The sequence below is a fragment of the Pogona vitticeps genome, chromosome 1 (genome assembly GCF_051106095.1).
Source record: "Pogona vitticeps strain Pit_001003342236 chromosome 1, PviZW2.1, whole genome shotgun sequence".
Taxonomy (NCBI): Eukaryota; Metazoa; Chordata; class Lepidosauria; order Squamata; family Agamidae; genus Pogona; species Pogona vitticeps.
The window spans coordinates 15,372,170-15,444,258 of NC_135783.1; the positions used below are offsets into that span (position 1 = coordinate 15,372,170).

The 72,089-nt window shown below is 42.7% G+C and overlaps 1 long non-coding RNA gene across 1 annotated transcript; it reads right to left on the reverse strand.

Moving 5' to 3' along the window:
• Positions 1 to 8,708: 8,708 nt before the first annotated feature.
• Positions 8,709 to 50,349, reverse strand: LOC140706789 (uncharacterized). Its single transcript, XR_012086655.2, has 2 exons — positions 48,925 to 50,349; positions 8,709 to 8,850 (listed from the first exon to the last, which is right to left on the reverse strand). It is a non-coding gene; the product is annotated as an uncharacterized LOC140706789 (long non-coding RNA).
• Positions 50,350 to 72,089: the final 21,740 nt, after the last annotated feature.

Consider the following 72,089-nt stretch of genomic DNA (forward strand, 5'->3'; position numbering starts at 1 on the left):
TTCAAAATATTCCATCTAAATAGCCCACTGAGATGATAAGTAGAGATGGGAATATTTGTATTCGGAAATGAATATGAACATCCCTGTCCCGGTTGGACCTAATGAGGGTCCTGCCCCCAGGACTGGCACATACACTCACACGTCCTGGTGCTGTGAAGGTCCTGCTCTTCCCACCAATGGTGCCAGGAGCCATCTTCCTGCTCTAGGCATGGGGTGGAAGGAAGGAAGGAAGGAAGGAAGGAAGGAAGGAAGGAAGGAAGGAAGGAAGGAAGGAAGGAAGGAAGGAAGGAAGGAAGGAAGGAAGGAAGGAAGGAAGGAAGGAAGGAAGGAAGGAGTTCTGACTAGAGGAGAGAGCCAGAGAAAGAATCCAGTCTTAACTAAAGGATGTAATGTGGAGGAAAGAGATGCCTCACTGAGGTGGAGCTGCTTTTGACGTTGAGGGATATCACTGGCTCAACAGGCAGAGTAGAGAGGTGTGTGACAAGAGGGCCTTGACAGTCTTCCTGGATATTCCAGCCTCCTGTGACAGCTTTCAGCTTTATAGAAGGGACTTACAAGAACTGTCCTTGTTATTTTACATGCTGTGTATCTTAGGAAGACAGTCACCTATAAGTGCACTGTGATGGGCAGGACCTAGTGTGTTACACAGAACACCAATCCTGAATTCTAACTGATGTCATTGAGCAGAGGCAACCAGGAGGCCATCTACAGTCTGAAGGCAAAACAAGAGCCAACCTCTGTACAACTTTCAGAAATGGGTTAAGCCCCTAACTTTGATTAGGAAATTAGGAATTGAGAACTATAAGGAGCTAGGCGCCTTGATTGTGACTCTAATGGCCCATCTGATTTATTGTCTGTAGGGATAGAAATATCATTGGGTTCAAATAAATGTTTAAAAATCCCTGGGAGCGGAGAAAAGGTCTGTGTTTGCGGACCTGGCACCCTAGCACCTAGAGGACCACAACTGATATCCTTCAGAAAATGCCATCTCTGTTCTACAGCTGCAATCTTGCAAACAGCACACTTTTATTCAAAGCGGCTGGAAAAGGTGGAACCTGAAGTAACTTGGAACAATATTTCAAAACCTCTATTAAAATTATTTTAACTGTATCCTTGTAGAATTATGCAATCATGGAATAATTGAATTGGAAGGGGCCTCTAAGGCCATTGGATCCAATCCCTTGCTCAGTGCAGGAATCCAGATCAAAGCAGACCGGATGGATGGTAGTCCAAAATTCTCTTGAATGCCACCAGTGTTGGAGCGCTCACCACCTCAAAAGGTAAATGGTTTCACTATCGTAGTGGTCTAATTCAGAAGATACTGGTGTGAAGTGCAGTTTAAAATCATTTCTGTATTCACCACACACACACACACACAGAGAGAGAGAGAGAGAGAGAGAGAGAGAGAGAGAGAGTTAGAAGTGAGAATTCCTAGAGGGCTGGAAAATGTTTAAGTATTCGAGCATTGGATTTGTGTTTTTGTTTTGTTTTGTTTTTGTCTTTGATTGGTCACTGGAAGACAAACATGGCCTTCATTTGCAAGTCTGATTGCTAAATCACAAAAACTCACCAGAAATTGCAACACTATTGCCCTTTCATCTGGAATGAAATGCCATCTGTATTGTATCGTTCGTTCGTTTAGTCGTTTAGTCATGCCCGACCTTTTGTGACCCCATGGACCAGAGCACGCCAGGCCCTCCTATCTTCCACCACCTCCCGGAGTTGTGTCAAATTCATGTAGGTTGCTTCGATGACACTGTCCAACCATCTCATCCTCGGTCGTCCCTTCTCCTCTTGCCTTCACACTTTCCCAACATCAGGGTCTTTTCCAAGGAGTCTTCTCTTCTCATGAGATGGCCAAATACTGGAGCCTCAGCTTCAGGATCTGTCCTTCCATTGAGCACTCAGGGTTGATTTCCTTTAGAATGGATAGGTTTGATCTCCTTGCAGTCCAGGGGACTCTCAAGAGCCTCCTCCAGCACCACAATTCAAAAGCATCAATTCTTCGGCGGTCAGCTTTCTTTATGGTCCAGCTCTCACTTCTATACATCATGACAGGAAAAACCATAGCTTTGACTCTGTGGACTTTTGTTGGCAAGATGATGTCTCTGCTTTTTAAGATGCTGTCAAGGTTTATCATTGCTTTCCTCCCAAGAAGCAGGCGTCTTTTAATTTCGGGGCTCCTGTCTCCATCTGCAGTGATCATGGAGCCCAAGAAAGTAAAATCTGTCACTGCCTCCATATCTTCTCCTTCTATTTCCCAGGAGGTGATGGGACCAGTGGCCATGATCTTAGTTTTTTTGATGTTGAGCTTCAGACCGTTTTTTGCACTCTCCTCTTTCACCATCATTACAAGGTTCTTTAATTCCTCCTTCCTTTCTGCCATCAGAGTGGTATCATCTGCATATCGGAGTTTGTTGATATTTCTTCTGGCAATCTTGATTCCGGCATCTGTATTGTATAGTTTCATCCAAAAGAAAGGTGAGAGAAATAAAAGTGGTTCAGCGTGCAGTGTGTGAGTATATGTCCCCAAAATGACTGTATGTGTATGCACACACACACACACACACAAATCAGAGTGCAACTCCTTCCTTCCTATAATCACTGCACACTGCACTGAATGTCCAGAAGAAAAAAGCTTTCAGCAATGTATGACGATAATTGGTTAATTAACACACAACACCCTCAACATCCACAGTATTTTACATCTGACTTTATGACCTGGAGCAGTTATTTCCAAGGTTTTGTCTCGGTCGAGGACATCACTTTTAAAAAGACAGAGCAAGTGTCACTAATAACTCATAAAGTTGTTACTGCGAGGACACATGTGCATTGCACGGCTGTAGAGCAATCTTTCCCCATGCTGGTTAGCTTGATCATAAAGCAAAGCTTTTAAAGAGAGTTAACTCTGAACAAGTCTATCAGCATCATGTTCTTCGCAATATACATTTATTTTTAATGCATGATTGCAGACATTACTCTTTGCACACCAAAATATATCCAAGAGGCCTCATTTGGATGTGCATGATGAATGGAATGCCAGAATACTCCAGTTCCCCCCACCCTGAATCCTAAGCCTTGATCTTAATTAACTCCTCTGTGTCTGTTTCCATAGAAACCAGCAATACAATCAATACAGAAATGCACTGAAGTTGTTTATGCCTGTCCCCTGGTTGTCTGTGTCATGAAAACGATAAGTATCCATAACCTACAGCCCTAAAGGCTGCTGACATGGCTGTGGGCTTCCCTCTTGGTTGGAAGAACAAGCGCAGGCAGATATAAAATGCTGGGCAGGAGCTTCAGATCTAAGGAAAGGTTGAGTGAGTAGGCTCATCATGGAGAAGAAAGATGGGGTGCATTTCATACAATCAAAGGATTTTAGAGTTGAAAGGGGTTACAAAGATCATATCATCCAGGCCACGGTCAAAGAAGGAAATTTACTGATGAAGGATGTCTGACAGAACAGCATATAGTATATCCTCAAAACCTTCCAGTGAAGAAGAGCTTGCTGTCTTATCTTGGAGTTGACTCATGGCAACTGGACCTATTTCTGATTAGGTTGAAAAAAGTTGCTATAACCTCACCTGGATGACTGAGAACCTTCACAGATATATAGCTCACTACAATGTGAAGAAGTTCATTCCACTATGAAGAGCTGGTACTATCAAGAAGTTCTTCCTCATGTTAAGTCACAAACTCATTTCTTGTAACTTGCATGTACTGGTCTTCTTCTCTGCAACAAAAGAAGAAAAGGTTGTTCCACCTTCCACTTGAAAACCTTTAAGAGAGAGAGAGAGAGAGAGAGAGTTTTATAGCTGCTTATATAATTCTACTAGATTAAAAAAAGAACAAAAAAGAACAATTTAAGAGGTTTTACCAAAATTCTTCATTCCCTGGTTGGATCTTCACATTCTTCTTTTATCTATGCCTACCAGTCCATATTTCAAGAACAACTCTAAAATCATTCCAAATGTTTGTGTCCTTTTTAAGATAACTGTGTTTCTGTTTTCTTCCAATGTTTCCCATATTATAACTACAGTATGTATGTATGTATGTATGTATGTATGTATGTATGTATGTATGTATGTATGTATGTATGTATGTATGTATGTATGTATGTATGTATGTATGTATGTATGTATCCATCCATCCATCCATCCATCCATCCATCCATCCATCCATCCATCCATCCATCCATCCATCTATCTATCTATCTATCTATCTATCTATCTATCTATCTATCTATCTATCTATCTATCTATCTATCTATCTATCTATCTATCTATCTATCTATCTATCTATCTATCTATCTATCTATCTATTTATTTATTTATTTAATATCGCTTAACAACGCTCTAAATAATAAAAAAATAAAATTAAACAACAACATTAATACAATTCAAGATGGCAACATAAGTTAGGTATTGACAGGAGGGAAGGCCTGCCTAAAGAGCCAGGTCTTGAGTTTGCTCTTAAAAACACACAGCGAGGGAGCCAGAAACATTTTTTTTTGGGGGGGGGGGAGATTGTTCAAGAGGCATGGGGCCACTTCCGAGAAGGCCCGCTTTCTTGTTCTTTCTCCTCGGCGTTAGGCCTCTCAGCTGCCCATCTTGACTAAAGTGAGTGATTTGGGTAGGTCTAGGTGGGAGGAGGCGTTCTGCTAGATATTGAGGTCCTAAACTATTTAGGGCTTTATATGTCATCAGTAGTACTTTGAAATCAATGTGGAACTGAATGGGCTGTCAATGCAAGACAGCCAGGGTAGGGGAGATATGTCGATGCCGCTGTGTTTTGCACCATTTGAGGATTCCGTATCAATCTCAAAGGTAGCCCCACATAGAGCACATTATAGTAGTCTAATCTTGAGACTACAAGCGCATGGACCATAGTCATAGGAACGCAGCTGGGCAATCTGCTGAAGACGAAAGTAGGTGGTACGGACCACTGACACCACCTCGGTTTCCATGGTAAGCACTGGATCCAGGTGGACCCCACGTTGCGAACCTCATTTTTCATGGTTAGCATCACCCCCCAAAAAAGAGAGGGAATTTCCTAAATCACCAATCTCGGGGCCACCAACCCTCAGGACGTCTCTCTTGTCCAGGTTCAGCCTCAGACCATTCACCTGCATCCATTTCAATACAACCTCCAGACATAGATGAAGGGACAAAACGGCATCCACTATTGTTGGAGAAAAAGAGATGTAGAGCTGGGTGTCATCAGTGTACTGATGACACGAAACCCCACACCCCCTGATGACCTGTCCCAGTGGCCTCATGTAGATATTAAACAGCACTGGGGAGATATTTGAGCCCTGCGGAACACCACAATTAAGATTCCACAGAGCCAATACACTCTCCCCAAGCTGTACTCTCTGGGGATAGTCCTCCAAGAAGGATTGGAGCCAGTCTAGTGCCAGGCCACCGATTCCCAGCTCGGAAAGCCTCCCCAGGAGGATACTGTAGTCAATGGTATCAAAGGTGGCTGAGATATCAAGAAGGACTAACAGAGACATTTTGCCCTATTGACCTCCTTCAGCAGGTCATCCAACAGGGCTGTTTCCATACCATGGCACAGCCTGAAGCCCAACTGGAATGGATCCAGGGCATTGGTTTCATTCAAAAGGGCCTGGAGCTGGTCAGCCACCACCTTCTCCCACTTTGCTGAGGAAAGACATTGGCGACGGGCCTATAATTGCCAATGTCGTCCACCACCAAACTTGGTTTCTTCCTAATGGGCCTAATGAGTGTCTCCTTGAGGGCAAGGGAACCTTGTCCTCCTGGAGAGACCCATTAATTACTGCAGTGGTCCATTTGGTTGTTCTAGGCATGGCTGCTTTGATTAGCGAGGCTGGGCAAGGGTCAAGGGAGGAGGTGGCTGCATGACAGCGGTCAAGCGCTTTGTCTACCATATCTGGCATCACAGGCTGAAAGAGATCGAGTCTCATTGGGCAAGCCGGAGTGCTGGACGTCTCTGCTCAATCTATTGTGTTCAAAAAAGGAGAGAGCTCCTGGCACATGGCCTCCAATTTAGATTTTAAAAATGCGGCAAATTGGTCAGGTGAAATACTAGTAGGAGGCCTATCAGACCAATTCTGGATAGATCGCAGACTATAAGAAAAAGCCCAGCCTACTGATTTGGAGCAGCAAACTAAGCTCAACTGGCAGCCCTCGCTCTGGTAAGGTAAAGCTTAGTTGCGATCCTGACAGATTTTTGATTATAATCCGTCAGGTTTCATCTCCACTTGCACTCTAGTCTTCTCCTATTTTGCTTCATAGCTTGGAGCTGCTGGTTAAACCAGGGTGCTGAATGAGCTCTGCAATGGAGAGAGCGATTAGGAGCAATCGTGTCAACAATCCTAGTAGCAGCAGCAGCAAGCCAGCCATCAACCAGAATATCGACAGGGGCGCCAGTCAGATCAGCTGGAATTTCTCTCATGGAGTCCTGGAATCCTATAGGATTCGGTAACCTTTGAGGGCAGACCATTAAAATAGGTCCTTGCTCCCTGCGGAGAGGGAGAGCCACTGAGAGGTTGCATTTCATTAGGCGATGATCCGATCATGACAAGGGGACCGACACATGGTCAGTCACCATCAGACCACACTCACTTTGCTCTAGGAAAAACACCAGGTCTAACATATGACCGCCCATGTGGGTGGGGCCGTTGACATGTTGGGACATGTTCAAGGAAGCCATGGTTTCCAAGAACTCAAGAGCCAGAGAGGAAATCTCTGCCTCTGCATGGATGTTGAATCACCAAAGACCAAACGCCTCAGAGATTCCAACAGTGCCATGGAGATGAAGTCCGCCAGCTCCAGTAAGGAAATGGCTGGGTTGTGGGGAGCGCGGTAACCCAGCAAGATCTCAATATCATCCCTGGCCCCAATGACACATCTAGGGCCTCAAGACCCGATGTGATCACTGCGGAGTGCCTAAGATCTTGAATAATCTGTGATTTATTGGATACAAACCTGGCATTCAACAGCACCAGATTTAGAGTGGAGGGACGGCTGGTCTGAATACCTCATGTCTGACAGTTGGTCACAATGCCAGAACAGTGAACAGCCTTCAAACATCTGTTCATTGTTCTTCTGCAATGAGTAGGAACTGTACCATCACCATATCTCCCTCTATTTGTAATCACTCTGATGTTCAATGGACCCTTGCTGGGGGGGGGGCAGGCCCTCCACTCCATGTCAAACAAAAAAGGTGGGGGAAGGAAAAGGCCAGAAAGATTATAAATTAATAAAACAAAAATACAATAATAATAAAATTAACAAAACCAAGCCTTATGAAGAAAGACTGAAAAAAAACTGGGCACTTTTAGCCTCGAGAAAAGAAGACTGAGGGGAGATAGGAGTGGAAGCATTGAAGGTGTGATCCTGTTGTCCCCTCAATTTTAGCCTTCCAGTGGACAAGCTAAATCCCTAGATAACGCTACTCTTTGTGACTCTTAGTAGATCATGAGTAAGTTTGGAAAGTATGGAAAAACTGCCAATTATTCATAAGAGTCTGGACAGTAAATTAATACAACCAGTGGCTGTGCTTTGCATGCCTGTATTTTCATTACAGCTGATGTTGCAGGCAGGTGGCCCAACTGTCTTGTTCCTGGGACCCTATATTTTAGGAAAATTCACATTAACCCATATGAACAACTTAAGGGCTAAACAACAAGAAGCAGGCACTGGACTGCCTCCCCCCCCCGCCACCGCCACCCCCAGAGTGTGCTTCTGGATCAGGCCTTTACTACCACTGCAAACATCAGTCATGGAAAGATGTATTCTCAGTATAAAAGTTATGAATGGTACACTAGAAAGAGGTCTTGCGAATGATAACACCAATGCAAATCTGAGCACAGGACAGGCTTTTGCCCTTCAAATCAAGAATCCAGGAAGCTTCTCTGTGTGTCTAGCTAGCTGGCAGCAAATTCACAGCCTTAGGCCCCAATGAAAACGAAAGAACACAACTGTGGCTCTCTCTAAAACCGAAAAAATTAAATGTTTGCATTCATAGACACCTGAAACCACTAGGCGCTTAGAGGCAGCCACTGCCCTCAAGCAGCAGATTTTGCAGTACCAGTGTACAGTATTTTTTCCAGCTATCCATGGCATGAAATCACATGAATTATAATGTACGCTCATCTCCAAATCATTCCCCGTCTTCATTTCCTCGGTTGTGGCACTGGCGTGAGGTTGGACTGTAATCTTCTTTGAAGTGGCATATTTTCTCTCTACTTGTACTCCGCAAGGAACTGTCCATGGAGTGCTCAAGGTGTTGATGATAAAGATGAGGCTTGCCAGGTCTCAGAGAATGAGCTGCTGTGCCAGGAAATGGCTGGGCTCCCCTGCATCTCCAGGCCAGGGAGACAAATGTCAGGAGCAGTGGCGGAACGGAAGGAACCAGTCTTGTTTGTTGTTACGGGGTGGCCATAGTGTTTGGGTACCCAACTCCAACACTCTCCGAATGGCACCAGGGCTGACTGGGTTCCTGGGTCTGTCCAGCACGACACATAATATTCTTGCTTAGGAGCTCAGGCAGGGAACCCACCATGAATGGCGAAATATGTTCCCAATTCCTGTGAAAGCACAAGGCCACACAAGAGGACTTTAACAAGACCCACCACAGGGATTGGGCCCCAGATATAATTAGGGGATGGGGAAGAGAATCCCGTGACAGCCCCTGACAAACAAGACAACACTTCAAAACCATTCCGGAAAAATACTTTTATTGGTTTTGGAAAAGAGGCTAAACTGGTATATCCTCAGCAGAGACAACAGCCTGGTTCAGCTCCAGCAGGACGCCTGCCTTCTGGTCCCTCGCATCCCCCTGGGGAAGAGGAAGCCTCGGGCTCTGCAAGAGAAAGAGGGAAAAAAACAGTTAAGTGGGGAGCTCCTCCACGGCCGTCAACCAGCTTCAATCCAGACATATCCACCCACCAGTGTTCTGGCAACTTCATCCCAAAGTTCCACCTGCCAGCCAATTCACACACACACACAACAGACACCCTCCGACACACACACACACACACACCTTCACTCCACCAGCCATTCACACCCACGCCCGGGCTTCCATCCACTGATACCACACAGCTTCTGTCAGCTGGTTTCTGGAAGCTAATGTCCACCGGCTTCATCCAGCAACCTCTGCTGGCCTCCGCCTGGTGGCCTCAGCCAGTTTCCGCAGGCAGATCCCACCAGCTTCTGTCTGCCGACGTCCACCGACTTCTCCCCGGCCTATCATGGATATCAGCCAGCTTCAAGCCACGGATCTCCAGCTGTTATCTCGCAAGCCCTCTTAGCAAGTTCAGAAGTGGCCTTGGGCAGAAGGGCTGGGTCCCTGCAGCCGCTGCTGCTCTCTCTGCCCGACTGCCCTCTGGCCACTGCCTCCTGCCCTGCCCAGCAAGCCCCTTTTATATGCCAGCAGAGAGGTGGGGCTCTGTGAGGTGACAAAGCCCCAGGAGACTGGGGTTGGTTGGCAGCAGCAGCACCCTTGGGATTGGCTGAGTCCTGAAGATGATGTCAACAATCCCTCTGATCATGTGATTCACCCACAAAAGCTTTCATATTGCTTGATGCTGTATATATTTTTAATTTATTAATGGACCAGTGACCAATTCCTCTGATTGTTAAATCTCCCCATGTTTGCCTCTGCCAGGATTCTAGGCTGGTCCTCCAAAACTTTTTCTCCCATCGTTTGCACCATAAGGAACTTTCCTAAGCTCTGAGCTAGGAAAAAAACACAAAATAATAAATGAATAAGGATGGGCAGTCACACAATGCAGCCTTCGACCTTTTTTTATTGTTGTTGCCTCTTTTTGGACATTTTTTTCTTGCCCTTGCCATGAAAAAGTTATTATAAGGAGACCGTTAGGAAAAAACCTAAGTGTTTGAAGCACATACCTGTATTTTAACACCATGCTTGCACTATCAAAGATGCAACTGTGTTTCAAAGATGCTCCCAGTCTTTGGAACTCCCTTCCTTTGAACGCATTTTTAGTGTTGCTTTTGTTTACTGTTTTTAGTAGGGTTATTTGTTCCTGTAAAGTCCTTTTTCCAGCACCTTTTGAAGCGTGGCTGTCAGGGACTGAACCTGCAACGTCCCCCATGCCAGACGTGCTGCTGGCCTCTGAACTAAGTTGCTCCCATTGCTGGTGCTTCCACTCCCAGTGAAAGGTAGTCATACAGAGGAGGGGCAGGATATGTAATAATGGGTTCAAGCTATAGGAAGCCAGATTTAGGTTGAATACAAGGAAAAACTTCCTATCTGTTGGAGCAGTATGACAATAGAGCCAATGACCTTGGGAAATGGTGAGCACTCAAACGGTGTAGACATTCAAGAAAAATTGGACAACCATCTGTCAGATCTGCTTTGACTTGAATTCCTGCATTGAGCAGGGAGTTGGACTTGATGGCTTTATGGGTACCTTCCAACGCCATTATTCTATCATTCTACTTAAAAGCAGCAGCCATTATACCAATATTGGGTATACCATTTAATTAATGCTCCATTGGCTTTGTTTTATCATGGGGCAAAAAGTCACACACAGAATTGCTCAATTTTATGTTGCACACACTGAACGGGAGTTTCCTACGAGCACCTACTATATTTTCAAGGAATATTCCAGATCTCAAGTCTTCTTCCATCCCATTGCTATCCCTCCCAACCAGCTCCATCTCTATTCAGATTTCTTTAGTCAGCTTTTAAACACACTTTCAATCGACCCAGAGGCAGAGAACAAAAGGAAACTGCAAATAGTCAGCACAAAGGCTTCGCCCCACACCTTTACAAATTGTGGTATGTTTATAAATAACAAACCCTGAGCAAAACAACATGGCTTCCCCTCTCCTTCTCTCTCACCCCTCTAGGCATCAGTTCAATTTAACATTCTGGTCCTGCTTGTGCCAACCTTCCCCCCCTCCCCCATGTTTGTTAAATCACTGCACAGAATATGTACCTAGCACTCTAATTAAAGCCCACAGCCATTTATCTCTCTAATTGCAACAATGCCCTCCAGGATCATTTCCTCCCCAATGAACCATACTTCTTTTCGCCTGAGTAAGTGACTTTAAAACCACTTGGAGCCGCGCCAAGCCCTGAAGTGACAAATTTACTGACGGTGAGATCACACCAGAAACAATGCCGCAGAATGAAAAATTGGTGAGGTCAGAAAGAATGAGATTTTCTTTTCTATCAGAATCTGGACAGGATTGGTTCTATTGCTCTAGCATTAACTGCAGCCTTATCTCATTTTCCCTACAAATTAGTGGGTGTCACCTTAATAAGTAAAATGGCTCTCCCTTCCCCCCCCCCATGCTCACTAACCTTTCTAGCTTGACAGGGGAGGAGAAGCAATGGTTTCACTGGGGCACAGCAGGAGGATCCAGAAGCAGTGAGAATTACTCTAGCAAACCCTTCTCTCAAAACAGTACCAAGGGCAGCCAAGCCCTAAAGCAAGCAGGACATTTGTTCTGGATAGCTGCACTCTCAGTGTTGCCCCCAATTGCTGGGGAGATCTTACCATCAGCCCCAGGTAATGTCATTGGGAGACACTGGAGGCCTCCAGGCTATCTGGATCAAACATGCCCAGTCTTGTCCCTCTTCTCTGTCCATGTCAGTATTTCTGTTTTTGAATTTCCATGAAAAGCCCCTTTCCTGTCAGTGGGGATCTGGGTCTTACACAGTATTCGACTGCTTCTGTAACCCCTATGAAATATTGGTTTAGCCCAAAGGGAAGGGATTTTTTAAAAAAAAAAATGGGGTTGTGACTAAGAGATTTGGATCAGAAAGAGCCAGAGAACTGAAGAAACCAGAGCTGCTGTAGCCACTTTTAACTCCAAAGGCCCCTGTCAACTTGGTCTAAGGTTTTGAATATTCCATACGAGGAGTCAATTCTTCTATGTATTGGACACCCAATGCAGTTAGGGACGTGGTGGTGCTGTGGGCTAAACTGCAGAAGCCTGTGCTGCAGGGTCAGAAAACCAAGCAATCGTAAGATCGAATCCACGCGACGGAGTGAGCACCCGTCGCTTGTCCCAGCTCCCGCCAGCCTAGCGGTTTGAAAGCATGCAAATGCAAATAGATCAATAGGGACGACCTTGGTGGGAAGGTAACGGCGTTCCGTGTCTAAGTCGCACTGGCCATGTGACCACGGAAGACTGTCTTTGGACAAAACGCTGGCTCTATGGCTTGGAAACGGGGATGAGCACCGCCCCCTAGAGTCGAACACGACTGGACAAAAATTGTCAAGGGGAACCTTTACCTTTTACCTAATGCAGTTGAGGAAGATTTCTTGGATTTTTCTCTGAATTTGAATTCAAAGGGACACTTGGACTTTGCAATGCTGCAAGCAACGTCTGTATTGGTACTGTTGCCTAGGTCTTTTTGTTTGTTTGTTTGTTTGTTATTGTTATAATTGCTCATGTTGTCTTTTACATAACTGTGAATAAGAAAAGACTCATTTTGTGAAATTAACTCTGCAAGGCTTCTCAATAGATATCTAAGTAAGCAACTAGCCCCATAGAGCTTAAGAGTGTTGCACACTTACACTCAGTTGTTTTTTCTAAACTAAAACTTCAGTATTCAGGTTTAATTGCAGTGTTGGCACTTTGAAAGAAATAAGTTGGTTTTGTGTTGCAGTTTGGCACTCGGGCTCACAAAAGTTCACCATCACTGGTATAGGGGGAGACTATCTAGAACTGCCCTTCCCATGGAACACTGGGGCAAATCCTACGAAGTGATGGGACTGAGGGAGCATTTCTTTCTTCCCACCCAAAATATGACGAGTGAGGCAAAAAATGAGTTATTAATAAACCTTTTTTCCCCCTTTGTTTTACTTTTCTCCCAGAATTCTTCCTGGGGGCTTCTGGGTGAATTATGGGAGTGGAAGTCCTAGAAATAAAAATGTCCTATCCCCAGGAACATCATTTCACTATCAAGCAATGAGACAACAATAGCTGGGTACAGAGAGAGATTCTAACATCCTAAGGTTCTGACCTAAATACAAGAATGTAGTCCTTCATGTACACACACACACACACACACACACACACAGAGAGAGAGAGAGAGAGAGAGAGAGAGAGGTTGTCCTAGTACAGTGGTGCCTCGCTTAACGATAATCCGTTCCAGGAAAATCACTGTTAAGCGAAAACATCGTAAAGCGAAATAAAAAAACCGCATTGAAATGCATTGAAACCCATTCAATGCATTCCAATGGGGTAAAAACTCACCGTCCAGTGAAAATCCTCCATATGGCGGCCATTTTCGCTGCCTGTATAGTGAGGAATCCATCCTTAAACACAGCGGGGAGCCATTTTAATTACCCGGCGGCCATTTTGAAACCGCCAATCAGCTGTTAGAAAAACATCGTTTTGTGAAGAATCGGTTCCCGAAGTAGGGAACCGATCATTGCAAAGCAAAATTCCCCCATTTAGACCATCATTTTGCAATCACAATTGCGATCGCAAAAAGATTGTCGTAAAGCGGATTCGTCGTAATGCAGGGCAATCGTAAAGCGAGGCACCACTGTAGTTTAATGAAGTTGTACAAAGGAGAGGAAGCTAAATCCAGACAATATACTCCACTGACAGACATATCTCACTTTTGCCCTGCAGCTTTAAAAATAACTGTGGAGCACACCAGCTATCAGCTACAGCCTGAAGACTTCACTTGGAGATCATCCTCAGCCATAGGACCCTGCAAGGGAAATCTCAGGCCTTAATAGACAGGGCTTCCAGTCTTCTCCTCAATATTTCAACACCTTCTTTGTAACAGATTGATACTTTCCGTTTCTTGCCTCTCACTTTTAATTGCATCACATCTTTTTTCTTCTTCTTCATTGTAAACTCAGAATGCTGGATTGAACAGGAGGGGTCAGTGTAGGATGCTGCTGAGGTGGTGGTGGTGATGTGTGCCATCACGTCACCCCCTGACTTACAGTGACCTCATGAATGAGCACTCTCCAGAATGTTTTGTCCTCAACCGCCCTGCTCAGGTCTTGCAAACCCAAGTCTGTGGCTACTTTTAGAGAGTCAAGCCATCACACACATTTGGTTCTTCCTCTTTTCTTGCTGCTTTCCACCTTTCCCAGAATCATTGTCTTTTCCAGAGAATCCTGCTTTCTCCTGATGTACCCAAAGTAGGACAGAATCATTTTCAGCATTGTTGCTTCCAGGGACAGCTAAGGCTTGATTTGCTATAGGACCCACTTGTCTGTCTTTCTGACAGTCCAGGGTATCTGCAAAGCTCTCCTCCAGCACCACATTTCAAACGAATCAATTTTTTCCCATCAGCTTTCTTAACTGTCCAGCTTTCACACCCCTACATGGTGACTGGAAATAGACCACACAAATATCGCTGATCCAATCCACATTTAAACATTCACCTCTACCCAGTGCATATCCCTAGCAAGTCTGCCAGCATCTTCAGCTGCCACCCTTCCTCACCCTTCTCTTACCTTATTGAAGAGGTAAGAATGCAAATCCTCAGTTGTCTCATTCCCGTGCATGAGAATGAAAAACCACATTGTTTTTCCTTTCCACCTGCAAGACAGGTGAGATATTTTCTGCACTATCTATGAGCATTGATTGCACTTGCAGGGGTGGGGGAAGGACTATTTTAACCCTGAAATGCAAGCAACACTGTCTTCCACCCACCTGCTCTAAAGATTATGGGCATGAGTCTGCCCCCTAGGAAAAGGGAAGTGAATGTAGTGGCCCTCGTTTTTTTTTTTTTTAAATGAATGGATCCAGGAGGTGTTGCCATTCATTTTCCTCTAGATTTCAACACCTTCTCAACTGGGCACCTTAGGGCAAAGACCCACGTGCCCTGTCTTAATTTTGATCCTGGGCAGGGCACTGTAGCTTCCTAACAGAATACAGATTTTCCTTGCAGGAGGTCCCAGATTCAAATGCCGGGAGTTCTTGCAAGCAGGATTTCTAGACCTCATGCCCTCCAGAGGCACTGCAGTACCATTTCCCTACTATTCCCGATGAACAGGGACCTGGCCGCAGTGGTGGTAAGGCTGAGAGTCACAGCCCAAGACAGCTGGAGGGGGTCAGAAAGGGGAAGGCTGCTATAAACAATCAAAAGACTGAGTACAGAGCAGCTTCCTAGAGTAATACAGCCCCGGCACTGTTCTACAGCCTCAGTAAGAACTATGCCAATGCAAAAGATTTGTGTAGCGAATAACTGCCCTTTTAATGAGAAGAGAGCCTTCCCCATCTAGTCTTGGAAATTACATCTTCCTTCTGCTGTGGTATCAAGATGGCTCCAGAGGCTCTCCGGATTCTAACTTGTTAGCCATCAGCAGCTGTTGCTGCTGATAGAGCAAGAGATTTATACCGCCGATGCTGGTATCACTATCTGTCTTTCCTTCAGGTGAGGACATTAAGGGCATGGCTTTTACGAGCTTCGGAGTCCTCCATTTCTTGCTGCCTCATTATGTGCAGGGAGACCCTACAAGGTGCATCTCTTTTCCCAGTCTCGGGAAATGCCTTTATTGTGGCTTTAAAAGTAAGCACTTTGCTCTTTTGTCAGTTAATGAACAAATACAGAAACTGGGGTGTGCAAAATACACTAGTACGAAATACATCCTACCTCAGCCCTGGAGGGTTTTCTGAACTGAAGCTCATCTCAGGGTCAAACTAGATGTTATGCTGAGCAAAGAATGAATATTGGTGCTCCACAATGTGCACCAACAATTGGATTTCCTCACAGCAATCAACCTTGCAATTTGAGCCTATTCTTGCCTTCTGATAACCAACAACAAAACAAATCACAGTGGAATGCGAGATACAAAGGTGAAGGAAAGCACATGTTAGGATAAACAGACTGAAGGGATGAGAGGCTGAAAATACACTTTGCACAAATTTCACAAAGCAAAAAAAAAAAAGGGGGGGGAGCTCTCATTCTCTTTACTGGAGGTGAAATTTCTCAAAGGGACTGCCCCACCATTTTGAGACAGCTCATCTCGGCCATAACCAAGATATTTAGTGAAATATGTTCAGACCTCTATCTCAAAACCCAGGCAAATCCATGTGGGAGCACTTGTCCTTTAATGATCAGGCTCTGAAGAACAATGACATCTCACAAAACATGTTAGGGGGAAAAACACCAGCGACAATGATTTTCTCACATGTGTTCTAAACTGCATAAAACAAAGAAGAGAATATGTTAATTAATGATGAAAAATTTAGATTTGAAATCTGTCTTCAGTGGTTCTTTTGCTTGCCTTTTAACTGCTAGGAAATAACTTTTTCCGCCCCTGGAAATAGAACACAGTATCCATGGTAATGCATATAGTTCAAATTAGAAAGAAACTCTTTTCTGCCTTTTTAAAAAAAGCCATGTTTATTTATTCATTGGCTGACTTTAAACACACCGGCAGTTATTAAAGGCCCTTGCAGGGTAAGATATTGGAGAGGGGTGTGTGTGTGTTTGTGTGTGAGTGTGTGTGTAAAACCTGTGTCAGAAGCTCAGTTTCGCCCATCTAAGGAGAGTAATTGTTTAATTACCATTTTTCTAGCCCTACAGTGGCTGAATCAGTACTCTAAATCATCTTCGAACATAGTTAGGCCATTCAAAGATGTTCCACTTCTTTTTGGTTCAGGGTAAACATTCATTTCCAAAACATTCATTTTGGAAATGAACGCAGTCCCATGATGCACTGGGAAAGTAACAAAGTATGTGGCCATTTCCCCCCTCACACCGTGCCCCCTAGTCCTTTCTGTCTTTAGAACACCTTGTCATGCTGGCTGAAGATAAACCATTTCATTTGTCTGGGGCACAGTGATAAAATGGTTTATCCCTGGAAAAGACCCTGATGTTGGGAAAGTATGAAGGCAAGAGGAGAAGGGGACGACAGAGGACGAGATGGCTGGACAGTGTCATCAAAGCTACCAACATGAATCTGACCAAACTCTGGGAGGCAATGGAAGACAGGAGTTGGGTCAAATTCATGTTGGTAGCTTCAGTGACATTGTCCATCCATCTCATCCTCTTGCCCTCACTCTTTCCCAAAATCAGGGTCTTTTCCAAGGAGTCTTCTCTTCTCATCAGATGGCCAAAGTACTGGAGCCTCAGCTTCAGGATCTGTCCTTCCAGTGAGCACTCAGGGTTGATTTCCTTCAGAATGGATAGGTTTGTTCTCCTTGCAATCCAGGGGACTCTCAAGTGTCTCTTCCAGGACCACAATTCAAAAGCATCAATTCTTCTGTGGTCAGCCTTCTTTATCGTCCTTTCCCCTTTATTTGACCTTCCCCCTCCCGAACTGGGTGTCCACTTACCACTTCCTGTGTTGTTTTTATGGCCAGCATAATCAAAAGCATGTCCATCATGGTAGTAGCCTGTCTGGTGCTGCCCTGCCTCCCTGGCAGCCACTTAGCAGCTGAGCAAGGGGGCTTGTCATCCTGCTCCCTTGCCAGAGTGGCCAACCAAGCAGGGAGGTGGGGCAGTGCCATCTGGGCTACAGCTGAGATGGACAAACTTTAGGCAATGCCAGCTTTGTGGGCCACATGATGAGTGGTAAGTGGACACCCGGTTCAGGGAGGAGGGTTCAATGGAGCTGGCCACCTGTGCCAGGGGGCTTTGTATTCCTCTTCCCCAGGAGACGAATGCGAAGCTCCCATCCCTACATCCAACCTCTGGCTACTCAGTCAGATACCCAAACCACTGAGCTATCCAGCCCTCATCTGGAGGAATAGTTTACTATAACTAATTCTCTGATAGCATCCCACATTGCAGATCCCCACCGTGCTTGGTACCTTTTCAGCAGCCTTATGACAGTCTCCTGTGTCATAGTCCAGCAACCATCTAGCCCAATTGTTTTGAAGCCCACATAAGTGCATTGTCCTTTTCTATAGCATCCTCTCCCCCCCCAAAAAAAAACCCTCAAGGTGATTTCAGTGCATGCTGTTTTCAAAAGGCTATTCAAAAGTATTGCATGACTATCTTTTGTTATATATTCCACATAAAATGGGATTGGAGCACACACCGTACTGGAACTGTGAGCAACAATGAAACGGAAACATCAGGATAAATGGGAAATGGAAATTCCTAGCACTCGGCATTGCTTGAGTGATCTCTCGGTATGTGTTCAGCTGAAGAGGATGTTGCTTTGCCCACTGTGAACATGACAGAACCTTGAGGAGCAATTAAAACATGGGTAACCACACAAATAGTCTATTTTTGTGGTGGTGGTGCCAGACAAGAATATGCTGGTGCTTTCCTGGTAATCTCGACAGTCTCTCAAGCTTTTCAGGTTTCTACTGCTGCAAAAAAAAGTTGAACTTGCCCACAGCTACAAGGTGGTCTACTAGAATGGGCTTAGGAAGAAACTGTTTTATGAATTATTTTTAATTTTTCTGTAGAAGACATCTAGTATCTTAGGTACTGGAGGATGGCAAAAATAGTTATTGTTTCGACTATGCTCTTTCTCCAGAGTCAGAAATGACAGGTGCAGAATAATACAGCTAGCGATATTTTTAGAGGTAGGGTCATAGCAGCAAGCGCTTCCACAGACACCCTAGAGAAATCTGATCTGAGTGTCTTCCACTCAAAACCAGGGGGAAAAATTCTTCCACGATACACAGAACTTCACAGGTACTGAGTAGATGAATGATAATTGTTCACTGCTTGGACCTCCACATTTTCTTGTGAATGGATATTTTGCAGAGACTGGAAAAGTGACTGAAAAATGTTGATAAGATAAAACAATCTGATTGAATGACATTTATGTCGGGAAAAGGGTGTTTAAATTGGCATTTTTAAATATTTACATTACAATTCTCAATGCCTTAACCAGAATGAAGGGGGGAAATGTCATCCATGGTTTTGTTCCTCCTCTCCCTGTGGCCCCTGTTTTGAGCTCTGGGGAAAAAAATAATTGCAATAATATTTGAAAATTCAATTTCTTACCCAAACATACAATCCCCCCAACCCTTTCTCTTTTTCCCTCCCTTACAATCTTGCCTCCTTCCTCTTACCCCTTTTTAAAAGCTGACTTTCAGATTCTTGATGACACTGTGCATGGAATTTTATGTATCAAGACAAATCTAACATTCTCATGGTGCAGATGAGTTTATTTCATTTATATATTTAAAATATTTCCCTTCCGCTTTTCTCCCCAGAAGGACTCAATTGGGGAGTTCCATTGGTGAGAAGGGAGTGGATGTTCTTGTCAGTTTTCAGGCCAGTTTACTGGCCCTTTATCGTTCGTTCATTTTAGTCGTTTAGTCGTGTCCGACTCTTTGTGACCCCATGGACCAGAGCATGCCAGGCCCTCCTATCTTCCACTGCCTCTCGGAGTTGTGTCAAATTCATGTTGGTTGCTTCGCAGACACTGTCCAGCCATCTCATCCTCGGTCGTCCCCTTTTCCTCTTGCCGTCGCACTTTCCTAACATCAAGGTTTTTTACAAGGAGTCTTCTCTTCTCATGAGATGGCCAAAGTACTGGAGCCTCAGCTTCAGGATCTGTCCTTCCAGTGAGCACTCAGGGTTGATTTCCTTTAGAACTGATAGGTTTGTTCTCCTTGCAGTCCAGGGGATTCTCAAGAGCCTCCTCCAGCACCACAATTCAAAGGCATCAATTCTTCGGCGGTCTGCTTTCTTTATGGTCCAGTTCTCACTTCCATACATCACGACAGGAAAAACCATAGCTTTGACTATTTGGACTTTTGTTGGCAAGGTGATATCTCTGCTTTTTAAGATGCTGTCAAGGTTTGTCATCGCTTTCCTTCCAAGAAGCAGGCGTCTTTTAATTTCATGGCTGCTGTCTCCATCTGCAGTGATCATGGAGCCCAAGAAGGTAAAATTTGTCACTGCCTCCATATCTTCCCTTTCTGTTTCCCAGGAGGTGATGGGACCAGTGGCCATGATCTTAGTTTTTTTGATGTTGAGTTTCAGACTGTTTTTTGCACTCTCCTCTTTCACCCTCATTACAAGGTTCTTTAATTCCTCCTCACTTTCTGCCATCAGAGTGGTATCATCTGCATAGTGCTCCATTTAATGGCCACTGGTTGACCAACACTATTCTCCATATCAAAAGCCCCTTGCTAGACTCTAAAGGGAAGAAAGAAACAACAAAATTGCTTGTAAGATTGCCAGCACATTATGCACAGCCATTCTAATGGGCTTTGGGTTGCTGCTTTTGCTGTGGTAAGCAGAACTTAAGAGTCCTCTGCTGATGTTTTCTCTTACTTTCTCAGGATATTCAGAAAGGATTTGCTGCAAATGATTATTCACAGGAAGCGGCATCAATCCAATTCAACATATTTTCTATTTCAACCAGTGTTATCCTGACAGGCATCTCCTGTCCAAAGACTTGGACAGTGAAAGCTCTTTGCCATAACTTAGAATCATAGAATCATAAAATAATTGAGTTGGAAGGGGCCACAGAGTCCAGCCCCCTGCTCAATGCAGGAATCCAAATCAAACTAAAATCTGACAGATGGTTGTCCAATTTTATCTTGAATGTCTCCGTTGTTGGAGTGATCACCATCTCCCGAGGTCATTGGCTCCATTGTCATACTGCTCCAATAGTTAGAAGGCGCCTCAGTTCTTCTGGTGTATTAAAAAGTTTAAAAAGACATACAGTATGTGAGATGCTCCTTCATAGCGAAGAGAGCCATGGACCAAATCTGTTCATCATTCCAGCTTTAAAATGGCACCTTCTTTCATGGGATGCTTTAAACACTCTTCCTGGTTTCCTGTTTAAGAAGCTCCATTTGGTTCTAATATGAGCAAGAGATTGGCAAAGGTCTTTCATTTTCTCTTATAGGACAGCAAATGGTAAACAGCCCCCCCCCCCCATAAGCTGTAATTTAACTTTCTGGTGTTGTGAAGCATTATGACACTTGCAAGAAAAAAGTCTCTATTTTTATTGCATTGTAGAGTTATATTCAGGCTTTCCATGGAGACACATCCCCCCCTCCCTGGTAGCAGAGTCTAGAGATTTGATGCATTTATTTGTTATGTATCTTACAGGAAGCCAGGAGTGGATGAGGGGTGTGGGAAAGCTCATATTTAAAAATGTCTAGGGGATGCTCATTTGCATGCAGCAGTATATAACTGAGGTTCTCCGGGGAGGGAGAACCTGCACTGCTGTTTGGCTCATGACAAAAATAAATAGCAAGCACTTGGAAGTTTTTGTTTCCCTCGTTGCTCAAAAGACATCCTATAACATAAAAACCGCTCGATGGCAGGAAGAAAAAGGATGTTAAGGTGGATGAAAATGGAGATGGAAGGGGGAATGGGTATTGCCTTTCTGTAAATCTATGGCTTCTGTGCGGAACCATATCAGTTTACCGATTTCAGAAAGAAAAGAAAAGAAAAGAAAAGAAAGGGGGGGGGGAAGAGAAATAAAGTCAGTACAAAATTAGAAATTGGGATGGTCAAATGCCCAGAACAGATCTCACATGGAGAAAGCCTGCAAAAATAAAGGATTTCATTTCTGGAAGGCATCCTTATCCTAGCACACAGCAGTAAATGGCATAAATAGAAAAAGAACTCAGTTCCACCACCCTTATAGATGCATTTCTTGCAGAATTGGGGGGGGGTTCCTCTGTTGCACCTCCCAGACTTTGGAACTCCCTCCCACAGGATGCCAGTCAGACCCCCATCATTGTCTGCAAGCTTTCCCTTGGTGACTGGCTGCCTAAGTAATGTTTTTAAAGGTATGGTTGTGCCTTACTGCTTTGAAAGTGTTTTTTGTATTGTGTTTGTTCACAATTTCTTAGAGTGGCATTTGTTTGTTTGATCCTCTTTTTTTGTATCTGTAGGCTTTCTGTTTTTAGCTTTAAATATCGTCTTTCAATAATGGAAGCAGCATCGGGTCCTTTTTTTAAAGGAGAAAGGCAGCCTAAAAATATTTTAAATAAATAGAATTGTTCAGTTTGAGTCTTTTATAGCGAAGAGGAGGTCATTAAAACCCCAAAGAGCAAAGGCCCCAAATAGGCACAATGGCGGCATCCCTGCCTGTTTAACCACAGAACTGCTCCAAATGTCATACAAGGAAAAAGGCAGACCTCCAACTTTTACCCTGTTCATGTCTGGCTCGTCTGTCTCATGCACCTTTCTCTCCAAGTGGTTCTCAAGCAGCCAAGTACTCTTCTACTACCCAAGAGGGAAAAACACTCAAGGAGAGAAGCTACAGGCAGCAAGCTATTGCTGGGAAGAGCTTTCTGGTTGTGTCACCGCTAGTTTCACAACTTGTCGTCTGTGGTGTTGCCCCACGTTCTTTCTGTAGGAAATCTCACCTCCATACAGGTTGCTGTTCAGGAGACTTAGGTAAAGGTTCCCCTTGACATTTAGTCCAGTTGTGTCTGACTAGGGGGCAGTGCTCATCCCCATTTCCAAGCCGTAGAGCCAGCGTTTGTCTGAAGACTGTTTCTGTGGTCACGTGGCCAGCGCGACTAGACGCGAAGCGCCTTTACCTTCCCACTGAGGTGGTACCTATTTATCTCCTTGCATTTTTACATGCTTTCGAACTGCTAGGTTGGCAGGAGCTGGGACAAGCGACAGAAGCTCACTCCGTCGCGTGGATTCGATCTCACGACCTGCAGGTCTTCTGACCTTGCAGCACAGAGGCTTCTGCGGTTTAGCCCACAGCGCCACCACATCCCTCTCAGGAAACTTACAATACCCCTAATGCTTTCCAGTGCCATGGAACGTACCGCCACCCAGCCAGTTCCTCTGAAGGGTCTTTTCTCGTTTACACACAAGTTGTAAATTACAGTGGTGCCTTGCTTAGCGAGGTTAATCTGTTCCAGATTAACCCTCGCTCAGCGAATCCATCGCTAAGTGAAATAAAAAAGCCCATAGGAACGTATTAAAACTGATTTAATACGTTCCTATGGGCTTAAAACTCACCGTTCTGCGAGTTTCCTCCATTGCGGCGGCCATTTTGGATGCCTCGTTAGCGAGGCAAAACAGCGGTTGCCATTTTGTTTTAGCGGCGGCCATTTTGGAACCGCCGATCAGCTGTTCACTATGCATTGATCGCGTCCGCGCGATCATCGCATAGCGAAAAAAGCCCATAGGGGACATCGCTGAGCGAACGCTCCAGCGATGGCCCGGGACCCCTCTTTGTGCGGTTCCATCGCATAGCGAAGCGATCGCTATGCGAGGCACCACTGTATATAGAACATGCGAGAGGCCTTTTTGGGGGGAGGGCAAAAGCCCTCAGAATTCTAACTGGGGCAAATCCACCAAAGCTCTTGTAGTTCAGAATATATGAAAACCCGTCCCTAATTGGAACAATAATTGTAAGTAATTATGATGACAATTGTAACTAATTACATTTTAAAAAATTATTTTAAGCTCTGATGTATCTATATTGGCGTCTATAAAGTACGGCCTTCAGATGCTGTTAGATTCCCGCAGCCCTAGCCATTGCAAGAAATGGCAAGGAATGCTAATATCACAATGCCTGAGAGAGCTAAACTTTGCTCATCCAGATTTATATATATATAAATATCTGAATAAAGCACCAAATACACTGACAGACCTTTCCCCTTTTCCTCAGTAATCAGCAAATAGTACATAACATCATAACATCATCATCATCTTAGAACTGCAGATCTGGAAAGGAGCCTATGGATCAGCGGGGAATTGAACTCCCAACCTCCTCTGGCTTACCTAAACCAATGAGCTATCTAGCAGCTCATTGATAAAATAGGCGTGATTATGTACAGGATAACATCATGTCTGAATAGCTGGGTGGAAAATTCCAGCCACTTGTTGCCAGGGATGGAGCGGTAAAACACAAAATAAACCATATATCCATTAAACTCACCTTAAGAAGCATACTGGTAGACGTCTGCCATGAATTTTTGGGACATTTCTTTATAATTTTGCTGCACTGACCACAAGATACGGGCGCATCCCTGATGAAGTGGACTTTATCCCGCAAAAGCTAGCATTGATTGTTTGATACATTCTTTAGTGCTCTAAAAAAATATATCGCCTTTTCCTACATTTGTATTAATTGTCATAATAGAAGGGGCCTGTGAGGACATCAAGTTGAACCCCCTGCTCGATGCAGGAACACGCATCAAAGGATATCTGCCAGGTGGTTGTCTAAGTTTCTCTTGAATGCCTTCAGGGTTGGAGCACTCACCACCTATCAAGGGCATTGGTTCCACTGTCTTACTGCTCTAATAGGAAGTTTTTCCTGATATTCAACTGAAATCTGGCTTCCTGTAACTTGACCCCATTGTTGCATGTCCTGCGCTCTGGGATGATTGAGAAGAGAACCTGCCCCTCCTCTTTATGACAGACTTTCAAGTATTTGAAAAGTGTTATTTTATTTATTTATTTATTTTATTTATTTAATTTATATGCCGCCCACTCTACCCAAAGGTCTCTGGGCGGCTTACAACAATTAAAATTCAATGGAATAAAATAAAATGATTAAAATACAATTAAAATATCATTGTCTCCCCACAGTCTTCTTTTCTCAAGGCTAAATATGCCCAGTTTTTTTTTTCAGTCTCTCCTCCTAGGGCTTGGTTTCCAGCCCCCTGATCATCCTTGCTGCCCTCCTCTGAACTTGTTCCAATTTGTCAGCATCCTTCAGTAAATCAGTAACAATGCTTCAAACGTCTGGATGCAATTCAGTGCATCTAGTCCTGTCTACTCCCCTGGGAAAATATACAGCAGTATATAAAGAAAAAGATCTCCTTGTGTCCTGTTTAAAACCATGAATACGGAACTTAAATGTGACTTGTATTGAGTCCCGCAAGCCAAGCAGAGATGACAGAAGTTGTTCTGAACTGAGACACAATGCTCAAAAGAAATCATCAGCAGATGTTCTTGAGCACCTTCATGATAGCGTCTGCTTAAAATCTCAACAGTTGGCCATGTTGCAACCATGACAGGAGCCGGTCATGCATTGTGACTGGCTACGGGCTAAAGCTGACCTTTTCACACCTCCCCTGTCCCATATTCTTTTGCAGTGACAAGGGTGCCATCAACTTGACCTTCTGTCATGGTCCATTGCTACGGACAATTGGTTCTCCCGTTTCAAGGAAGCTGTGATGCAGTAAGATGATAAATAATTACTCGCCATGCCATGCTGATTGACTGCAGTCATCCTCTGGCTCTGAGCAAAAGAGCCCAATAAATCTGGGATTGTTAAAAAATGGGTTTAAAAAAAATTATTTTAATTTTTACTTTGTCATCGTGATGCTTATAAATACCTGGGCAGGTTTTTGCTCCTTGGAAATCTCTGTTCTAGATGGATCTGACATCCCCCTTGCTAGACAAAGGTCCATGGATTTTAGAAAAAGTGCAGAAAATTGTGTCTATCGCATTACGAGGATCATGAGATGTTAGCACAGAGTAGGCAAATAAATGGGCTTAAGCCCCCTCTCCCCTAAGTTCAGCATGACATACATTCTGACTTCAAACCTGCTTACATGTAAGTAAATCCCACTAGGTTCAATGGGGTTCATCCAAAAAAACAAAAACAAATAAAAAGAATATATATCAAAAGGTAAACTTCTAGGCTCAAAAACAGGACTAATTTTGATTCTGCAAAAATATGACAAAATTTGAACACTTTCCCCCCCTCTTTGTCTTGGGTTTTGAGTTGTGCTAATAAAAAATTAGCGGAGGCACTGACAGATTTTACTTTCCTGGGCTTCATGATCAATGCAGATGGTGACAGCAGCCACAAAATTCAGACACCTGCTTCTTGGGAGGAAAGCGATGTCAAACCTAGACAGCATCTTTAAAAGCAGAGACATCACCCTGCCAACAAAGGTCTGCATAGTCAAAGCTATGGTTTTTCCAGTAGCGATGTATGGAAGTGAGAGCCGGATCATAAAGAAGGCTGACTGCCGAAAAACTGATGCTTCTGAATTGTGAAGCTGGAGGAGAGTCTTGAGAGTCCCCTGGACTGGAAGGAGATCAAACCTATCCATTCTGAAGGAAATCAAGCCTGAGTGCTCACTGGAAGGACAGATCCTGAAGCTGAGGCTTAAAAACTTTGGCCATCCCATGAGAAGAGAACTTTTCCTGGTGTTGGTAAAGTGTGAACGCAAGAGGAGAAGGGGATGACAGAGGATGAGATGGTTGGACAGTGTCACCAAAGCTACCAACATGAATTTGACCCAATTCCAGGAGGCAGTGGAAGACAGGAGGGCCTGGCATGCTCTGGTCCATGGGGTCACGAAGAGTCCGACACAATTTAATGACTAAACAACAACAAAATAAAAAAAATCCTTAGCTAGCCTCATTCTTCCTTTTACCAGTCCTTCAAATTAACAGAAATCCTTGGAAAACTAGTCTGTACCTAAGAACATAACTGGTGCTAGAATAAGGAGGAAAAAAAAGATTGATTCATTGAAATGTGGTGTTGAAAGAGAACTTTACGGATACCACAGACCACCAGAAAAAGAAATACTGTATGTGGGTTATAAATTAAATCTGAATCTTCACCCAAAGTTTAATAATTAAAGTGAGCCTATTGTATCTTGGGTGTATCCTGAGAAATGGTTATTCATCAGAAAAGACAGTAATGGTAGGCAAAGTTGAAGCTGGTAGGAAAAAAAGGAAGATGAAACATACAATAAAGCAAGTCATAAAGTTGTTTGTGCGAACTGAGCAGGGTCGCTACTGACTGGACCTTTTGAAGGCCATTAATTCAAAGGCTTGATATAAGTTGGACATGATTTTATGGAACATAACATCAACAATAGAGTAAGAAATGGAAGTGAAAGCCCAGTTCTTCTAAGGAATACCAGAGTATGAGAGTAGCAAGACCAATGAGGTGGGAAAATCAGGCAAAACCAGCGGGTGTGCATTGCGGTAAGAAATGAGTCCTAGAAGCTCATGGGTCATATCGGTGAGCTGAACTGGGTCACGCTCTGAAGGAAAACCAGCCATATTCTGATTTTGAGAGAAATAGCTAGATAATTCAGTTTGTGCTGAGGAGTCTTCCATCATTATGCCCAAGTAGAAATACATAAGGCTACAGCCTTATGAGAAACCATAATTCCTTCTTGTTGGAATGAATGCAGCAACACTGCATCTCAAATAACTAGTAATAACAGACAGATAGCTAGGCACCATGGACATCTTGGCCCCTCTTGGTTTTTTGTAAGGAACCACTTGTAGATTGCTGTCCTCTGAAGATGCCGGCCACAGAGACTGGAGAAACGTTAGGAAGAACAACCTTCAGAACACGGCCAAAGAGCCCGAAAAACCCACAACAACCATTAGATCCCTGCCGTGAAATCCTTCGCAAATACACTTGTAGATTGTTGCTTTGTGGCCACTTGGATTAGTCCTAGATTATTAGCTATCTCCAAGGAAATAGCTTTTGCTCTTGTTTCTTCTTATGCAATGGCTGGCCAAGAGTGAAGGGGCTCCATGTGGAAGCAGGACCTTAACTAAGGTGAAGCAACTGGGAGCACCAACATTTAAAAGATAGTGGAATCCTAAGGAATGTGTATCAGAGAAAGTTAGGAAAATAAATGGCAACCTTTTCCATCCCTTTCCTTTTTTTGGAAAGCATAGATTTTCCATTTCCTTAGGAATGGCATATCACATTCTTGTCTTCCTTTCTTCATGGTGGGGGCTTGTACTCCTTCCTCAGGCCAAAGTGGGTGGGGGATTGTGCCTCTAGCTAAAATGGCTAGTTACAGCTCTCTGTAGAAGCCACCTCTAGTACCTTCTGTCGTCAAGTCTTTTTCTTCATCCTGAATTGATTTCCTAGAACAATAAATCTAAGGGATATTTTTTCCTTTTACCTTCCCCTGAGCATCGTAAGCGATTACATCTAATTCCTAACCATAAACTGGCCAGGCCACCTTACTGCACTCTTCTAACAAAATTACTACAGATTTCTGCACTCCAGATATTTTCAACTGCGATTTCCATGATTCCTTATCACTGGCCATGCTGGTGAGAGCTCCTAGGGATCAAAGTTCAACACACCTGGAGGGCTTTTGGTTGCACATACCTGTTCAAACAGACCAAATTCTGTCTTTGGTTTATGGTCTGTATTATAGTTCAGATGAAACTCTCCCAAAGTGCTGTCCGCCATCTCTAGAAAAGTTGTATTCTTGAAAGGACGTCTCTTCATGTGGAACATCCTACCTTAAGTTAAGCAATGCCAGTGTCAGTTTTAGCATCCCAGAGTGCATGAACAGCTGGGAAGTTGCATCTAATTAAAGTTGTGATCAAGCAGGTCATATAATATTTCACAGACTCCAGCGAGAGCTCGCAAAGCATTAATAGCTTAGGCTTCCTGAGCACAATCAAAGTCAAAGAAAAGAATATTAATTTGATGTGATGAATCGAGAAAGGAAGAACACGTGCCAGAATTGCTGGGAAGAGAGAAATCCACAGGGGCCATGAGCTGCCAATAAACTAACTCATATACATGGAGGGACAGTGTAGCCTAATGGATAAAGAGTTAAGACTATTCCTGCAACATTACCTGCTCTTACAACAGAACAACCCTCCTGGAGAAATGTATAGAACAGAAAAGACTTAGGGTTTGATCAAAAGGTAATCAAGAAAGACATCATCTCCCTTAAAGTGACCCTTTCATGCATACAGGAATCACTTCTGCCCCAAAAATGAGTCACCCTACTGTTTGATGGAGCAGGATTGGTTTGGTTTGTGATCATCCACAGGTTGCCTGATCTCCATAAAATTGCTCACACTAGACTGTGACACCAGTAGTCTAAAATGCAAGCTAGGTTTCCATCTGATCGCACTCTTAGCTTGTCATACATAACATGGCAGATGCATGCCTGGACCTCCTGAGATCTTTTATTTTAAGGAAAAGGTGTTACAGAGGGCTTGGAACTAGAAATGGGCACAAACCAGTTTGTCCCAGTTCATAAAGGCAGCAGCACCTCCCTTCCCCCACCTCCTCAGCCAATCAAGCCACTCACTAACGCCGAGCTTCCTTGCTTTTCCCACCTCCTCGGCTAATCTCCCAGTCAGGAGCAAGAGCACAGCCTTCTCTGCCCCGCCCTTTTGTCTGAGTGGCAGATCAGCCGAGAGGGCGGGGCAGCCTGTTGCCCTCACTGGAAGATCAGTTGAAGATCTACTGGTGATTGAGCTAGAGGAGGCAGGGAAGAGGATCAGCAGCACATGTTCTGGGACAAACTGGGAGAAACTGGTTCATGCCCATCTCTACTTGGAACTATTATTTGAGCAGCAGTGGCCCAGAAAAGAGCCTATGGAAGACTTCCCTCTATGCCACAAAGTTTTCATGATTTTAAAATCCAGTGTCTGTTTTGAGAAGTGAAAACCCTCCTGTTTTCTGGATAGCAGGCAATCTCTGTTGGCTCCTGTTCAGCTGCCTATACTAACTCTTTTCTCCTTGCTTTTATGACTGGCTGCTGAGGTTTCTTTCTATTGTTCTAATGCTAAATAATGCACAGGATGGTGAACAGGCAAATAGATGTATTAGGTGGGGCAAAAGGGGGAAAGTGTAGTCCCAGGATGTAGAAAATACAATGCTCTTTATTTCAGTATAAAATGTCTAATGCGCCTATCAGCCTGCTGGAGGAAAAGCTTTGCACATACTCTCAACTGCCAGAAAGACAAAGAAAAAAAGTGTACTGCTTATATACCACTCCATAGTGCTTAGAGCATTCTCTGGGTGGTGGTCTACAATTTTTAAAAAAATTATACAGCCTACCCATTGCCCCTTCAGCAAGCTGGCCACTCATTTTACTCATCTCGGATGGATGAAAGGCTGAGTCAACCTCACGTTGGCTGCCAGAGCCATTGGCTGAAATACTGCAGTTTTACCTACTACAGGTTTAGCAAGTGGTAAATAAATTCAGCATGTTTAGCCTTGAGAAAAGAAGACTTGAGGAGAGGTATGACAGCATTTTTCAAATACTTGTAAAACAGTCATAGAGAAGAGGGACAAGATCTGTTCCCATGGTGCTGAATAATGGGCTCAAGATACAGGATGCCCGATTTTGGTTGAATATTAGGAAAAAATGTCTTAATTGTTAAAGCAGCACAACAGTGGAACCAATGACCTTGGGAGGTGGTGAGCAGTGCAACATCGGAGGCATTTGAAAGAAAATCGGACAACTGTCAGATCTGCTTTGATTTGTATTCCTGCATTGAATAGGGGGTTGGACTCAATGGCCTTAAAGATCCCTTCTAACTCAATTATTCTATGATTGCATGTTTTAATATTTGCATGAGAAGGGATAGATCAGCTGCTCCCACCCCCTCAGTACTGATGTCTACACATTGGATATTACATGTTTACAACAGCTTAGGTTAGGTGGGGCTCGTCAGCCATGGAAGGCAGCCCATCTAGGAGAAGGAAAACTCTGATTTCAAACCTCCACTGCCTTGTGGCTATATCCACTCATGGAAGAGGCTTCAGGAGTTAACCTCGAGGCAAAATCCGGAGCTGGAGTCCCGAAGGCAGCATGTGTCGTTCTGCCAACTCCTGCGACATTGCTGGAACCAGTTGTATTGGCTCTTGCCTTTCCATTGGACCATTTCAGCAATGTGGAGAGGGGGGATCTGCTGCTTGGGTAACAGCCTATCCTCCATACTACCTTACCCAGGCTTCATGCTCTGGAGAGGACACTCCTCGATTCAGAGCATGTTACCATAGCCTCTCGAGACTGAAGGATGCCTATGATGATAATAGAAAAACATGCATTTTATTTGTGCAAAAATATGTACGGGGGGAATAAAACAAAGGTGGGAAAACATAGGAACATATAAACTGCCTTATACTACATCAATGCACTGATCCATACAATCTACTTCAAGGTCCATGCTTCCCTTGATTCATCCGGCACAATGCCTGCTGTTTGAATGGTGAACTCTCCATAACAGTGGCTTTCCAGTGTGTCAGGTAAGATTCTTTCCTACCCTTTAACCCAATGGTTTCAAATCTTCAGTAGCACAGGTGTTCTTGGACTGCAGTTCCCAGAAGCCTTCACCACCAGCATTCCTGGCTGGGGTTTCTGGGAACTGCAGTCCAAGAACACCTGGGTTTCCCAAGGTTGGGAACCATTGCTACAACCCATGATGGTGCCCCATCCAAAAACCAACCAGACATAACCCTGCTTAGCAGACAATGTTGGACAGGCTGTGTTACACTTAAGGTATAAAGATGGCAGTACAGGAAAATGCAGATGGGATGTACAGAAATAGAATAAAACTGAGACTAATTTTTCACACTCTTCTTTTCATCCCAGAGGAACGCCCTCCATGTAACCTTTTCCTATTCAGAGCTCAGCATGTAAATCCATCATGAGGAGCTGAGTATACACAGGTAGGAAGGGCAGGCCATCCACCAATGGCAGCGCTCAACCTTACGTGGCCATTTTATAAATGAGATTAATGATTTAATTTGCAGTAAATGCCTCAGCAAGGAGAAACTTATTTTGTTCTGTTAATTGTGTCACATACGTGCCTCCAAGCCCTGACTGTGAAAAACGGGATTACCCTGTGGTGTGCAAGATGGCTGGTTCCTATGGCTTCATTAATGTCATTGTTTCAGTTTCTTCTCTGCAGATGCTTATTTTCATCTATGCACAAATGCTGCAGCATTAAAAAAAAAGCGCTTCTGTGGCTAAAATTGTCATGTTAATCTCCATGTTTTTAAAAAAAGGACGAGAGGCGCTTCTTAATATGAACTCTGCAACTCCTCGGTGGCATGATTCGGGGAACAAAGAGACCCTATTATAATGATTATTTAGTCAAATAATTAGTTTTTAATTGTGAATGGAATGATGAATTGCTGCCGAGGCTTTTATTTATTTAAATTTGTTCCTTAATTGCACTTGTTATTTCACTGCAGTGCCTTTAAAACACAAATGCACATATAATGTTGTGCGCTTATTAAGCATCCATGGCACTTTAAGTAAGAAATGGGTTCAAGGTTTTTAACACACACACACACACACACACACACAGAGAGAGAGAGAGAGAGAGAGAGAGAACATCTTCAGAATAAACATTTTCCTTATTCTTGAACATTGTGAAAATTCAAAGATTAAAAAAAACATCATTTTGACAAAACAAGAGTGGGCTACAGCCTAGGAAAATGTGTGAAGAAATCAGAAAGAAGACTCAGATAGAGACCTCAATTCTTATTCAACTCAGACAGAGACCTTGATTCTTATTCAAAGCCTCTGTAATGTTCCACAGCATATGCATAGCTTTTCTGTTAACAGGATTCTCACACCATTTATTTCTGTGGCTAACAACTCTTTCCCATGTATTGGGGAAGCCGAATAGGATTTCCTGGTGACAGGAGTTTCTCCAAAGCCCTGAAGTGCCTGCGTCTGGAGGAAACGACTAGACTGCCATGTCTCGATCAGGTGTTGGCTATGTGCCAAGGGTCACTTCCCAGTTAGAGGATCTACTTACAGGCCCGGAAGGTTTCTGGCTCTACAATTCCATATTCTTGTTGTTGCTCCTTATATACCTTCCCAAAGTTTGGTAAAGTTCCTTTTTTAGACTGCAAGCCCCCAAATGCCTTCAACAAAGCCATGCAAGCTGGAGGATTAGAACAATCCATTTTCTTGGATCAGAGGCTGGCCTAGCAACCGTGGCTATGGATGGCTTCTTCTTGATCCTGGCTGGCAGATTCCAAGAGATGAAATAACAAAGAAACAAACAAACAAATAAAACATTCCCAAGGTCTACATTAACTGCCCATGTTATCAATTCTATTTTGTCTTTGCTGCTATGCCATGCTGTATGGTGTAGTGATTTTGGGGGGAATTTGATTTCAGTCTGATGTCTGGTGGTCTTGCTTCAACCCACATGTCCATGGCTGCCTATGGACCAGATTGCGCTCCAGAATTCTGAGGCTGGAGATACCATTGAAAAATATATGAATTCATTCATTCATTCATTCATTCATTCATTCATTCATTCATTCATTGCTAAATCATGCTTTGGTTGGTACAGAATGTGTTCCAGCCACATGTTCTATTTTTAAGAGAACGTGCAGACATTTAACATTTGACCAAAAAAAAGCAGGGGAAAGGACTAGATGTCTATTAAAAAAAGAAAAGTAAACCCTTGACACCATGTGCTTGATGTAGATGTTTGAAAGAGGAGTAGTCTGTCTATGCATGCAGACTTCTGAGATGTGTGTATCCTTAAGTACACAATAGTTGTGCTCTGCTTCAAATCAGGCAGATATTCCCAGTTCTCATCTGAGACTGCCTTGTGGTGTGTTTATTATGTTTTTAGAAAAGGTGCTTACACAAACAGTGGAAACTGTTTCTCAGAGCCCACGATTTTCCTCACTTTCCTACCTCACATCCCCATTAGTTTTGTTCTGTGATTGGCCACTTGGCAGGTAAAAATGGGCTTAATCTGCAAGTATCATTCTCAAGGCACATCCATTTGTGGAAATGACATTGTGGTAGGGAAAATGGGTGAATCGTAAAGAATGCACATTCCCTTTAACATCTAGTTTGACCTTCAGAGGTCTCCCTACCCTTTGACTAAGTATGTACAAAAGTAAGCAACAGCTAGCATAGGGAATTCATTTGAGCCAATTCAAGGCAGTGAGCCTCAAGCTTTCAGAACCAAATTCCAAAGAGAAGTGAGATGAAGGAGATGGGATGAAGCAGAAGGACAAAACAGGGCCTTGAATGAGCAGAGAGAGGTTGGGTCTACACTTAACACTTGTGTGCTTTTAAGTATTTGTCAAAATGGCAGCACGAAACAATGTGTGCAAATGGCTTCCAAACTCTGCGGGCAGAAAAAGTGTGAGGGAAAGCATGTCACCTAATTTCCCCTGGTCAAGAAATCCAACCATTCAAGAATCTGCTGATTGTTGGCAAAAACAGAATGGCTTCTTTCTTTCAACTGGTCTCCTCACTAAGGATTTCTGATTCAAAAGAGACAGATATCAGATCTGTGGGAGATGACACCCATAGGGCTTTGTATATGTGTGTGAGAGAAAGACAGGGACCTTTTATTGAGATCTTTTACTGACAAAGATCCTTTATTGATCCTTTAATCAAATATTTATACATTTGACATTTCAGATGGTCAAAGTCCTGTTCCTGTTGGTCCTTGTGTTGTTATTTATTTATTTATTTATTTATTTATTTATTTATTTATTTATACCCCGCCTATCTGGTCATTACGACCACTCTAGGTGGCTTACAAAACAAATATAAAACAAATATATATATATAAATGGTTTACACAACTGAAAAAAATTCTACAAGGTGGCAAAAAATATCATAATAAAAAAGAAGAAAGGGGAGAGAATTAGGAATTAACTGAGGGAGGGGAAGGCCTGCCTAAACATCCATGTTTTCAGTTGATTTTGGTTGACTGTTCCTTCTGACAAGCCTTCTCATGACCAGAAACTCTGCCTTATGAGGATTTCTGATCCTCAGGAACTTTGCATGTTCGCCCAGACCTTTATGCCCAAGCTACAGAGATCTACAGGAACTGGTGGAGGAGGTTCCTTAGTTTGGTATTTGGCTGTGGAGCCAGAGATTGGGAATTTGATTCCCCATTGCACCTCCTGGGAGTAGAGCCAGCCTCTGTGGCCTTGGGCAAGCTGCGCAGTTCCAGAGTGCCTCCCCCAAGGAAGGGACTACTCAACCACTTCTGAATACGCTATACTGGAAAACCCTTGGAAAGGATCAGCATAAATTGGAATTGATTTCCTGGCATACATTTATTATTACTGTTACAGAGATTTACAGGGGAACTGGACATGTCAAGATGTTGAGGTTGGGGTTCTATGTGCCCTCTCCCTATCGCAAGTGTAGGAGTATGTGATACCTTTTATTGGACAATTGCAAGCTTTCATGGATAAAATTCCACTTCTTCAGGCTTAGCACGGCTCCCCCCATGGAAACTGAGGAAGAATTCTAGACAGATGTCCAGAAGCGGATGGTACATCTCTGTGAGATGTGATATACAGTAAGTCCCTATCACTACATTTTTAATCCTTAGAGCTATAGATTGGACACTTGCATGGACAAAGGCAAAGAGCTCTGAGCTTTTCAAAGGCATCTGGGACCACACATTAATTCCTTAGGAAATTTATGTGTAGGGTTCTTCCTAGTGATGGGCACGAATTAAGTTGTCCTTGTCCCAAGTGAGTCCCACCACCCCTGCACATTTGCCCATTCCACCTGTGCGGTGGACGGGGGTGACTTAATTTGCACCCATCTCTAGGTCTACCCTATAAGTGGGCCAGCTAGATGCCGCTTGTTTCATGTATGTGATTGAGGCAAAGACTAGAAAAAAAGACCATACTTCTGTGTTCTCCTCTCACCCCAAAGAAACTCAACTCTAGCAACGCTATCCCAGATTCTCTTGTCATTTGGGGAAGCCGAAAGCACAATACTGTATAATAGATCGGCATTTCTCTTTGAGGAAGATGAAATAAGACAAAACAAAACAATGCTTGCATACATCTAGCCGTGAGCCAAGCACTGCAGGTTCCCAAACAGCTTTGAAAATCAGCACAAGGCAATTTCTGAAAAGAAGAGTGCAAAGGAGCCGAAGCCGGTGTGGAATGATGCCACCTACTGTTACCTCCCTTCCCCGCACCATCGCGTGAAACAAAGAGAAAACATATCCATTTTTCATGATGCAATGTGTAGGAGACTATTAATAGTTATCTTAAAAGGCTGCGATTAATGACATCCCTCTGCCGCTTATCTTTGGGTTATTTTAGCAAAAAGGGCTCTTCCGTTGCCCTCTGTCCTGTATGGCTTCCATCTTTCTCGCAGGGTGACCTCTGTGACTAGCACTCCCTCCCATTCCTCATACATTTCTTAGCCGCTGTTTGGAGGCTATTATGACACATTCAGCCTTCATTATAAATCATTGATGGAGAAAGCTGGTTGTGTTGTCTCCTTCCCCATGAAAAATATATGCTGCTGTTGCAGCTGCTTCAGCTTTGAGACCTTCCTCTCTCCAGCGTTTGGCCATAGGAGGGAATCCCAGAGTGAGGTTTATGTCCATGCCACCATTTTCCTTGAGGGCAGGAAAAGTGGGAGAACTGGTTTCAGAGTGGCTACGTACTAGGGAGTCAGTGTGCTGTACTGAGTCAAGTGTTAAGTGGAAGGCCCTGTTGGAGTTATTTCAACCTTGCATGCTGCTTTATAAGTTTTGTCTAGGAGGAAACTCTCTGGGCTAGCGTGGCTGTCAATCAGTCTGGCAGTAATCAATTGTTTCTCCCTTACCTCTGATTTGGAAGAGAGCCACAACTCTATGCTTAAGTGTATTTTCCCTCTCTTTTTGGTGTGCTAGCAGTTAATGCAGTTGTTATGTACTTGTGCTGTTAGATTGCAATTAGAATCTAATCTGTAGGAGCCTTCTGGAAGGCCTGTTCCTGTAAACAGTCATCTTTTACATTATGCTGTCTTTGAGCTATTCAACTGTGAGTAAATAAAACCATTAATTCTTTCTCTTACCAATGTTTCAGAGTGATGTATTAAGGCTGTAAGTGCCAGCTGATTTGACATTAAGGGGTGGTCTCCATGTGAGGACACTTGAAGCTAATTCTGCTCTCTAATTTCCTGCCCTTTTGCTGCACAACTACATGTTTTTTAAACAGAATTCCAAAACTTTGCAACAGGCCTAGGTTTAAGTCCTCATGGTGACTTAAGCCAGTCATTCCCTCTCCTAGCAACCTACCTCCCAGTCTTGTTGTGGGAACAACAATATTGAGGTTACTAAAGAACTGAAGAAGAAGACGACACGAAAACAACAACAGCCAGAGCAACAACAACAAGGGATGCTTCCTCCCCACCCCCTCTGTTCTGGAGGCTTTGGATTGTATCCCAGTTTGGTCTACAGCGATCTATGCTCCACGTGTGGGACGTGGTGGCGCTGTGGGCTGAACCACAGAAGCCTCTGTGCTGCAGGGTCAGCAGACCAAGCAGTCGTAAGATCAAATCCACACGACGGAGTGAGCTCCCGTCGCTTGTCCCAGCTCCCGCCAACCTAGCGGTTCGAAAGCATGCAAATGCGAGTAGATTAATAGGTACCACCTCGGTGGGAAGGTAACAGCGTTCCATGTCTAAGTCGCACTGGCCATGTGACCATGGAAGATTGTCTTCGGACAAAACGCTGGCTCTATGGCTTGGAAACGGGGATGAGCACCACCCCCTAGAGTTGAACACAACTGGACAAAAAATTGTCAAGGGGAACCTTTACCTTTTACTTTATGCTCCATGTAATTCAATTTATATTCCAAATCCAACCTGGTTTATTTTATAAACCTCCCATGGGCTTATGCTTGAAAGCCAAAGCAGCTACAACTTTTGCATGATGGAAGAAAGGTGGCCTATAAATAAATAGTCTTGTTGTGATAAACAAACAAATAAAATGTATTCTCGAAGGCTTTCACTGTTGGGATCCAATGCTGGTTGCAGGCTTTTCGTGCTGCCTAGCTGTGTTCTTGAGGTTTTTCTTCCTAATGTTTCGCAAGTCTCTCTGTGACTCCAGAATCTTCAGAGGACAGAACTCTGTCTGTGCTCTGGTGCAGCTTTGTGGGATAGTTGAGTATTTATAGCTGTGGGATCAGCTTTATGTCCTTTTCAGGAGATTGGGTGATTATGGTGATCAGCATGTTTTTTTGTTGTGGGTGTATTGGTATGATAAGGGGGAGAGATGATCTGTCACTGTGATTGATGGATGTCGTTAGCTGGTCTTTTGTGTGCAGTGATCGCTGGTCCTTGTAGCTAGGAAGAGTTCATTGACCTTTTCCAGGCTGTGTTTTTCAGTGCTGGGAGCCAGGCTTTGTTGAGTTTTAGACTTTCTGATGCTGGCCACAGAGACTGGCGAAACGTTAGGAAGATGAACCTCAAGAACACGGACAGACAGCCCAAAAAACCTACAACAACCATCAAACAAATAAAATGTTTGTACTGATATACATGAAACATGAATATCCAGTATGGTGTAGTGGATAATGTCATGGACTAGGAGTTAGGAGGCCTGGGTTCAAATCCTCACTCAGCCATGGCAACTTACTGTGGGTGTGGAACTGGTGAAACCACTCTTTAAATATCATCTTGGGATCATCTTAGAACTGCAGAGCTGGAAGGAACCCTGTGGATCATTAAGTCCAGTCCCTGTCAAGGTGGCACAGTGGGGAATTGAACTCCCAACCTCTAGCTCTATAATCAGATGCCTAAACCACTGCGCACCTCGAAAACCCTTTTAGGGTCAGTATAAGTCAGTTCCAACTTGATGGCACATAACATAACAAGCATGAAACACGGAGAGATGGTAGACATTAAAGAGGCAAGTAAACCTGCCAAAGTTCAGACAGCTACCTTCAACGGTGTGTGTACCATCAACTTTTAACATCCCCTCTTTTTTTCCCAAAAAAGAGAGAAAAAGGTTGAAGCAATTTGTACCCTTTTCGATTCAATCTGTGCTTTGAATACAAAATGATGGGTAAATTCATTTCGCTTCACTTCAAAACTGAATCTGGCTATTCCTCTTTGAGCTGGTTCTCCTACAAACTGGTGCAAATCAGGCCAGTTCATGGAGGAGTAATTCAAGATCTGTCTCAATACAGCACATATTCCTGTCTCTTATCTCATCCTATATTAACAGACTCCTTCATGGATTGCTGCCTTGTCGTGGCGAAGGGGCTTGAGTAACTCAGAGAAGCTATGGGCTATGCCGTGCAGGGACACCCAAGACGGACAGGACATAGTGGAGAGTTCCGACTAAACGCAATCCACCTGGAGTAGGAAATGGCAAGCCACTCCAGTATCTTTGCCAAGAACGCCCCATGATCAGAAACAAAAGGCTAAAAGATATGACGCTGGAAGATGGGCCCCTCAGGTCGGAAGGCGTCCAACATGCTACTGAGGAAGAGTGGAGGACAAGTACAAGTAGCTCCAGTGCTAATGAAGTGGTTGGGCCAAAGCCGAAAGGATGCTCAGCTGTGGACGTGCCTGGAAGTGAAAGGAAAATCCAATGCTGCAAAGAAAAATACTGCATAGGAACCTGGAATGTAAGATCTATGAACGTTGGGAAGCTGGAGGTGGTCAAACAGGAGATGGCAAGAATAAACATCGACATCCTGGGCATCAGTGAACTAAAATGGACAGGAATGGGCGAATTCAGCTCAGATGATTATCATATCTACTATTGTGGGCAAGAATCCCGTAGAAGGAATGGAGTAGCCTTCATAGTCAACAAAAGAGTGGGAAAAGCTGTAATGGGATACAATCTCAAAAATGATAGAATGATGTCAATACGAATCCAAGGCAGACCATTCAACATCACAATAATCCAAGTTTATGCACCAACCAGCATTGCTGAGGAGACTGAAATTGAACAATTCTATGAAGATTTACAACACCTTCTAGAACTGACACCAAAGAAAGATGTTCTTCTCATTCTAGGGGACTGGAATGCTAAAGTAGGGAGCCAAGAGATAAAAGGAACAACAGGGAAGTTTGGCCTTGGAGTTCAGAACGAAGCAGGACAAAGGCTAATAGAGTTTTGTCAAGAGAATAAGCTGGTCATCACAAACACTCTTTTCCAACAACACAAGAGGCGACTCTATACATGGAAATCACCAGATGGGCAATATCGAAATCAGATTGATTATATTCTCTGCAGCCAAAGATGGAGAAGCTCTATACAGTCAGCAAAAACAAGACCTGGAGCTGACTGCGGTTCTGATCATCAGCTTCTCATAGCAAAATTCAAGCTTAGACTGAAGAGAGTAGGAAAAACCACTGGGCCACTCAGGTATAATCTAAACCAAATCCCTTATGAATACACAGTGGAAGTAAAGAACAGATTTAAGGAACTAGATTTGGTGGACAGAGTGCCTGAAGAACTTTGGATAGAGGCTCGTAACATTGTCCAGGAGGCAGCAACGAAAACCATTCCAAAGAAAAGGAAATGCAAGAAAGCAAAGTGGCTGTCCAACGAGGCCTTAGAAATAGCAGAGAGGAGAAGGGAAGCAAAATGCAAGGGAGATAGGGAAAGTTACAGAAACTTGAATGCAGACTTCCAAAGAATAGCAAGGAGAGACAAGAGGGCCTTTTTAAATGAACAATGCAAAGAAATAGAGGAAGATAACAGAAAAGGAAAGACCAGAGATCTGTTCAGGAAAATTGGACATATTAGAGGAACATTTTGCGCAAAGATGAACATGATAAAAGACAAAAATGGGAGGGACCTAACAGAAGCAGAAGACGTCAAGAAGAGGTGGCAAGAATACACAGAGGAATTATATCAGAAAGATTTGGATATCCCGGACAACCCAGACAATGTAGTTGCTGACCTTGAGCCAGACATCCTGGAGAGCGAAGTCAAGTGGGCCTTAGAAAGCCTGGCTAACAACAAGGCCAGTGGAGGTGATGGCATTCCAGTTGAACTATTTAAAATCTTGAAAGATGATGCTGTTAAGGTGCTACATTCAATATGCCAGCAAGTTTGGAAAACTCAACAGTGGCCAGAGGACTGGAAAAGATCAGTCTACATCCCAATCCCAAAGAAAGGCAGTGCCAAAGAATGCTCCAACTACCGTACAATTGCACTCATTTCGCACGCTAGCAAGGTTATGCTCAAAATCCTACAAGGCAGGCTTCAGCAGTATGTGGACCGAGAACTCCCAGAAGTACAAGCTGGATTCCGAAGAGGCAGAGGAACTCGAGACCAAATTGCTAACTTGCGCTGGATTATGGAGAAAGCCAGAGAGTTCCAGAAAAATATCTACTTCTGCTTCATTGACTATGCGAAAGCCTTTGACTGTGTGGACCACAGCAAACTATGGCAAGTTCTTAAAGAAATGGGAGTGCCTGACCACTTTATCTGTCTCCTGAGAAACCTATATGTGGGACAGGAAGCAACAGTTAGAACTGGTCATGGAACAACTGAGTGGTTCAAAATAGGGAAAGGAGTACGGCAAGGCTGTATATTGTCCCCCAGCTTATTTAACTTGTATGCAGAATACATCATGCGGAAGGCTGGACTGGAGGAATCCCAAGCTGGAATTAAGATTGCCGGAAGAAATATCAACAACCTCCGATATGCAGATGATACCACTCTGATGGCAGAAAGTGAGGAGGAATTAAAGAACCTTGTAATGAGAGTGAAAGAGGAGAGTGCAAAAAACGGTCTGAAACTCAACATCAAAAAAACTGAGATCATGGCCACTGGTCCCATCACCTCCTGGGAAATAGAAGGGGAATATATGGAGGCAGTGACAGATTTTACTTTCTTGGGCTCCATGATCACTGCAGATGGAGACAGCAGCCCTGAAATTAAAAGGCGCCTTCTTCTTGGGAGGAAAGCGATGACAAATCTTGACAGCATCTTAAAAAGCAGAGACATCACCTTGCCAAGAAAAGTCCGAATAGTCAAAGCTATGGTTTTTCCTGTCGTGATGTATGGAAGTGAGAGCTGGACCATAAAGAAAGCAGACCGCCGAAGAATTGATGCCTTTGAATTGTGGTGCTGGAGGAGGCTCTTGAGAATCCCCTGGACTGCAAGGAGAACAAACCTATCAGTTCTAAAGGAAATCAACCCTGAATGCTCACTTGAAGGACAGATCCTGAAGCTGAGGCTCCAGTACTTTGGCCATCTCATGAGAAGAAAAGAGTCCTTGGAAAAAACCTTGATGTTAGGAAGGTGTGATGGCAGGAGGAGAAGGGGACGACCAAGGATGAGATGGCTGGACAGTGTCTGCGAAGCAACCAACATGAACCTGACACAACTCCGGGAGGCAGTAGAAGACAGGAGGGCCTGGCGTGCTCTGGTCCATGGGGTCACGAAGAGTCGGACACGACTAAACGACTAAACACACATATTAACAGATCTCATGGAGGGTTAGAATAACTAAATTCACCTCTAAGGAATCTAAAACAGTTTAAAAAAAATTAGGGCCATTTAAAACAGTTATTTAAAAAGCTGTGTTGAAAACGGATGGGTTGGCAACCAAGCTGTGGCCTCCTGAAGTACCAAATATTTTGGCAAACAGGCTTTAACTGAGTGGCAAAATGAAGCAGCTGCTGCCAGGCTTTGAAGGGGAGGACATTCTCTTAATATCAAGCTACTGCAGAGTTCATCTGAGAATAAGAACCAGATTATAGCCCCAAGCCTGGATAGAGGAAGTAAATTGCACACCTCCTGTTGCTTTCAATTCCTCCACGTCCAATTTCAGATTGTTAGCTCCCTGCAGCTGGACCGGCCTAATTTTACCCTGTGAAATGTCACAGAACAGACATAAACAACAATAGCCTTGAATCCAGATGTTTTGCAGCCCAAGGCAGAACGCCTCACAATACCCTGCCCTCCATCAATTGATTCTGCATAGTACTTTCAGGCTGTCTAGCTAATTTTGGCACGAAAGCACTATTTTCTGGGTGTTAAAAAAAGCAAAAGTGAAGTGGGCTGCTTACGTACCTCCCATAGTGCTTAAAGCCTACAAATTAATTATGTAGGCTACACATTGCCCCCCGCCCTCCAGTGAGCTGGGTACCCAATTTACCCACCTCGTTCAGATGGAAAGTTGACTCAAATTTGAGCCAGCTACCTGAGCCTGAGATTTAACTTGGGTTGGGAGCAGAATCTTCACTGCAGTATTGCAGTTTAACCACTGCACCATGAGTTGATTTTAGGAATGGGAATATCTGCCTGTTTTAACTCTGTCACACATTCCAGTTGTGCAAATTTTGATAAGTTCTCATTAAAATGAGCTGAATTTGGTTCTTTGGCTGTTCTCAAGAATGAAAAAAACCAACCACCCTGTTAGTTTAGCTTTAAGTTTTGCAAATTTTGCTAAATTCTGATTTTAAAAATAAACAACTGAAACCAAACTGACACTACTCACTCCACTGGTTAGTAGGCATCCTTCAGTCTCGAGATACTATGGTAATGTGCTCTGAATAGAGGTCTTGGAACAGCGCCTAGTGTGGCTGAGGAGGCCGATTCGAGAGTGACAATCCCTTCCGCACTGAAGACAAATACAATTTATCCCCTGTCCAGCTCCCTGATTTTGCTGCTTTCAGGACTGCCTCTTTGCCTTGGCCTGCTGGACAAGGGTCTCTTCAAGTTGGGAGAGGCCATGATGCACCATCTGTCTCCAGGCTGAACACTCAGATGTCAAGGTTTCCCATCTGTTGAGGTTCATTCCTAAGGCCTTCAGATCCGACTTGCAGATATTCTTGTATTGCAGCTGTGGTCTCCCTCTGGGTCGCTTTCCCTGCACTAATTCTCCATACAGGAGATCTTTTGGAATCCGACCATCAGCTATTCTCATGACATGCCGGAGCCAACGTAGACATCACTATTTCAGTAATGTATTCATGCTAAAAATTCCAGCTCATTCTAGGATTACTCTATTTGGAACGTTGTCCTGTCAGGTGATGTCAAAAATGTATCAGAGACAACGCATATGGAATGTGTTCAGCTTCCTCTCCTGCTGTGCACAAAGGGTCCAGGATTCACTGCAGTACAGGAGTGTGCTCAGGACACAGGCTCTATAGACCTGGATCTTGGTATATGTCGTCAACTTCTCATGAAGCCATACTCCCTATGTGAGTTTAGAGAACATGGTAGCCGCTTTGCCAATGTGTTTATCCAGCTCGACATCTAGAGAGAGAGTATCAGAGATCGCTGAGCCAAGTACACAAAGTCACAAACAACCTCCGATTCTTGTGTAGAGATGATAATAGAGGGAGGTGAGACCATGCCCTGGTCCATGATTTGTGTTTTCTTCAGCTGATTGTTAATCCAAAATCTTGGCAGGCCTTACTAAAATTATTCATGAGTTGTTGGAGCTCTTCAGCAAAATGGGTGACAACAGCTGCATCATCGGTCAGGAGGACGTCCGGCATGCATTTCAGCCGGACTTTGGTCTTCGCTCTGAATCTAGAAATACTAAAGACCTTTCCATCTGATCTAATCCTTCTATTGCAGTTCCAAATGTGTGCTTCAGCATGACAGTCCGCTGGTTAAATAGCCAACAATTTAGTACCTATTCATGGTCTTGGAAGTCATCTCCAATCTTACTCTCGCTATGCCTGATGATAGAATTGGTCCTGGTTGATCTGCCAACGATAATCCAAGTAAAATCCATCACAGATCCACATTATCCCCTGGAAGTAGTGAAGAAGATAATAATTTAATTCCTTTTGAGAAACTGCTAAATAAGTATTCTTTTCACAGGTAGAAATAAATAAAAAAAGCAATGAACTAACAGTGGAATGGAAACTACAACTTATTACTTTGTAAAAGTAACTTTCTCAACTTGAGTTTCTGCTGTGTGTTTACAACAAACATTTCACTGATTTAGACTTCAATCTTTTGGTCCTTGGAACAGAAAGAGCAGGCCACCCTTGAAAAACTACCATATACTATACTCTGAAAAAACCAGGTCATCGTATTTCTGAAGCTTAACATGGCCAGACCTGTTAGCTCAGGGGTATTACATGTCACCAGCTTGTACCAAAGATCTCTGATAGGTCTAAGAAAGAATCCTGCCTTCATCCCTGTAGAGCCATTGATGCCAATCAGATAACAGGATGAGACTATTGGCCATCCAGTATTGAGTTAGATGGCCAATAGGCTGATACTGCATAAGGCAGCTAGGTCTGTTGGCTTTCAGTGCCCGCTGTTGAAACCTGCACAGTGAGTTGTCCTTAAACACCTGCATTTGGACATCAAAATGTGGTGAGAGAAGGAGCACCAGGACTGTGGCTGTGGACATCTCTGGAGATGCTTTGGGTCTTCCGAGATTTACCAACCAGAAGAGTAATTCTAAAATCCAATCATGGAGCTAGTGATGATAAATTCCTTCCCTTTGATTTCAATGCAATGGAATCTTTGGTCAGAAGAGAACGAAAGCCACATCTAAAGAGGGAATAGAATAGCAAAAACAAACACACACACACCCAAGTTGTTGTAGAGGCTTCGAAGCTAGAGCCTTCCAAAACTACGGATCAGATTCTTTTACAAACCAATTACATTTTGATCCCCTCTTTCATCCAAAGAGCTCAGGGCAGAATACATCCCTTTCCCCCATTCTGTCCTGACAACAGCAAGTCTATGAAGTAGAAGTTAATGGAGAATGACAGACTCAGGTCACCCGTTGAGCTTCAGAGCTCTGAACATATGTCACCCTGGTCTGTGTCCAGTGTCCTGTCTATCAGATCAGCGTGGGCATCCACAGGGATTTCGGGTTTTTTTGGGAAGGGGATATACAGAGTTTGCAAATGTCATTTTAAAACACCAATAAAGGAACTAGAATTATACCCCATTACAGTATATTACTTTGAAATGTAAATTTTTGACCCTACTCCACAAAAGTAAGTAGTTTCAGTCCACTACTTTACTTGTAATTCTTTACTTTCAGGCTCTGGGGATACGTAGCATCAGTTAACAGGTCTGCTGTTTCGGGTTGATATGATGGCTGAGGAGCTGCAAATCAATCTACATCTTGTCTCCGAGAATCTAGAATACAATGCTTCTAAATGGGTAGATCTGAACAGCATCTGCAATGTCCTTTAAAGAAAAAAACTCTACATAATACTTTAAAAAGAACAGTGGTATATCAAGATGCAGAACAACAATGTTGGACAATATGTTAGAACTGGCCAACAATATTTTAGTTCACACTTCCGGAATGGGTGGAAGAATGGCACTCTTCTTTCCAAGACAGCCATAATCCATATTCCCTTTAGCTACAACAGTGTCTCCTGCCATGTGACACTGCTCTGGTTTGTTCAGGATATACAAGCTGGGAAAGTTACTTTTACAAAGTAATAAGTTGTAGTTTGTGTTCCCAAGCTTCAACTGTTATTTATTTATTTATTTATTTATTTATTTATTTATTTATTTATTCATTCATTCATTCATTCATTCATTCATTCATTCATTCATTCATTCATTTATTCATTTATCCCGGCTATCTGGTCATTGTGACCACTCTAGGTGGCTTGGTTGCCTTTTTAAAGTAACTATTTTAAATATGGCTACCTTGGAAAAGTACATTTTAGTAGTTTCTCAAAAGCAAGAGATGTGGTGGTGTTGAGGGTTAAATTGCAGAAGCCTCTGAGCTGCAAGGTCAGAAGACCTGCGGTCATAAGATCGAATCCACATGACAGAGTGAGTTCCCATCGCTTGTCCCATCGCTTGTCGAACCTAGCAGTTCGAAAGCATGCAAAATGCAAAATACGAGTGGATAAATAGGTACCACCACAGTGGGAAGGTCACGGCGTTCAGTGTCTAGTCACACTGGCCACGTGACCACGGAAGATTGTCCTTGGACAAACGCTAGCTCTATGGGTTGGAAACGGAGATGAGCACCGCTCCCTAGAGTCGGACACGACTGGACTAAAAGTCAAGGGGAACCTTTACCTTTTTACCTTCTCAAATGCAACTAAATTATTATCTTCTTAACAACTTCTTAACCATGCAAATGCTATAAGATAGCATTCTGTGATAGGAAAACTCCCTCCTGTCCCTCTTGTTGTGCTGTCAGCATGTACAAGAGAGCATAAGCCAACATTTCATGGGTTAGTAGTCCTCCAAAATTCATTGAAGTAACTCCCCTGCAACTATACAAGTAACTAAAAAGCTACAGCTGTACCACGAAATGAATGAAGTTATTCTTTATTTACTTGCAAAAGTCACATAATACATCTGTCTCTACCTAACTAGAAAAAGTAAGTCGTTATATGGGAAAGGCCTGGGATCGATTCCCTGCTTGGCCATGGAAATTTGCTGGGGAGGTAGCACTGGTAAAGCCACTCCTTAAATAGACCACTTATCTTGAAAGTCATTTTAAGGTCACTATACTTAGGATGCAGCTTGATGGCAGAAAACACAGGTTGTGTGAAATGTTTACTTTCATCATTGCCATTATGTGCTGCCAAGTTGCTTCTGACTTATAGTGATGGCATGAAATAGTGACCTCCAAAAGGTCTGTCGCTAGCAATCCTGCTCAGGTCTTGCAAACCGAAAGCCATGGCTTCTTTTAGTGAGTCAATCCGTCTTACATCCAGACTACCCCCCTTTTCTGTCACCTTCCATTTTTCTCCACATCATTGTATTTTTTTTTCTTTGAGTCTTGCCCTCTCATGATGTGCTCAAGGTATGAAAGCCACAGTTATTTCATTCTATGGCATAAGCATACTTTCCATTTAATTCCTAGACAGGTCCACCTTTTCTTCCCTTTAAAACTTTGGAAAAAAATCTCAATTCTAATAGTTTTATATGTCACAGAACATTAAAATCCTTGGGATTACTCCACATTTTACCTCATAACAAGAGAAAATAGAATCAGACCCTTTGGTGGAGACTGGTAGGGATTGATTTTAGATATCATTACCTGCTTACAAATGGCTCAAACCAAATTAACTTGAGAACAATGTTTGAAAATGTGGAATTACTTTCACATTTTGAGCACCTGTTATTAAGCATTGTTTCCAGGAGATCAATCTCTTAATTACCTACTGCTTTCCTTCTTGAAATGCATCTGGGTAACAATAAGGCTGAAAGGGACATGGTGGTGTTGCAGGATAAACTGCAGAAGCCTCTGTGCTGCGAGGTCAGAAGACCAGCTGTCGTAAGATCGAATCCACGCGACGGAGTGAGGTCCCGTCGCTTGTCCCAGCTCCCGCCAACCTAGCAGTTTGAAAGCATGGAAATGCGAGTAGATAAATAGGTACCACCTCAGTGGGAAGGTAACAGCATTCCGTGTCTAGTCGCACTGGCCATGTGACCATGGAAACTGTCCTTGGACAAACGCTGGCTCTACAGCTTGGAGACGGGGATGAGCACCGCCCCGTAGAGTTGGACACCACTGGACTAAATGTCAACGGGAACCTTTACCTTTAATGATAAGGCCACAGAGCAGTCTTATTCTGATGCTGGGGCAAAACATGAAATATTTTAAGAAGCAACTAATGTGGAAACAAGCTGAGAAGGAGAATAAAACAAAACAAAGAAGAAAATGAGATTGGAAATGCACAACCAAGTAACAATAATATGTCTGTCTTACTTTCAGGATCGCTTGGCAGGGCTTCTTCTCAGCTTCCCTACCTGAGATTTGGCTTTAAGGGGAAAGAGTGGGCAGTACATCTTCCACCCTTCTCTCTTTCACTCTAGAATTAGTGCGCCCACCCTGGTTTTGGGATCATGTTGATCCATAACTAGCCATTTTAAAATCATCTCCCACCTGTTCTCCCTGTGAGACATGGGCACAAGCCCCCTATGAAAAAGGAGATGAGAATATGGTATCTTCCCCCCAATAAGGAGAAATATTATGCTTCTAAATGAATGTTCCCACCACTCACCCAAAGAGCCATTTCTAGATCTCAGTGCCCTCTACATTTTGGTACCCTGAGGCGGAGCCGTAGTTGCTCCACCCTAGTTACCGCCCTGTTATTCATCTACGTGTGCACGGGCACTGTGTTCTGATGTGAGGCCATGCCTCGTGCATGTAGGTGCTGCTGCGCATGTGAAAATCTCACTACCTCAATTTATTCTCCTTTCTCTAATTCCCATTTCTTCTGGCTCTTCTTTCATATCAGGTCACAAGATTCGGGTCCTGCTTTTCTTCCATTGAAATTTATACCCCATTTCTGTGCATTTTTTCCCTCTCGTGGGCACATTTATTTATGCCTTTTTCCTAGTATATGCATCCCCCCCCCACCATGAAAGTATGTTCCTTAGTCTTCTCTGCTCCAACTGGGTGGATTTTAGAATTTGCATGTTGTTCTCGTATGCTTTCTCTCTCTCTCTGATATGACTTGTGAGGATTTGTGTGAATCCTTGAAGTGAATCGAGTTCTTTCTTGCGACGGATTTTAAGGACGTATCAAAATGTGGCTTTCCTCAAGATGGTTGAATCCTATGAAGCCGTCTTTCATCCCTAAATCTCCCATATGAGGGAAGTTCAATCACAACAACAACAACAACAACAACAACAACAACAAACCTTTCTCAGGGCTGTTTCAGCTGCTAAAGAAGCCAAATTGCTTGAACTTGGTCGGTACAAGTGAGCTGAAGGTCCATTGGAAAGTGGATCATTTGTCAGGCTCCCCAGGAGTTCATAACTTCAGATTTGTTGCTTTAAATAAGACCTTGAGAAATGGCACCCAGAAAATGTGGACCTTTCCGAAAGACAGACACTTTCATTAATGTCAGCCAAGTGATTTCTGGCGCCATCATTTTAGCGCAAACCCTTTGCATAAGTCTTCCTTCCAGTTTTTATATTGCCTATAAAGATCTAGTATGCACTGGGGGAAAAGCACAAGGGAATCAAAGAAAGAAAGAAAGAAAAAGAAGACGAAAGGAAGGAGAGAAAAGGACAAAGGGAGGACTTGGGGTAGAGTAGTGTGTGAGGGAAAGAAGTGGAAGGTCGCTTAGCATTTTGGCTCCTAGGAAACACACACACACACACACACACCATCTAAATGGCATCGTTTTTCTTTCAGGACTGAGTATAACAGATGGTGCCCTGTATTTCATGGCTTTCCTCTTTCCTTGCATTTTCTCCCTCTGCTGGTAAGTGAGGACATCAAAGCCTTCGTGTAACCCATGGAAACAGGAAAACAGTTTCGGATTCCTGCAGACTTTTGATGCCAGGGTGGGGGTACGGCTGTGTGCTGATCAAGAAATTAGATCGTTTTAAGCCAATTAGCCTGGCAAATGGATGCAGTGTTCCAATAAGGCTGAGGTACTATACAGTATGAGAGGGTTTAATTTAAATGGGAATAAAAGCAGCCCTCCTTCTTCAGTCTTTTGAAAAAGATGGGGGAAGACAGCAAAGTTCGAGTATTATTAATATAGCCCACAGACTGAAAACTCATTTAAAAAAAAAGTTAAGGGGCTCGTTCTTGCAATTAGCAAATTATAGCGTGGATGCCATTTTTAAGCACACCTCTCTGCATTACATGAGCAATCCTTCCTTAATTCATCCACCATTATCAAAACACAGCTTTCATTAAAGGTTGGCCACTTTCATTAATTCCCCCCCCCCTTAAAGTACTCACATTTCTCTAGATGCCACACAGAGATTCAAAGAACAGAAACTTGCTATCTCATAGGCACGCTGTGAAAGGGGAAGATTCAGCAGAACTAAACAAAAATATTCGGGTCTCCCTTTGTTCATGTCAGAAGCACCACAGTATGATTAATAAATATAATAAATATACCAGATCATTTGCACCCAGTAATGAGTAACATCAAGAGCATTTTGGAGCAGCTGATAATAGGCTTTCCATTGTACATATGGCAGAGACAGTACACTAACAGAAGTGTGGCGTTGCCTGCTGTTTTCCACACTTGTAAAAGACTGTGTTGGTGCAAAAACCACATTTTTTAAAAGTTTACTTTGGTTTTGCCTACACCGGTTCTTAGTGTATTAAGTGACTTCTAAGTCAGTCCATCTCGTATTTGGTCTTCCTCTTTTCCTGATGTCTTCATCCTCCCCCAGCATTATCGTCTTTTCTGGAGAATTTTGCCTTCTCGTTATCCCCGCAAAGTAAGACAGCCTCAGTTTCAACTTATTATTTATTTATTTATTTATTTATTTATTTATTTATTTATTTATTTATTTATTTATTTATTTATTTATTTATTTATTGGCCTCCAGAGAGAGTTCAGGCTTGATTTCCTCTAGTACCCAGTTGTTTGTCTTTCTGGAAATCCAAGGTATCTGCAAAGCTCAAATAATTACTCTACAGCTTGCATATTGTGCTATATCTACAGTGGGGTCTTGAATTGAGAACTTAATCTGTATTGGAAGGCGGTTCTCAAGTCAAAAAGTTCTTAGGTCAAATCTGCATTTCCCATAGGAATGCATTGAGAACCATTTGATCCGTATCTGCTCTTCTCCGTCCATAGAAACTAATGGGAAGCTGCTATTCCGCCTTCGACCACTAGAGGGGGATATTTTGTTTCTTTTTTTCTTAGGTCAAGAAAGGTTCAGGGAAGGCAGGGAAAATACAGTCCAGGCAGTTCAGTACCAGGCAGTACGAAGGCTGTCTCCCAATCCACTCTCTAAACGCTGGGAGGAGTGAGGAAGCAGACAGGCACCCTTTTCACTGGCCAACAGTTAACTGAAAGTTCACATTTTGCACTTTCCCTGCCTCCCACGTGGGTTTTTTTTTCAGTTCTTAACTCAAATCTAAGTATGTAAGTCAAGTCAATATTTTCCTATGAGAGCGGTTCTTAAGTCAAAATGTTCTTAACTCAAGCCGTTCTTAAGTCAAGACCCCACTGTACCTATTTTGCATGGGCTGAGCTGTACCGCACCAGGCTGCTGTTTTCACTTGCAAAGTAGCATAGGGCCAAGGCTATAGTTCTTCATGTTTGCGTTGTGTGCCCCAAGTAGTTCCCCAAGTAGCTTTTAAAAGATATTGTCCCTTGTAGCAATCTTTTGTTTTGTATTTAAGCAGCACTTCTTATAGATCAGTGTACAAACTAAAGTAATACTTAAGCATTGGGGGCAAAGCAATGATCTAGTTAGATGCCCTCCCAGCTAACTTGACGCTTCTGAGATGCCTGCTTGTTTCTCAGATAGAAACCACATATTGTAATAGGGTTGGCTTTAAGTTGATTTCTGTCATATTATGTGCCAGATTCTTTTAATACATCTGTTAGAAGTTGTTATACCATCTGAAAGCTGTCTGACTGAGCAGCAAGTATGAGATTGTCAGCATAAATAAAACTTTTGGTACATTAAGGAAGTGGTTGTCCTTAGTGTAGATGTTAAATAAAACAGAAGTCAGTACACTGCCCTGGGGTAGCCCATTCTTTTCAGTCCTCCACTGACTCTGTTGTACTTGAAAGTTAATGAAAAATCTATTATTTTTGCAAAAGCGTTGCTATTAATTTATTTACTTTATAAACCTTGGCTAGATTCTACAATTTTTTCAGTAGTACTTGATGATGAATAGTGTCATAGGCAGCTGAAAGATCAACTGAGACTACCACTATGATCTTCCTAGTTTCAAAGCTGTCCTCAATACCGAATGCTTCTATATTGTCTATGAGGTCTCTCAGCTGCAAGTCTCAGGCCAGAAATTTTGGGACATACTGTAGCCCAGTGGTCCCCAACCTTGGGCCTCCAGATGTCCTCCAGACTACAACTCCCAGAAGCCTTCACCGCCGCCTCTGCTGGCCAGGATTTCTGGGAGTTGAAGTCCAAAAACATCTGGAGGCCCAAGGTTGGGGACCACTGCTGTAGCCGGTGGCTTTCGCTATGTGTTTCTTGATTGCAAAGTATGTAACAACCATGTATCTGGCAAGGCTGATACAGTAGCCTTTATCTAGGTGTTGACAAGCTGTTACCAAATATGCTTCTCAGAACACATGTGCACACTTGTGCATGCTCAGAGGCACGCCCATATCTTTGAACTATAGCAGTACTGTATTGGGCTGATACATCACACTTACTCAGAGCTGTACATAGTGGAATTCTATTAAACACAAAATAATCAAAATAGAGCACAGATTCACAATGACATATACCTAATCTGGGAAAATACCGTCTCAAAAGAAGCAAACTCGCATGACTGAAAGGGTTCAAAGGAAAGATCTTTCCTTAAATCACACACATGCACAAACAAGAAACGAGTTAGACTGAGAAGCTACGGGGGGGGGGGAATATTCTCAGAGGATAGATAAGTGACAAAGATTACATCTCCTTAGTCTTGTTTGACTGTCTTGGATCTATGGACTGTTAGAACTCCAGCTGGCAGGTTCAGACAGTGAAAGATGCAAAAGAACCCAGACCTGAAGTTGAAACTGAACAACTAGTATGGCTTCCAGGTGTCTTTTTATGTGGTTTTGGTCAAGCTAACTAGTGCTCTGTCCCCTTGTTGGTCATGCTTTCTTTCTGCCTGGCTTTGCCTTCCCACCTGGCCAATCCAGAGACAATGGGCTTGGAATGGACCATTTACTAAACAGGAGGAAGAAGAGAGGCAGGTTATCTAGAATATTTGCTTTCCCAGACCTCCAGACCATATTTTTAGCATAAAAACAAAAGATTAATTTTTTTTGTACTTTTTATTTTTTATAAGGGATAACAGAAAGGAAAAGGGAATTGGGATTGATGAGGAAGAGGGGAGACAATAACATACTTTCATCCATTCTGTACCTATTGCCATATCAAGATTTTAAATTATTCTATTTACTCTTTTCTGCCTTCTAGATTCAGTTCTCCTTTCAATATGTACTGTTCACAAGTTGCCTGTTGATTCTGTCCACTTGTTAAATAGATCCCATCTTTCTGTTGCCTTTTGCAAGGGATAGTCCTTCATAACTTCCTCTGGCCTCTTTCAAAGGAGAGCTAGGCTGTGAGATGACTCTTTGACTGGGGTAATTAGGTTTTCTATGTAATTTTGATGGGGGTCATTTAGAGCTATATATTGCTGTCATTTCCTCCTGGGGCTTGGCTCTCTTTTAGACCTTGTTGTGTGTTTTTTTTAACTTATACTCCTCCTCAACAAATTTTCCAGTTAAAACCATCTGTGGCGTTCACATCCATGTCTTGAGACTCTGCAGGAATGGTCTGCCAACGTGGCCAGTTTAGTGACAAAGCCCTCTGTGTTATTACAGTTTAGAGATTCAGGTATTAAATGCTTAGGATAAACCCCTAAGTGGCACAGTTAGAATTCCCCCCAAAAAGGTAACCCCTTTAACCATGATGGGATATACGTCCAATTAAATATGCACAGGATTGCCCTGTTAATTCTTCTGGGGAATGGCTGTCCAGAAGATTGTTCCTCAAGAAGAGAGACCAAAATGGCAATTTGTCCCAAGACTGGTTGACAGAAAATGATGGAACTAGTAAATACATGAAGGGTTCATTCTAACTAGCTGAGATGGCCAAGCACCAGCTGAAGTTGTATTGAATGTTATTCTGCTTCCAGTCTAGGGATGCTGAAGATTGTTCAGAGTTGCCGTTATTTCAGTCTGACTTTGTGCCGGCTTCATGGCTATGCCCTTGGTCTGAAGGAAATTTGGGTTGAGTGTATGTCAGTTCCCCCTTCATTCTACTGTACATTTCTCTCTCTCTCTCTCTCTCAAAATCTCTCTCTCAAAATCTCTCTCTGGCTTTTCGGCCAAAGGGGTTTAGTCAGCAAACCTATTCTCTCAGCAGATTATTCTGACAGTGGATCTTTCAGATCTGCTATCAGAAGAGGGTTCTGCCCAAGAAGATACCTGCTAGCAGGATAAAAAAGCTTGTAGCTCATCCTGACCCCTTCCAGACATGCATCTTTGATTTAGGATTACACTGTAAATCCAAGATATTGCATGTAATAAAAAGCAGAGTAATGCATACATTCCTCCCCCCCAGTTTTGAAAGGGGAAAAATAATCCCTCAGCCCATGTATTTGGCATGTAGGCAGTACATTTTGATGTAGATGTTCTTGTGGGTAGCCACCACAGCAGTGATTTAATTTAAGCCTCAACATGGCTTAACTTCTAACATGTTAGTCCAAAAATTGGGTTTAAACTCCCCCGTGATGACTTTATAGAGTTCAGACAACACGTGCTGTGCATGAGGAGCATGTGTAAAGGTGATTCAAGACCATGACATCTAGCCCTTCTTCCACCAGTCCTGGAGGGTTGCATCTCTAAGCCCATCATCCTTATCTCTGTATGTAATGACATTGTTCTCCATAATCTGCCATCTTCTACCTCTGGTGTGTTCAGTCACAATATGAATGGGTTTTATGTGCATACATGAGCTTCTGCGCATTAGCCTTGCTCGTAGGAGTGATGTACATGTACGTGAACATCAGTATCCATGTAGGCTCCCTATGCACATTAGCCAACAGGATGGATAGCAAGGCTGGGAATTGGTGCTCTTATCAGTGGTAGGAGGTGGGCCAGCAGGCACATCCCTGTGAACGCCCATGTACATTAAAGATGTATCTGCCAGAGGTTCTAAGAGGGAAGTAAGTAATTAAATTCTGTAATGAAAGGAGTTCAAAACCATTATCCCAGGGACAGAAAGGGCCCAGAGAATACCCAACATGGTTCCAATAGGGATCAACATTGCATGCATGCCCGTTGTTTATTGTAGAGCTAAGGAACATGAAGTCCGCCATGTGCTTATGACATACAACCTGACTTCAGCCATTTTGACAGCACCAACTGAAGCTGGAGTGCAATAATAGGTGGCAAGCCACAGGTTCACAAGTCATAACTTAGTGGGAAATTCCAGCCCAGTAGCTTTCAAATATTAGTTCTCCAGCTGTTTTGGACTTCAGTTCCCAGATATCTAGCCAACATAATCAGGGATTCTGGGAGTTCAAGTATAAAACATCTGCCAAACGGAAGGCTCAGTACCTTTCCTCTAGCTAATTGAGTTTAATTCCCCACTGTGCCTCCTGGGAGAAGAACCAGCTTGTGTAGCTTTGGACAACCTACACAGTCTCAGGTGCCCCCAAAGGAAGAGATTTGCAAACCAACCACTTCTGAGGATTCTCTTCCTAGAAAACCCTGAGAAGGGTCACCGTTAAGTCAGAATCGACTTGACGGTACATCATCATCCTAATTAATCAAGCACATACATGTTACCAAACTCCCAGCCACAATCTGGTGAAGAAGAGGTTTTGGAAAGAGATGTGAATTGGCTGCAATCTTGTGTGAGCCTGAAAAAAAAGTTACTTTTTCAACTTTAACTCACCCACTCCTACAGCTCGCATGGTCAGTTGTAGCTTTCTCAAAAGAATGTTTCTAAACTTTGCGAATTCCGCTGCAGTTCTGGAGACAATTAGAGTCCTCCGGTATCGTAAATTGATTTTTTCAGGCCAATTGCTACAAAACACCTAGCTATCAAGTTTTGAAATCAAAAACTTTGTTATTTGGAAGAACACTGTCACATACAGCACTGATGGTACCTGTCTGTCATGGGTTTGGAGGGAAAGTTCCATCCTATGGGGAGTGGAAGGCGGGACATCAGGGGGGAGGAGCTGTACTGTATATATATTTGGGGGAAGTCCATCGTAGGGGAGCTGACGTGGAGAAGTGGAGTTGGAGTCTGTGGGTCAGACTGGGTACAACTGTTCGTCAGACAGTACATACCTGATAGGTTCAGGTTTCTATCTAGGTAGCCAGAACTGATAGGTTCAGGGTCTGTGCGTTACCTTAAAGTGTTCCGTGGGAACCAATCTGTTGTATGTGTATGATTGGGACTATACCAAGTTCCAGTATCCTATTTACCTGATCCTTTTATTTACCCTGTTTGTTTTTTCAATAAACCTTGTTCTTTTGTTTATTAAAATCCATTCCTGGTCTGAGTGACTTGGTAGAGCGAATGGTTGGTGGCAGCATAACTACAGGGTGGGATACTCCAGTAGGTCTGGGGTTGCTACAAACACCACCTTGGGAGCTCTCCGTGGAACTACCAAGACTATTGTCCAGTGCACCGGCTCCCAGATTTCAGTAACCTATGTGTTCTTGGACTACAGCTCCCAGAAACCCTGGGCAACATGGTTGGTGGTGACGGCTTCTGGAAATTCTGGGCTACCCAAAGTTGGGAGCCACTGGTCTATTGGTTTACAGGTCGTTCCGGACAATGTGTCTGTGTATTTCTATAAGCCAAGCAACTGGTTAGGTGAAGAATTTTTTCTTAAAAAAATTTAAAAATATATATCTTGCCTTTTCTCTGCAAGATCTTCAAAGCAGTTTATAATCTAAACATTTTTTTAAAAAAAAATAGTCCGTAAATCCATGTGATAGAGAAGAATACATAATATGTGTATACATGTCAGAGTAAAAGAATAGGCAGTGAAAAGCAGACAGATTACAACTCACTGGCAAAAAGACAACGGTTGACTTCATTTTATTCATATCTTGAATCAAATAGGTCTTATGTGGCTTAAGATGGTCTGATCGAAGTGTCGTGGATTCCATTAGATTGGTTCTGAGGACGAGTAAACTGTGCAATCTAATAACCTCAAAAGAATCACCCGAACCTGTAAAAAAAAAAGCCCTAGCATGTGGGAACTTGAGGGGAAAACAAAAAAACAAAAAAGCAGGTACAAAATAGCTATCTTTGGAAAGTGTATTTTCCAAATCAAGGTTCAATCACAGAGAAGATCCTGTCTCACAAGGATCTCTGATGATCAGCTCAGTCTGTGACTGAATTCTGATGGTAGATGTAAATTTTTTCAGATGACCTGATCTCAGAGCATTTACATGCTTTAGAAATAGATAAATGTTACACTGTGCATCGGCTCTAGGACTGAATTCTGCCATCACCAATGGAAAGAAATTTTGAAAGCAGGGTTGAAATACAGATTGTTAAAAGGATAGATTGTTACAACTGATCATTCAGGGTAAACTAAATGGGAAGAGAAGTGCAAGCAGCGAAACTTCCTCCCTAGAGATCTTGAGAGACTGGTTTAGTCATGAGACAACATCACCATGTGTTGATGTTGGTCTTAAAGCAGCAGCACTGATGTCAGGGAATTCATGAGGCCATCTGAAGAAGAAAACGGGGTTGAAAAATAATCCTGCCAGGGGAGATGGCACAATAAATACTGTTCTACTAGATAAATAAGTGGTCCTACCTGATGGAAGCCCTTGTTTGCGATGTCTGTCTCAAGCAGGGCTTCTAAATTGTGGAGAAGCGTGTCAGCCTGTTAGAGATACATAATTTGTCCATCCATACAGAAAGGCAGGTTGTTTGTTTTCCGGGGTGGCCTCCGACCTCGTTTTGTCCCAGTGTGAGATTGCACATCGCATTTCCTGAAGTCAAACGTGTAATGATGGAGAGCAGTGGCTTTCTCATACTAATATCACGTCATTGGCAAAAAATAAGTGTCAACAAGCTAAGCTTAACAACTCAAGGTTGCGTGTTCTGATGTGTCAGTCCACGGGATGAATTTTTGTAGCCCTTGGGCATGTGACCACTCAACACTCTGGCTTTTGATGATTAACATGTCACATTAAACAGAAACACTGATGATTCTCTTGCACATGGTCTTTCCCGGCCAGCTAAGAAAGAGCGGTGTAACATGACCTACGTGATATATGTACACTGTGCATGGTTGGCTGGGAATATATGTGTGAAAACAGGAGATGGAAAAGGCCTTAGAAAAGTTTCACAGTAACTTATGCAAACCCTGGTGAACTCTAACAAAGTGGGAGAGAAACAGCAACCATGTCAGCCTTCATTTTCAGGAGCAAAATGCCTTGAATCAGTACATTTTGTTTTTCTCTCCTTCTCCCTTGCTTTCTTTTTCATATACAGTGGTGCCTCGCATTACGATGTTAATTCGTTCCAGCAAAATCGCTGTAGAACGAAAACGTCGTAATGCGAAAATAAAAAGCCCATTGAAACGCATTGAAACTCCTTCAATGCATTCCAATGGGCTGCAAACCCACCGTCCAGCGAAGATCCTCCATAGGGTGGCCATTTTCGGTCCCTGTGCAGCAAGGAATCCATCCCAGAAAACAGCAGGGAGCCATTTTATTTACCCGGTGGCCATTTTGAAACTGCTGATAAGCTGTCCAAAAATTGTCATTTTACGAAGAATCGGTTCCTGAAGCAGGGAACCGATCATCGCAAAGCGAAAAACCCCTATTCAGACCGTTTTGCGATCACCATTGTGATCGCAAAAAGATCGTCGTAATGCGGTTTCGTCGTAATGCGGGGCAATCATAAAGCAAGGTGCGACTGTACATAAATGGCCCTGTGGCCTATTTTACAGAGGACTAGCTCCCCACATTTTCATTGAAGCATAGAATCAATTATTAGGAAGGGGTCCATAAGGCCATCAGGTCCAGCCCCCTTCCTCAATGCAGGGATCCACGCAGTTGTGTGCCCATTGCTGCGCTCTGTTTCCGAACTTTTGTTTTAAAAAGACAACAAAGTTGGGGAGCGCAAGTTGGGCAAACAAGCCGGCAATTATGGAGAACATGTTGATCTCCTTGACTTGTTTTGTATCTCGGTAGATTAATAATACTCTCTTATGAATTATGGTGCAGCATATGCTCCTGCTGACCCAGCAATATAATTCACTTGCTGTGCATGCTTGACAGCCTGTTCATAATAGCTTCTAGTACTATTAACACATCACGGTGAGAAGAGACACGTTAATGTGTTTTTAATGTGTTGTTACTATATGGTTTTCTTCCATACCTTAGATACACTGCTCAGCAAGGGAGAGGGGCTAAAGGAAAAATATTTTTAGTATAACTAGGGGGAAAAATCACCTTCTTTTCTTCAGAAGCTTCCAGTCTTCAGGTAAGCTTGTGAAACGCAACAGGAGGTGGTAAAAGATGTGCAAACAAATGGTATCCCAGTTTTCTACCAAATAGTGTGTTTCAAAGAAGGGATCCTATAGATCATCAAGTCCAGCCCCTGTCAAGGAGGGGCACTGGGAATCGAACTCCCAATGTCTGGCCAGATGCCTAAACCACAAATAATGGGCCACACCATTATCTATTAAGGAACCACACCAGAGACACCATTCCTGGTTTTTTGTTTATTTTTTAAAAAGAAAAACAGAAGGGCTAGGGGAAGATGGATGCAAAGGAGGACAGGATCTCCTGACTTTTTAAAGATGAGGAATATAGCAGTCAGTCTTAATGGCAGCAGAGGCTAGGTTCAGAAGCTTGAGTAGTTCCTGTAAAGTTTGTATTAAAATCCAGGGCAGAATCAACATCAGACCTCAATGGCTTCATACCAGAACAGATGACTTGTGGCTCCAACCCAGCCTGTGTTATTTATTATCAGCAGCTTCTCAGACAGAGGTCCAGGTCCTTATCTTTAGCTTTATTAGGACCCACTCATCTGCAGGATCTTTATCCGCTGTTTCACTTATCTACAGTCTGAAAATACAAAAAAAAATTAAAAGACAAATCCTAGAAAAATATATTTCTAAAGCTGAAGTTTACCAAAACTAGCCACTAGAGGAAGCCAGAGACCAGGCTATGTATACTGTTCATTATTAAAAATAGTATTCACTATAATCTGCATTTTTCAGCAGTGGGGGGGGTGGACTTGGAACTGATCCCAGTATGAATATGAGGGTCCTATCACATTTATTTATTTATTTATTTATTTATTTATTTATTTATTTATTTATTTATTTATTTATTTATTTATTTACTTACTTACTTACTTACTTACTTACTTACTTACTTACTTACTTACTTACTTACTTACTTACTTACTTGCTTGCTTGCTTGCTTGCTTGCTTGCTTACTGGAAACAATGAGTTCTACGGCTGGGACTGAATATTTCCACCTGCCCTGAGCTATGATCCAACTAGAGCTTGGCATTAATTTGTTAAGTCATTCTCGTAAGCTCGTAGCCTGTTATATTTGCAAAATACCATTGTACAAATCATTTTAATTGCTGAAACTTCAATTATAGCATTGAGTTGGTAAACTGTGGGCATTTTACCGTATCTTGATTTGGGCCCTTGTGGGCTAATTTCTTTTGTGGGTGGGTCAGTGGCCATTCAGGACAATTCTGTAGTAATTTTAATTGAGAGTCTTGTTTGTTTTTTAATATTTAACAATGTGCCACTAACACAATGAAAGATCAAAAAAACTAGTTCGTTGTTATAGCATTATAGTTCAAGTACATGCCTGTCCAGCTGGTAGGTATTGAGTTGTTAATCCACTAGGATTTTATATGAATTTGAAGCTATTCTGCCCCATGCAATCCTGTGCAAAGCATTCTCATGCAGCTCTGTTGAGAAAGAAGACTCAGCCACATTCCTTTAGGGCCAATTTTTATTATGCTCAAGAGTAGAGCACAACACATTCAGATATTGAGTAAAGACTAAAGGAAAGGTATGGATACTTGTTGCAAAAACACATTTTAAATCACTCTTGGGAGGGGTGCTGTGAGGGTCTTAGCAAAATGATGCTTACTAGGAATTTACTAGACTCTTTGGGGTGAAGTGAACAGGCTCAGATTAAGTCAGCAGATTTGCTGTATCTTTTAGACTGAAAAAAAATTATGTTAAATCATGTTTAACACCCCCCCTTTTCTCGATTTGCTGCTCGAGATGAATGGAAAGCAAATATTGTCAATTATCCTCTGCCTTCTCCTTAATACCAGAATTTATGAATCATCACTTTGTGTCTGACACATTGGCAGCATCCAAATTAAAAACAACAACAACAACAACAACAAAGAGCAGCACAAAGATCAAGTTGGACTGTACCGTGATTCAGCAGACGAGGAAAGGAAAGACCCGAATCTTCTGAATCTGCAAAATCCAAGATCCAAAACGGGAAGTCAAAGCCCTCTGTCTCCATACAATCAGTTCAAGGGCCTGTTCATTCATGAGTGATCATCTGGAGGCATAAAACCCTGTCAATTTGCCTCACCCCATCCCCAAGGAGAGGTTTCATCACAACACTTAAAGGTCAACCATAGTTTCCAAACAACAAATACCCTAGAGGATTGGTTGAAAAACTCATGAGGTTGCCATAAGTCAGAATTGATGTGACAGCAGATCACTAGAGTTGCTGGATAGTTCAGTGGTTTGGGTATTTGGCTGTGGAGCCAGAGGTTGGGAGTTCGATTCCCCACTGTGCCTCCAGGGAGAAGAGCCATCCTGTGTGGCCTTGGGTAAGCTGCACAGTCCCAGGGCACCCCCAGAAGGAGATACTGGCAAACCACTTCTGAGTACTCTCTACCTAGAAAACCTTGAAAAAGGTGACCATGAGTCAGAATTGACTTGAGGGCATGCAATTATTATTTATATTCTTCTGTGATGCCTTGGGCAATGAAAATGTACTGGGATGGCCCAGAATGCGTCCTATATCCTGTCACATACTAATTAGTGTGCATTTAATGCTGTACTATTAATCTTGATCATGTACTATAGACGAACTCATCTGCTAGTCACTTAAAGAAGCACAGAGAACACCTTAAAAAGGAAACGTTGGCAGCTCCTTCTTTTTTCTAACGTCAAAAAACTATATTTGAAGAATCCTACATAGCTGCATAAAAAAGCTTAAATGTGTGTGTGTGTAATTATATATATAATCTGTTCATTATTTCTTTTAAAATAACATGTTTCAGATTATTTTTACAGTACTGTTCATCATGTTCCTTCACAACAGCTTGTGGAGGCAACTGGGGTTTTTTCCCTCCTCCTGCGAAGCGAAGCCTTCTGCTTGTTGCCTATTCCAACTCTTTACATTTCGTCTTAAGTTAATATTGGTTTCTGTTGTCCTTTTCCGTGTTTAGACGGAAGGAAAATAGATCTCCATGATAGCCTCTCCAAATGTTTCTTAAATATTTCCCACTCCTTGGTTTCTCTTTCTTTTTCAGATGGGTTTCCATATGCTAGGGGGAGGAAAAAACACAGTCCAGCAGTTGCTCCAGGCACTTCATTAGTCCTTCAGAAAAGTTAAAGGGTTGTGTTTATGGAAGAAGTCCTTGGCATCTTGCCTTCTGGTTGCAAAACATCTGCTCAGAGTGGGTGTGCTAGGAACACACAACCCACAAACTGCTGCCCTGCCAGACTGTCTAGAATCAATGATGAGGCTTCAGTTCCGCTTTTTCATGCTTTTTACTCATGATGGGGAATGGATCTTACAGCCAGTTATACTGCGACTAGACAGCCAAATCATCCCAGGCTGGATTGGGCTAATTAGAGTAGTGTTGAAATCTGGTAAGTCATTTGAGGTTATTGTTGAATCCGCATGCAAGAATCAACCACACTGCACCTCAGGTGACCCTGTTTGGCCCTTCTTTCCCTCTAAAGGAAAAGAAACATATATTTTAAAAATCCCCCACTCTTTCAGCCCTTTGTCTTCTCCTCCATGCTTTGCTTAAGTTGTTTCACTTCTTAGAAAATTGAAAGCTTCCTCCTGTTGCCCTGTGGAATAGGAGAGAGAGGAAGCTTTCGATTTTTTTCCCTAAGTGACATATCACATCAGAACTGCCAGAATGGATTTTAAAACAAAACTGTTTTTTGCTTCTTCTCTCTTCTTCTCTATGAAGGAGTGGGAGGAAGCTCTCAATTTCCCAAGACTGTGAAGTGACTTAAGGAACGGGGCAACTTAAGCCATCTGCTTTCTTTTGATCAGAGCAATTGAACAAGCTGGAACCAAACCAAAATGGAAAGATCTTACCCACACCAAAATGTTATTAGAATGTTGAACCTGTTATGACATCCAGCTTTTAGTCCTCCATGAGCCATGAAACTCATTGGATAACTTCCAGCTAGTCCCTTTCACTCAATCTATCCTACATCACTGTGCTGTTGTGAAGAACAAGCTGGGAGGAGGAGAACCATGAGTTCTTTGGATGAAAGGTGGAATCTCTCTCTCTCTCTCTCTCTCTCTCTTTGCTACAAAAACATTGCTTGCAATCTTGAATGCTGACTGTAGTTTGTGTGACTCTGGGGGTGAAGTTGTTGTCTGTTTATCCAGCACTAACCAATGGTCCTTCTGGCCTTTGAATCACATATCCAGCTGAAGGAAAAGTCTGAAGGAAGTAACTGGAGAATCTTCTAAGGATGTAGAATGAATCAGCCGGCCAGTGGTGCAGTTGTTTCCAGTTCTGATGGGATGCTTTTAATCCACTCCATGTTTTAGTCTGATATTTACAGGAATTCTTCAAAGCTCTATACTCTGTCTTCTAGCCAAGTGGGACGGATTCAATAACCAGTAAAAGGGAGTCATCATCCACCTCTGTGATGAGCATTTCAGAGGCCACTGGAAAGCACTTCTATGTCTTCCATAGCTTCTGCCATGAGTTCAGCCAAAGAAGATCTGGAATCTGAGGGGTTAATTACAGCTGAGGAAAATGCTGGGCAATTAGAAGCACAGACAGCTGAATCACTACCAGATTCTCCTCCCCCAGTAGCCAGAGTGAGAACTAAACTTCGGCAAAGACTCATGACACGAAGGGCAGATTGCATGAATGCTTCCTGTAGGAACCTCAGGTCGACCAGCCATGAGTTTTAGCAGGATGAAGTGTTTAGATGACTGCTGCTGCTATAAAATCTGCACCCAGAGGCTTGGAAGTCTGTGGAAGCAACAAGTCAATACTCTGGCTTGCATCCATGTTCCTGCTTATCCTGGTCCCTGTTCTCTGGACACTTGGCTTTGGACTCTTACTGCTGATTACGGTTTGTGTTTTGGCTTTGGCATTTTGGTATCTGCTTTGCATCTTCTGGACTTCTGATATTACATTGGTTTATTGGACTGTTGTCTGTTGAAACCCCCTGGGAATGTGACAGCTTCCTCCCTATGCTTTTAATGAGTGTCCACTCTCGGTTTGAGCCAAAAGTGTCTCCACCTTCCCAGCCTGGCTACAAAGGTGGGAGTGATGCCCCGTCACACTTCTCCTCAGGGAGAAATTCTCTGAATTTTTACTCAAAGAGGTCGCCTTTCAGTATAGGCAGAAAAAGGGAGGTGTATTTTCTGTTTTTTAGGCAACACCCCAGGCCCCAAGGCAAATGGTAACATCCCCCACTGTTCCAAGCCATAGTAGGGAACTTCTGATGCTGCACATTTATTTATTTTTATTTCTAAATAGATGCCCAATGGGAATAGGAAATATATGTCATAATCTAGCATCATTTCCAGGGCATTGTCGGGAGAAAGAGAGAGATGTTTGCCCCTTAGGAATAGCTATTGGCATAAATGAAAATGTGGAAATGTGAATGTTCAAATGAAATGTAGAATTCCCCATTGTATAGAATGTGATGGATGCGTGTTTTAATTCAAATCTGGAAAAAAATGTTTTGCAGGCATGGGAACAACAAAGGCCTAACTATGTAGGACTATAATTACATTATTAGCAATCACATATTGTTTCCCTTTGAATACTACTGTTGGGGAAGGTGAGGTCATTAACATGGAGAAGTGAGATTTAAGCCTTACATTTCCAGACACAGTAACAAATCATGCCTACAGTGTTGGCCTCTCATTGGTCTCAAGGGGAGGTTTTTCCTAAAGCCAATTGCCTTGCTGAGGTAAGATGAGAGAGATATTTATAGAATCATTTCTGCAATATTGAAATATCTCTGATATATAGGGCTATGCACCAGCTTTGCAGTTAGAAGGTGGTCAAGTATCTGTGAAGATTCTCGGTTGTCTCTCTAGAGACAACACTCCTCTGAAGTTGCCATGTCTGCACCATCAACATGCAAATGAAATCCTTTGTTTGTCTCCTAATAACGAATTACGAAACAAATGCAATCGAATTTGCAAATTCTAGAACTGTGGAAATCTTGAAGTAGGATCAACCAATGTCTTTTACCTCTTAAAGAAGCTCTGCTTCTAATTACGAAGCTAACATCTACTTTAGTTTGAAAAAGACTGTTGGAACCTAAGTGGCAGAAAAGGCTCAGTACCAAGGACTGTAACTATTGGAGTTTTGTTTGCAGCTTCACATGATGTCTGTTCATGTGGCTGGGAGGGACTTTTCTGGGCTGAGATGATTTTCGATTGATCCAGTATTAACCGATCATTACTCTGCCCTTTGATTTCAAAGAGAGCGCCACCTCTCTGCTGAGTGATTTCTTCTTCTTTTTAATCTGTTGGAAGCAGTTTGTTTGCTGTTGATCTGTTGGGTTGATGTATGTGTAAAGAAAGCAGCACACATAAGCCTGCAATTACAAGCAATTGTAAGTATATAAATGCTTTTTATCCTTTCTCTTACAAATGTCTCAGAGTGAGTTATTGAGACTTTTAAGTGCCTGTTAATGAGAAAGTGCTGGATTCTGGGGAACTTGTAGCTATTCTCCTCTGCAGATCTCTACGTACTTCCACTGTGTAACAGAAACAGAATTTTACCAGAAAGTCAAAATTCTGCAACAATAACTTCCAGAATCCCCTGCCCTAAAAAGAAATTCAAACCCAGTTCTTCACACCCCTCTCTTCACATGAGAGTTGGGGGTATAAAATGATTGGGGCACATCCACAAGAAGATATATCTGCTACAATGTCATTTAGTTTGACTCTAATGTATGTACTTGATTCTTTCTTTGAAGTGTATATTTTAAAAATAAAAGAACTCCCCTTTGTGAGAATCTTGTTTTAGGCTGTTATCTTTTGTTGTTACAGAGAGATTGTGGGTGAGATTATCTACTGCTCTCTAATATTTCAAAGTGCACTGGACCATTGTGTTACTCAAAAGGAGCTTAGTGTGAATCTACATGTATTAGCTTTGTAAAGATAACAACCACTAAAGGTTTATAGCTTCTTACATCTTTGAACCGTTGCTGATGATAATGCAATCGTTCTTTCTTCTTTTTTTATCTTTTTTTTTGGCAATGCTTTCTATTTTCATTAACTCTTGTCCACATAAACCAGGCATCTGAGTTTTAGCACTTGCAAACGGCATCCCATAAATTAGAAGAACGTGTCAAATTGCTTTGACCTTTTCCAATATTGTGTGATTTGGTTGGCTGCACCTTCTGTTTATAGCCTTGATACTGAACGGCATAGGAAGAAGGAGAAAACCACCAGCTAATAAGACTTCCTTCCATGTGAAGAAGGCCCAGTGATGGCGTTGTCCTGTATTTCACTCAGCATTTCGCATTAGCTTCTCACTTAATCATTCGGATGACAAAAGGTATAATGAGATTAGAGACTTGTAAAAAAAAGAAGATGAGAAGGAATGCAATAATCTCTCCTAATGATAAAAAGTGTACCTAGGCCTGGGAATCAATGTGACTTCAACTCAATCTCATTATGATCCTAAATTGGTAATCTTGTTGCCCTCTTGAAAGAAGCTGGTTATATTTATTGTTGATCTAATCTATATTCGGAAAAGTACTTAAAAACAGAGACATCTACATTCTATAACCCTGGTCCTTAGCAGAATAAACAGAGAAGAAGCAATATCTCACAGGAAAAAGATGCTTACAGGCATCCTGCCGTGAGTTTTTTTAGGGTACACAAAGCAGGACGTGATAGCCAAGATCTTGTTGTTTTCCTTCTCTTGCAAATTCTTATATTTTGCTCAAATGCTTGGTGGTCCTCTTGCAATCTCTTGTACTGTAGGAATTCTACCAGGGTCATGCCATTACAGGATAAGGATAGACATCAGTGCTGGATAGCTCAGCGGCTTAGGTATCTGACTATGGAGTTGGGAGTTCAATCTTCCACTGTGCCTCCTTGATAGGGGCTAGAGTCAATAGTCCATGAGGCCCTTTCCAGCTCTGCAGTTCTAAGATTACTATATAAGGTCCCAGTACCTCCAGACTACAGATCCCATTATACCTTACCTTTGTCTGCTTTGGCTTGGGGCAAAGGCACTTATATAGCATAGCCTGTTTTGGATTAGTTCTAGTGTAATTCATATATTCTCTGCTGCTTCTATTCTATTTATTATGTAATATTCAGGGATGTCCAATGTCTTCAGACAAATGTGCAAATATGGACCTACTCAGGGCTGTCTGTGTGTTTTTGAAGTGCCCATGAGACAGGGCAAATAGTCTGGGACATTCATGGAGTGATGCCCCCTACAAATCAGCCATGTTACATATTACCTTCAGAGGGTTAAACGTCTAAAGATGAAAAAGACACCATGCAACTAAAAATTGGGGAAAAGGAATGAGAGTATTGATGCCTTCTAAAGAAGAAGATGAGCTCAATCCAAAGCAGAAGGAAGCCACCCTCAAATCTTTATAAAATATGTGTTGTGATCTATGAACGACCTACAGTAGTTATATGTGACTATAACCACTTTGTTAGCGATCACATTTCTGTTTCTTTTTCATTTCTGACTGTAGGGTGAGGCAGGACTGTCATTGATGTCACAGCAAAACATGCGGAGGTTAACATTTAAGCCTTATATGCCCAGACATAGTAAAAAATCATGCCCATAGGAAATGGTGTTAGAGGATGAGACAACCGTGAAGAGGCAGGTTTTCGGTTCTTGCCTCAGTTTTGATACGCACTCAATTTATTCGCATCTCAGCTTGCCTTCCCAAGGGGGTGAAAAGAGATTAATATTGGATTTTCTCTGCTGCACAGCACCTATCTCCTGTAGAACCAGACAACGTCTAAGGCAGGGAGAAAAACACCCAGTCCTGCCAGTCTCCAATGAACCTCACTCACCCAGGGGAATTTTACCACAGACTCCGTCAATTTGAGTTGAGGCAATTGGGCACCCTGATAGGTCCTGTGACAGAGAATTGCCAGGATTGGGCCAAGTCTCTGCAAACGTTTCCTCACCTCACAACCTCCTTCAGGCACACAGGGTGTACCATCGACACGGAAATTCAAGGACAGATGAATACTAACAGCTCAACTGTTGTCATCTCCAAATGACAAATCTCTTCAAGGCTCAAAAGGCCTGTATTTCTTCCACTGCTGTTTCTAAGACTGCCCAGAGGGCATGCCTCCAACCCTCCTCATAGAAGACAGGTGGCCATTTCCTGCCTCAGCACCACCTCAGCAATGATTTCCCATCCTTCCCAGGCTCTTTCTTCTCTTTACCCCTGTGGGGTGAGGCAAGATTGTCATCACTACAAAGCATGGGAAAATGTTATTTAACCCATTTCTAGATGCAGTAGAAATTATACCCACACCAATCGGTGTCAGGGAAAAAAAACCTCCCACTAGATCCTGCTCTGATGTTATATCGATAGGCCCAGAGTAACTTTTCAACCCTCTGGAGATGCAGTGCCTTAATCACATCTGCTTTCTGTTTGTGCAAATTTCATGCTTTGTTGGTTAGTACTCTCAGTCACAGATGTGCAGAAGATTCTCCTTTGAGGCTGAGCATTTGACTAGATGCCCCTCTAGAACTTCACAGATCTACGACTGCACGGCGAGAAAACTGTCAGGAGAGATGTCCCTGAAGCAGAACCCCAACAAAATGAATGATTTAACAAAATGAACAAATTGGAAATGAAACCTCTTTTGTACTGGCTAAATGTTTCCAAGATCGGCAGGATGTAATTATCTCACATAGCAATTAACTTCTTTTAACACCAGCATAATTATTTTCTGTTGGCAGAAAGACGACATCAAGACATGGTGCAACCAAGACAGAGGAACAGTCTTTGACTCTTAGTGGTCAGGTTTGAAAGTCTTTGGGCTTAGAGACGGTGCTGGGATCAGAACGTGTTTGGACAGTCACTCTCTGAAAATGGTTCCACGTCCAAAGCAAGCAGCACACAGACAGTTAACTTATTAGGAGGAACTATAAGTTGAAAGCCTTGTCTTCTGCTTGCAAGCTTTTCTCAGGCAGGGATAGTCTGAGATAGGGATTATTTTAAATAGCCCATTTCGCATCTGTTGGCTCAAATACCATTGCGCACTGCAGGAAGCCATACTAGTGCAGGACCATTGAATCACTGGGGATTTTGGAAAAAGGATACCAAACTTCACATAGCAAAGAATAGCCTGAATGTTGATGACTCTCATCTCAGCAGCCAAGATGTTCTACATGATACCCTCTTATGCTTTCAACCATTTCTTCTAGGCATCTTGATTACTTTGTGGCTCCATGCAATAGATACCTAGAGAACATGTTGAAAAACAGCCCTGATGATATTGTGCAGCAATATCAGGCCATTTCCTGCAGTTTTGAATTGTGGATACAGAAGGACAATATCTCAGATTCATAAAAGGGAGGGTCTTTAAAGAATTACATTTCTTGAATTTTTTAAAATGGACATATGCATAAACTACAGACAGACTGGTACAGTAGTTTCCCTCATGTACAATTATCCAGTGCTAGAGAATCACAGAAGAGTTCATGATATATAATACGGTTGCTGACGGAGGGCAGAACCAAGAACAGCTGTCATGTGGTTGCAGTCCCTCTGTGCCAAAATATTTTGAGGGGCTGTTTTGGACTTAATGAAATGGTTAAGCAAAGATATGAATAAGTAAAACACATACAATGGAAAGACATAGACACCCTTTAGCCTCTCCAGTAAACTACTGTTGCCATGCCTGCTTTGCAGAATGCAGACTAGAAAGCTATCTTCCAATTTCAAACTCTTGCTCTAGGAACATAGTTCCTGTATATATATTTTTAAATAGTCTCCTTTGATTTTGAAACAAAAATGGGAGGGTTTGAAGTGAGCAAAGATTTTCAGTGGAAACCAAAGTCAAAATCATCCATACTATGTGAAGGAAAAAACAAGGACAAGACAAAAATCCACTCATTTGAAATGTGGTATTGAGGAGAGCCTTATAGGTACCACAGGCAGTCAGAAAGGGGGGGGGAAGGTGGGTACTCAATCAAATCAAGCCTGAACATAAATAGACCTAGTATGAGGTAGGTTGTCTCAATAAAGAGAACCTTAGCTGTTATTTTGCAAGACATGAGCAGAACCTACTGGAAAATACAATTTGGCTAGGAAAGGAGGGGGACTAGGAAGGAAGAACAGCCTAATCTGAGATGTTGCTGATTTGCAAGACCTGAGCAGAACTGTTAATGACAGAGCATTTTGGAGGTCATTAATTTATGTAGTCATCACACATGAGAAGTGACTTGATGGTATATAACATCTTAGGAGGGTTTTTTTTAAATTACCAAGCAATTGTATAATGATAATATGGATGGAACAAAGACCATGACAGGAATCTTTAAAGAAAACTTGTATTTTCAGTCTGTTTCTGGGCCTTTCTAAATATCTGTCATCCCTGCCTACAATATATATAATTTTTCATTTTGTAAGGCTCCTGCTGACTAGCCTGTACCACACATTTTCAACCTTATAACAAAGTACTATTTCCCCCTTTCAAAGACCTTTTTAAGGATCAATATTTCAGTCCCTGAAGCCTTGACTCTTTCTAAATTAAAAAAACAGTGGGTCAGGCCAAACATTCTCTTTCAAGATAAACAAGATTGGTCTTTTCAATTTATGTGAATGGCTTTAAATCTGGGGATATTTAGGGGTTTGATTATTTCTGCATGGGGGTGGGAATAAAAAGTTTTATGTTTAAAAAATCATAACATGAAAACCCTTTACCTAAATATCCCCAAATTTAGTCCAGGTCAATAGCAGACTGCCTGCTACAACTGTGCCAAATTTGGCACTGATCTGAAACCCAGTTCCAAAATTATATATATATATTTTGTTTGGGCTGCCCTCATTTTTAGATTTGCCTTAGAGAATGTTGATTTGCTCTGCCAGCACAAGATGGTTGCTGCACTCTCATGCAGCCATATTACTTTTCTATCTTTAATTTAGCCCCAGCTGTTACATTTTCCCATATTTTTAAAGCATTCATTTCAGAAACATTTCATTAAGGCATTATTACCACTACAAAATCAATTGTAAGTATGATAAATGGCTTGAAATACTGGATAAACTCCTTAATATTTCTTTTCAGTAGACTTTCAAAGAAATAATGTAATAAAAAGTTTCTTAAGAGCTTTGTGCAATCATATATGTTAAACAAGATATATAGGGTGCTGCTGTGTTCTACATCACATGCATTTGCTTTAGATGACTTTTAATGAAGAAATGCTCAACAAATGCAGTGAGATTTTACATAAGTGATGAATAATAAATACAGAGGATACAATCCAGCAAAAGACATGCAGTTTTCAGTTATGCTGTTTCCAGAGGGAAATAACTCAGTATACTGTATGCCTAACTTTTGTAATGAACAACACTTTCATGGACTTGACCTTGGCTTAATTGTGCCCTTATATTATATCATCTGAAATAAATTTGAGAGAGAAGTAGCAAGCCTCTAATTCTGAATGTGTAAAAATATGAGCATATGCTAACCTGATGTGATTATTTCCAGTTATAGAAGTGTTGCATTCAAGAAACTATTTTGTATTAAAAGGTGAAAAAGTATTCCACCATCTGACAAGGTGCTAACTAATTGGCTGCATATAGATGCACAACAAATCAGTGCTAAATCTGTTCTGGAAGAGCACTCCTGCATATCTGACAAACACACAGCCTTATTTCATGAACTCATTGCAGGGGGGAACAGATCTATTTTACTTATTTAAAGCAGGAAAGAGATTTGTGGACTCTTGAATTTTTCCCCCATTTTTCCTTCTTTTTTGGCAAAATGGATGCCCCACCCCCTTCCTGTTGCCCCCATCACCTCCCGACTCGGTCCTGCCACTGCCTCCTCTTTGTCCTTCTCCTCCACCACCATTGTTATAGACAGTGAGCCATCTGTCTCTGTGCATTCACACACCTATCAGCTGACAGGCAT